Source organism: Lactuca virosa, chromosome 3 (genome assembly GCF_052849685.1).
Source record: "Lactuca virosa cultivar CGN04683 chromosome 3, Lactuca_virosa_CGN04683_v6, whole genome shotgun sequence".
Taxonomy (NCBI): domain Eukaryota; kingdom Viridiplantae; phylum Streptophyta; class Magnoliopsida; order Asterales; family Asteraceae; genus Lactuca; species Lactuca virosa.
In genome coordinates, this window is record NC_136428.1 from 153188156 (window position 1) to 153260244 (window position 72089).

At 38.9% G+C, this 72089-nt stretch overlaps 4 protein-coding genes and 1 non-coding gene across 5 annotated transcripts; 4 read left to right on the top strand and 1 right to left on the bottom strand.

Annotated features, from left to right (window-relative positions):
• The first annotated feature begins 9163 nt into the window (after window positions 1-9163).
• Window positions 9164-12775, top strand: LOC145166727 (aspartyl protease family protein 1-like). Its single transcript, XM_079085757.1, has 10 exons — window positions 9164-9609; window positions 9719-9854; window positions 9995-10230; window positions 10305-10529; window positions 10615-10750; window positions 11133-11206; window positions 11467-11566; window positions 11646-11703; window positions 12355-12426; window positions 12521-12775. The coding sequence occupies exons 1-10, from the start codon at window positions 9302-9304 to the stop codon at window positions 12748-12750; spliced, it is 1575 nt and encodes a 524-aa protein (XP_078941883.1). The 5' UTR covers window positions 9164-9301; the 3' UTR covers window positions 12751-12775.
• Window positions 12776-14250: 1475 nt separating this feature from the next.
• On the top strand, window positions 14251-15760 carry LOC145162684 (peroxidase 64-like). The gene is made up of 4 exons (XM_079081754.1): window positions 14251-14493; window positions 14594-14782; window positions 14868-15030; window positions 15214-15760. Exons 1-4 carry the CDS (start codon window positions 14290-14292, stop codon window positions 15603-15605), a joined length of 948 nt encoding a protein of 315 aa, XP_078937880.1. The 5' UTR covers window positions 14251-14289; the 3' UTR covers window positions 15606-15760.
• Window positions 15761-20801: 5041 nt separating this feature from the next.
• LOC145168178 (U6 spliceosomal RNA) lies at window positions 20802-20901 on the top strand. Its single transcript, XR_013741749.1, has one exon. It is a non-coding gene; the product is annotated as a U6 spliceosomal RNA (small nuclear RNA).
• A 2619-nt stretch (window positions 20902-23520) lies between these two features.
• On the bottom strand, window positions 23521-25131 carry LOC145162685 (Putative methyltransferase family protein). Its single transcript, XM_079081755.1, has 7 exons — window positions 24972-25131; window positions 24690-24794; window positions 24466-24552; window positions 24326-24376; window positions 24086-24179; window positions 23888-23972; window positions 23521-23796 (listed from the first exon to the last, which is right to left on the bottom strand). The coding sequence occupies exons 1-7, from the start codon at window positions 25119-25121 to the stop codon at window positions 23658-23660; spliced, it is 711 nt and encodes a 236-aa protein (XP_078937881.1). The 5' UTR covers window positions 25122-25131; the 3' UTR covers window positions 23521-23657.
• A 1982-nt stretch (window positions 25132-27113) lies between these two features.
• LOC145166728 (cell wall integrity/stress response component) lies at window positions 27114-29186 on the top strand. Its single transcript, XM_079085758.1, has 5 exons — window positions 27114-27427; window positions 27952-28070; window positions 28161-28218; window positions 28327-28404; window positions 28903-29186. The coding sequence occupies exons 1-5, from the start codon at window positions 27238-27240 to the stop codon at window positions 29094-29096; spliced, it is 639 nt and encodes a 212-aa protein (XP_078941884.1). The 5' UTR covers window positions 27114-27237; the 3' UTR covers window positions 29097-29186.
• The last annotated feature ends 42903 nt before the right edge of the window (window positions 29187-72089 follow it).

A 72089-nucleotide genomic window follows, 5' to 3' on the forward strand; every position in this document is an offset into this window, starting at 1 on the left:
GATAAAGACAATGAGGTTACCAAGCACATTTGCATGGTTATTCACATCTTGTTTGTGATCCTCGGCATCCCAGTCACAAATAGAAGAACATAATCTGAGAATAAAACATGCCATTGAATAGTTTCAATGTATCTCAAAAGAATTAGGAATTTCACTTCGTTTGTTTCGTCTAATGGTGGAATTGGTGAATCGTCATTCACCTACCTTTATGAAATTTGCACTTGGATCTCGGCATCCCATTTCTAAGTTGTGAATCTTCATAGTTGGATCCTAACCTTGATACTATATCTTTGGGTTATTCTATTAAGGTATCTTGAAATCTAACTAAAACTTTCTTTCTTTTCAGATGTCTACTCCTGGAAACACTTCTGCTTCGTCCTCCTCCAACCAAAACTTCTCTTTGCTCAATATATGCTCCAAAGTCGTTATGGATGGCTCAAACTATAACGATTGGATGCGCAACATCAAGATGGCTCTTCGCTTCGAGAACAAAGAATATGTTCTTGAAAAGGAGCTCAAAGAGCTTGATGAGAATGAAGCTACTCCTGAAGATCTTGCTGCCTACAAGAAACATTACGATGATGCTACCAAAGTGGCATGCATCATGGTGGCAACTATGTCCCCAGAACTGCAGAGGTACTATAAGGACTACTGGCCTTTCGAGATGAACAAGGACCTTATGGAAAAGTACCATAAGCGAGCTTGTCAAGAAAAGTTCGAAGTAGTCAAGTCACTCATGGCTTGCAAGATGAAAGATGGGGAGTCAGTTGTGTCACATGTGCAAAGAATGCAACGCTACATAGAGCGTTTGGTCAAGCTCAATATTCACTTTGATGAGGAATTGGCCATTGACATGGTCTTGAACTCACTTCCTGAATGTTATGGTCAGTTTATTCTAACTTACCATTTGAACAATACTGAGCAGACCTTGGCCCAATTGCACAACTTGTTGCAGACAGCTGAGGCAGGGATGAAAGGTAAAAGTATACCCTCCACACCTGCTAGTGCCCCTGTTTTGGCTATTGGACAGGGAAAGGGGAAAAAGAGGAAAGGTCCTCCCAAGCAAAACTGGAAGAGCAAGGCTCAAGCTGGGTCATCTAGTAATGGCCCAAAGGCTAAGCCCAATGGTTCCACTCCCCATGTTTCTGATCCAAAAGAGGCAGTTTGCTTTTACTGCAACCAAAAGGGGCATTGGAAGAGATCTTGCCCACAGTATCTGCAAGATATCAAGGATGGCAAAGTGAAGCCATCTTCGGCAGGTATTTACACTATTTCTGCTAATAGGGGCGAGTGATCGAGTGTGAGTATACTCGAGCGAGTCTTTGATGATCTTATGTTGTGTTTCAGAGACATCATGGTGGGTACGCGCCACAACCCAGGAGGCAGTGGTACCAGTGTTACTAGTGACAAGGAGATTCGCAGGATGATCCACGAGGAGGTGGCCGCAGCCATTCGAGTAGAGATACCATAGATGTTTGGGTCTATTAAGACCACCCTGATTGAGACGTTTGATGAGAGATATGCTGCTCTTACCAAGGCGGTTGCTGCTGCAGCCACTGCAGCTGTCGGTGCTGCCATGCCACAGGGAGGTGACTCGTTGCTGTACCGGGAGTTCAACAACACGAAGCCACCAGAGTTTGATGGGACTCAGGATCCGATTGCTACGATGAGATGGATCTCTCATATCGAGGGATGTTTCTACACTTGTTCCTGTCCGGAACATTTGAGGGTACGGTTCGCGCTGAACCAGCTTCGCTTGGGGGCGAAGGACTGGTGGAAGTTTGTGACAGCCAGTTTCACTCCTGCAGAGCACGTTGTAGTGACATGTGAGAGATTTACCACGATGTTTCGAGAGGAGTATGTTCCCACGGTGGAGAGGGAACGGTTGGCCCAGGAGTTTCTGTCCCTCATGCAGAGGACAGAGTCAGTGACAGTGATTACGAGGATGTTCCATGAGAGGGTGTTGTTCTGCCCTGAGCACGTGTCTACCGAGCAAGCATGTATGAGCCGATATTTGAGCATATTGAGGAGGGATATCCACGAGTTCGTGGCGAACTCGACTTATCGGTCATTTGCTGAGCTCCAGGAAAATGCCCGAAAGAGGGAGATTGAGCTGGAGACTCAGGCCAGGGAGGAGGCGAAGTCTCAGGGGAGGGATCAACGGCCGACACAGTCTCAGCTGGCAGCCAAGCGGGCAAAGCCCGCTGATTCGCGATCTGGAGGCCATAAGGGCCGCACTTGTGGGAAGTGCGGCAAGAGTCATGAGGGGGTGTGTCGAGCGGGTGTTTGCTACAAGTGTGGTAAAGAGGGGCATATCGCGAGGGATTGCCCCAAGGGATTTGCAGTCTGCTTTCACTGCAACCAGATCGGCCATCGGAAGGCCGAGTGTCCTCAGCTGCTTCAGGGATCAGCGTAGGGATCTGCACCTGTTGCTATTCGAGCTACAGGGAGTTAGCCAGCGAAGGCCGAGGCACCGAAGGCTCGCGGGAGAGCCTTTCAGCTGACAGCAGAGGAGGTCCGCGCAACACCTGATGTCGTGGCTGGTATGTGTTCTTTTACTTATTTTATTTGAGCTATTTTGTGCTTATATTGTGTTATGCATAGGTACTTTTCTTGTGAGTTCTGTACCTGCCTTGGTGTTATTTGACTCGGGTGCGAGTCGATCCTTCGTGTCAGTAGCATTTAGTCGTTACATCAGTGTCCGACGAGAGGCGTTGAGTCGACCTCTGAGAGTTTCCATAGCCGATGAGCATGCGGTGCTTGCGACTGATGTTTTTCGAGGATGCACGGTAGAGATTTTCGGAGTCGAGTTTCTGATAGACCTGGTACCGATCGCGATGAGAGATGTCGGTGTCATCGTGGGCATGGACTGGTTGAGTCGATTCAGAGTTGTGATCAACTGTGAGCATCAGCTGGTCACCATATGAGACCCTAGTGGGGGAGTGCTTACAGTGTATGGCGAGGGTACCCGGTCTGGGTCAGCATTTTGCTCGGCCGCCAGAGCGAGACAGAGTCTACAGCAGGGTTGTAGGGGTTTTGTAGCGTATGTGATGGATACACGAGTTGCTGCTGAGAGACTGAGTTCTATTGCTGAGGTTCCGATAGTGAGTGAGTTTCTGGATGTTTTTCCCGAGGAGTTACCGGGTGTGCCTCCCGAGAGGCAGGTGAAGTTTCAGATCGATTTGGTTCTGGGAGCGGCACCTATTGCCAAGGCCCCTTATCGTCTTGCGCCACCGAAGATGCATGAGTTATCCTCACAGCTTCAGGAGCTGTTGGGGAAGGGATTCATCCGACCAAGTAGCTCGTCGTGGGGAGCGCCGATCCTTTTTGTCAAGAAAAAGGATGGTTCATACCGGATGTGCATTGATTACCGGGAGTTGAACAAGCTGACGGTCAAGAACCGTTATCCACTTCCGAGGATCGACGATCTGTTCGATCAGTTGCAGAGTGCATCTTGGTTTTCCAAGATCGATTTGAGGTCTGGATATCATCACATGAGAGTCCGCAAGGAGGATATCCAGAAGACGACTTTTAGGACTCGTTATGGGCACTACGAGTTCGTGGTGATGCCTTCCGGACTCACCAACGCACCGGCAGCGTTCATGGATCTCATGAACAGGGTGTGTAGGCCTATGTTGGATCGGTAGATGATCGTGTTCATCGACGATATTTTGGTGTATTCGAGATCCAGAGAGCAGCACGAGGGGCATTTGAGAGAGATTCTGGGGGTATTGGGATCGAAGAGGCTTTACGCCAAATTCTCCAAGTGCGATTTCTGGTTACGAGTGGTCCAGTTCCTGGGACACCTCGTTAACCAGAATGGGATATTGGTCGATCCGGCCAAGATTGAGGCAGTTATGAGATGGGAGGTACCGAGATCCCCTACCGAGATCAAGAGTTTTCTGGGTTTGGCCGACTACTACCGGAGATTCATCAGAGATTTCTCCAAGATTGTCGTCCCCCTCACCAGGTTAACTCGGAAGGGCATTACTTTTTCTTGGGGTCCCGAGCAGCAGACCTCATTTGAGACTCTTCGCCAGAAGCTGTGCAAAGCCCCAATGTTAGCTCTTCCCGAGGGGATGGAGGACTTCGTGGTTTATTGTGATGCATCTATATATGGGTTGGGTGCGGTGCTAATGCAGAGAGGGCACGTGATAGCGTACGCTTCGAGGCAGTTGAAGCCTCATGAGACGAGGTATCCCACCCACGATCTAGAGTTGGGGGCGGTGGTGTTCGCCCTCAAGATCTGGCGCCACTATTTGTACTGGGTTCGGTGTACCATATACACGGACCACAAGAGCCTGAAGTATCTTATGGATCAGCCCAACCTGAATATTCGTCAGAGGAGGTGGCTGGATGTAGTGAAAGACTATGATTGTGAGATCTTGTATCACCCGGGCAAGGCTAACGTGGTAGCCGACGCCCTGAGCCGCAGATCAGAGAGTTCCCCAATCCGAGATGTGTGTATGAGGATGAAAGTGATGACTCCAGTTTTGGATACCATACAAGAAGCCCAGGCGGAGGCCGTGAGACCGGAGAACCGCAAGAGGGAGCGGGTGATTGGACAGGTATCCGAGTTTGTGACGGATAGCCGAGGACTTATGACCTTCCGAGGGCGGATTTGGGTGCCCTATACAGGCGGAGCTCGGCGTATACTGATGGAGGAGGCGCACAGATCGAGGTTCTCGATCCATCCCGGGGCCACTAAGATGTATTTGGACCTGAAGAGAGATTACTGGTGGCCCTGTATGAAGAGGGATGTTGCTTGGATAGTTGAGAGGTGCTTGACTTGCCGCCGAGTCAAGGCAGAGCACCAACGACCACATGGTCCATTGCAGCCTCTGGAGATTCCCCAGTGGAAGTGGGAACAAATTTCGATGGACTTTATCACCAAATTACCGAGGACTGCACGTGGAGTCGACGCGATTTGGGTAATTGTGGACCGACTGACGAAGAGTGCTCACTTCCTTGCTATCAGTGAGAGCTCTTCCGCGGAGAGGTTGGCAGAGATTTATGTGAGAGAGGTGGAAGCACGGCATGGGGTGCCGATCTCTATTGTGTCAGATCGAGACGTGCGTTTCATTTCCAGGTTTTGGAAGAAATTTCATGAGGAATTGGGCACGCGCTTACATTTCAGTACTGCGTATCACCCACAGACAGATAGGCAGAGTGATCGGAAGATCCAGACGCTCGAGGACATGTTATGAGCGTGTGTCATGGACTTCGGAGGAAGTTGGGACACCTACATACCGTTGGCCGAGTTTTCTTACAACAATAGCCACCATTCGAGTATTGGTATGCCTCCCTTTGAGCTTCTTTATGGGAGGAGGTGTCGGACTCCCATTTGCTGGGGAGAAGTGGGTCAGAGGGTGATGGGCAGCACGGAGATAGTGCTGAAAACAACTGAGCAGATTCAACTAGTCAGGCAGAGATTGCTGACGGCCCAGAGCCGCCAAAAGAGCTATGCGGACAGGCGACGGTCCGAGCTGGAGCTTCAGGTCGGAGACTTCGTGCTTCTGAAGGTATCCCCATGGAAAGGGGTGATCCGTTTTCGGAAACGGGGTAAGTTGGGACCCCGATACATCGGTCCTTTCAGAGTGACCGCCAGAGTGGGTAAGGTAGCATACCAGTTGGAGATACATGCGGAATTGAGTCAGATCCATAACACCTTCCATGTGTCCCAGTTGAGGAAGTGTGTAGCCGATGAGACGACAGTGGTGCTACTGGAAGACATTCAGGTTGATGCGAGCCTGAATTATATTGAGAGGCCGATCACAATCTTGGATCGAAAAGTGAAGGTTCTGAGGAACAAGGAAGTGCCCCTGGTTCACGTCCAGTGGCAGCATCGGAAAGGATCCAAGTTGACTTGGGAGCCGGAGTCAGAGATGCGGGAGCAGCATCCAGAGTTATTTGCGGAGCAAGACTTCGAGGGCGAAGTCCAATTCTAGTGGGGGAGAGTTGTAACATCCGGATTTCCAGGTATACTATTTTAATTATTTATTTTTGAGGATCATTGATCTACTCGACGAGTTGGCGCTATGACTCGCCGAGTAGAAGCGGGTTTGACACGCGAGTTTAATGATCTACTCGACGAGTCCGAGAGTAGACTCGCCGAGTAGGCGCTGGAATGAGAAACCCTAAATCCCCGGGTTTGGGACCTATTTAAAGGCACTTATAGCCTCCTTGAGCGGCCACACTTCACAGAGAGAAACCCTAACCTGCCCCTTTCGTTGTGTAGAGAGAGAGAGAGAGAGAGAGAGAGAGAGAGAAAGAGAGAGAGAGAGAGAGTCCATTTTGAGCATTCTTGTGCATTTTGGAGGAGAGATTGGAAGAGCTTGGTGGATCTAATCAAGAGAAAGATGTGGATCTTGCATTCTTCTATCATTAGCTTCTCTTCTGAGGTAAAAAGCTCTTACCTTGGCCACATATTCGTTAGATCTTATTTTTGGGGAGTTTCTAGGGTTTTCTCCCAAATCATCTTGTGTCCTTGAGTCATTTGAACATGGTTGAGGTTAGAACCTCAGATCTGGACTAGAGAAGGTCTTGAGAGCCCAAAGATTCGAGCTTTACTGAGCTGGAGGCAAGCTCATGTACATTTAACCTTTCTTGGGGCTTGTAATGGCATTATGGAGCATATATGCCATGCATGAACGTAAAGATCGAAGCTTTACGTGACATTCAAGCCTAGGGAGCCTAGATCTAGTGTTTGGAGTGTTAGATCTACCCAAAAACGTCTGAATGGAAGTATGGACTGGATGGACTCGCCGAGTCCATGTGCAGACTCGACGAGTCGATTAGGGTTTACTCGATAAAGTCTGAATACGCTGTAACTCGACGAGTAGACGGGTCTACTCGGCGAGTAGAGTTGGTTTTCATAAGGTCTCTGAGGGAATGAGGGGACTCGATGAGTCCTCCCGGTGCACTCGATGAGTTGAGTCAACATGGGCTGTTGACTCAAGTTGACTTCTGTTGACTTTTGGAGTGTAGACCAGCAATGAGTAATGGAGACCATGGAGGGGTAGGATAGTCTTTTACCCTTACCAAGATTTAGAGAGGGGTTAGTAGGAGCTTATTAGAATAATTGGTCTAACTAGAGATAATCACCATATGTATTAGGCGGAGGCTGTTTCGGTGATTCAAGTACGAGGTGTATTAGTTTGCTTACTTCGAGGTGAGTCTTCTCACTATACTTTACCTTGAGTGGTATTTATGTGTGACCAGAGGGTCTTATGTGCTTACTTGAGTTGTGCTTTATTTGTGTGATATATACTATGATATATTATGCGAGGCTGAGACCGGACCGGAGGGTCCAACGAGCCATGGGACTGGAGGGTCCCAACCAGACCGGATCGGAGGGTCCAACGAACCGTGGGACTGGAGGGTCCCACTGAGACACATAGACTGGAGGGTCTTACAGTGTTATAGCCTCGAGTGGCTAATATGTTGAATGTGGTATTTTGGGGAACTCACTAAGCTTTGTGCTTACCGTGTATGTGTTATGTGTTTCAGGTAGTTCTGAGGATCGTGGGAAGGCACCGACATGATTGTACACACTGGCGAGAGACTGTTATATGATTCTGGGATTTGATTTTATATGTGTGGAATTGTTGACATTTGACTTATGATTTTGAGAATATAAAACTGAGTTTTATTGTGTTTGAAAATGAAAATTTTGTTTGAAAAATCACGTCGTTACAGAATGAGATAAGGAAGGTAAGATGTCGATAGTCGTGTCTCCATCATGGATATAAGGATTGTGTCACAAAGATGTCCTGACCTTCAACATGTTCAGAAACATCAACCTGAAAATACGGTAAACAAAGAGAGTGAGAGTCGGAGTGAGTAATATTATGTAAACACCGGTAATTCATAGTACGATCATATAGATCAGAAAATATGCAAACGAAACCAACAATGAAATAGTAAGCCAATGTAAACAATAAAACATATACATGAATAAATCATAATATAGGCATATGAGCAAGAAGCATGTACCCGCTCCACAGATCAGAAGACAAAACATATAAAGGTGTCAGACTATCATCTACCCTAATATTTAGCCTCTACACCCTCCTATGTGAAGTTATGTCCTCTAAAGAGAAAGCTCGTTTATGTCTATGCTCACACTATCCTCCCACTTCTTTTTATGACATCATCTCTTTCTCTTGCCATCAATCATCGTAGAATCCATCCTTGTTACCGCCACTGATGATAGCCTCCTGTGGATATGTCCATATCATCTCAATCACCATTCCCTTAATTTTCGCAATCTATATTACTCCCAATGAATTTCTTACCGCTTCGTTTGGTTACCACCATAATACAACTATGATAACCTTCAGACCAACAATAAACATAAACCATTTTGATATACAATTATCGAAGGGCAATAGATGGAATAAGTTGGGACTTGAGAGTTGAGACTATAAAAAAAACTACATATTATATTAGAAAAAAACTTATCGTATATTAGAGCATCTCGAACCCACTTCCATTTTCTATTTTTCTCACATTCTTCTCCAACACTTCCCCATTTTGGGGGATATGAATAGTATCACACCAAATATGGTGTTATACTATTAATTTTTCCCAAAATGGTGATGAATTTTGCGTTGTCGGTTTTAGTCTCTCTGTTTATATATTTATACATTTCTAGTTTATTTTTACATACCAATTATAATTTAAATGTAATATTTAATACTTATAATATTTTGTTATATATTAAATTATATTAATTAATTATAAATATAAAGTTTGTTTTTTGTTCATCAAATTCATATAAAAAATTAAATACATATTGAAATTTTAAAAAACGATAACGTATTTTACAAAAGCTTATAAGTGTGTTATAAATATAATCTTATTTATTTAATATTATTGTAATGAAAAAAATATAAATTATTTATTTGTTAAAATCAAATTAGTAGAAGGAATTGTTTGACAATTTATATAAATTGGAATAATATAATATACTAGGAATATATTTTTGGGATAAAAAATAAAGTAAAAAATAGAATGGTAACAAAGATGAAACACTATTTAGTGAAAAAATAAAAATGGGTTAAAAGATGGTCTTAAAAAAAGATAAAATGTTGTTGCCTAAATTACTATTTAACCCTTTATCTTAAAATTAAAATAGAAATATATTCGTCATCGCCGACCAAAACTAGAACACAAACTTTCGCTTCAACCGTCACTACCCCACCGATACTCCTTTCCTCAACCTCCGATTTACAGATCTTAACAAATCCCCAATTTTTCATTCTACTAAATGACAACACCCACCTGAAAACAAGTAGAAATGCAATCCTTTTTCGTCTTCTTCATCACCTTTCTTTCAATTTGGGGAAATAATTTCATAAAACACTGCTATGCAAGCGTCTTCACCTTAAAGATGCACCACCGTTTCTCGGAGCCGGTGCGAAAGTGGTCGGAAAGCATTAACAAACTCTCCACTACCGATTTCCCTTCCAAAGGTAGCGTCGAGTTCTATTCTCAGTTGGCCGACCACGACAGGTTATTCCGAGGCCGGGGACTTTCAGATTCCGGCGAACAACAGCTCACTTTCGTAGATGGGAATTCCAGTTTACGCATCAAATCGTTGGGATAGTATGTATTTTGCCAACTCATTATCCTTATTGCTTGTCTCGAGTTCCTGATTAGGGTTTTTTATTCTTGTTTATCATCTCAAATGCGGATTTTTTTATTGTCAAATTAGTTTGCATTACACAACGGTTTCTCTAGGGACACCAGGCCAGAAGTTTTTGGTGGCGCTTGATACCGGAAGTGATCTATTTTGGGTGCCATGTGAGTGCAGCAGATGTGCCTCCATTGATAACACACCTTATAGCTCTGTATGTTATCTATATTTCTATCATCTCATAATCAAATCAAGTCAAGTTGTTTTCATGAAAGGTTAAACTTTTTCTCATAGGTAAACAATTTGATCTAACAAAACCCCAAATATTAATGAGCTTTTTATATGATCTTATAGAAATTTAACATGAGCATATACAACCCAAAGGAATCATCAACTAGCAAAAAAGTAACTTGCAACCACAGAATGTGCACTGCCAGCTGTCCTGGAAGTGGCACAGTCAGCACTTGCCCTTATTCATCTTCTTACATCTCCTCTCAAACTTCAACTTCTGGAATCTTGATGGAGGATTTCCTTCACCTAGAAACAGATGATATTAATGAACAAATTGTCAATGCATTTATCACTTTCGGGTAAATTCAATTCAATAAAACTCATTTCCACATTATACATACATACATATTTGATTTATATTTGAAAATTACAGATGTGGACAAGTTCAAAGTGGTTCATTTCTACACATTGCAGCTCCAAATGGTCTATTTGGGCTTGGAATGGAGAAAATATCAGTTCCTAGTTTGTTAGCAAGAGAAGGATACATTGCAAATTCTTTTTCCATGTGTTTTGCACATGATGGAAGTGGTAGGATTAGTTTTGGTGATAAAGGTAGCATTCATCAACAAGAGACACCGTTTAGTTTTGATGCATCACAGTAAGTGGTATTTGGTAAATGGTAAATTTTCGTGTTTTGATTCTAAACTTTTTGATCTTTTATTTAAAAAATTCACAATTTGCAGCCCGACATATACAATCACAGCAACACAACTTCGTGTTGGTGAATCTCTTATAAACTCAAGTTTCAGTGCCCTTTTTGATTCGGGCACCTCCTTCACATATCTTGTTGACCCACATTACACAAGGTTGACCAAAATGGTAAGAAGTGAAAAAAGATCAAAACTTTCTAATCTTTATTATATGGGTATGCATGAAATCATCATTATAATCTTTATTACATGGGTATGCATGAAATCATCATATATTGAGGTATCTCCTTCACACTTTTATAATCTTTATTACAAAAATGGTAAGAAGTGAAAAAAGATCAAAACTTTATAATCTTTATTACATGGGTATGCATGAAATCATCATATATTGAGGCATCTCCTTCGCATTTTTATAATCTTTATTACAAAAATGGAAAGAAGTGAAAAAAGATCAAAACTTTATAATCTTTAGTACATGGGTATGCATGAAATCATCATATATTGAGGCATCAATTTATGTTTATATGTGGGAACATCTTTTTGTTTTGCAGTTTCACGCACAAACTAAAGATTCACGAAGGCTAACTGATAAAAAGATTCCTTTTGAATATTGTTATGCTATGAGGTCTACTTTCTTGTCCCTTTTCTTTCTTAATCTTTCTTTCTTGTTTTGTTTTTACATAACCAAGTAACCATTTTCCAAAGGCCAAATGTGAGAAATAGAAAAGTACTTTTATTTATTTGTGAAATATAGCATCATACTTTCATTTCTTTTTTATTAAACAAATAAATGAAAGTAAAAGTACGTTGCTATTTTTATTTTTAATATTTCATTTAAACCCTTTTCTAATTATGTTATTGTGCCTTTGTCTTTGTTACATCTAGTCCTAATGCAAACACTAGTCTACTCCCGGATGTTACTTTGACCATGAAAGGCGAAGGTCAATTTTTTATCTACAATCCCGTAATTGTCCTCCCGACTCATGTAAAATTCCCATCTTGCCACTTCATTTCAATTTCTTGAAACAAAAAAAAACCCTAATTTTTCTTATACTATGTTGTAGCCGGAAGTTATATATTGTCTAGCTGTTATCAAGAATGAAGAAATGAGCATCATTGGACGTAAGTCTTCAATTTCTTGTATCCATTTTGTTGGAAAATACTTTTTAATCATATGTTTATCAGACTAACTGAAAAACTAGCTGATAGCTGATAAAAAATGACGTGTCCTGAATGGTGAAAAGGGTACATGGGTAAAACTTTAATGGTCATATATGACATAAACCTTTTTATATATAAGAGTAAATTACACGAATGGTCCCTATGGTTTGGAGTAATTTGCGCGTTTGGTCCCTAACTTATTCTTTTAACTCAGAAAGTCCCTACTGTTTGTTTTTGTTACTCGCTTGGTCCTGTCGTACCTAAAAGGACTATTATGCTCTTATTTAAATAAATTAAAATAGTCTTTTTAGGTAAGATAAGGCGAGGTGGGGGTGGGGTTGGGGTTGGGGGTGTGTTTATTTAAATAAATTAAAAAATCAAGGGCAAAATAGTATTTTTAGGTAAGACAGGGACCAAGCGTGCAACAAAAACAAACAGTAGGAACCTTCCGAGTTAAAAAAATAAGTTAGGAACCAAATGCGCAAATTACCCCAAACCATAGGGACCATTCGTGTAATTTACTCTTTTATATATAATACGTGTTACAAAAGTTAAATTATACAATTTCATACTTATATTATATCATGAATAATTTAATTTTTTTGAAAACAGAAAATTTCATGACTGGCTACCGAATCGTATTTGATAGAGAGAAACTTGTTCTTGGGTGGAAGAAGTCGAGTTGTAAGTCGATTTCATTTCCACTTTTTACACATATTATGATTATTGAAAGTCAAACGTTGACTTTCTTGAAAAATGAAACATAATTGTTTTGTAGGTTATGACATTGATAACTCAAATGCTTACTCATCAAAGCCGTTAAACAGTGAGATTATTCCTCATGCTGTTGCTGCTGGATTTGAAAGTGAAGGGAATAATAGAACAAGAGCTCGAAGCTCTAACGCATCATTTCTTCATGCAAATTTTTGTTTTTTGACTTGTAATTTATTTCACTCTCTTGTCATTCATTCTTTCATTGTAGTTATTTTTCTTCATTCTTTTGTTTGAATTAAATTGTTTTACTTTTTTTGTTGATCGTGTGTCCATGCCTAAAGTTATGTATGATTGTAGCTTTGATTGTGAATAGTTGATAGTGTTAGATTAAAGAAAGTGTAAGAAGGAAAAAGTGTTTGGATTAGTTTATATAGTATTAAAACACAGTAAGCTGATAAGCTCTTTATAGTGTTTGACAAATTTTGTTTATAAATGACAAAAAAGATAGGGGTAGAAGGGTAAATTGATATGCAAGTCGTTAGTGATGAACAAAGAAAAACAACGGTTGCAATCCATATGATAAGATTCTAAACTCATGGGTCAAGACAAGTCAACGGGTCAACCCATTTTGGGTTCTGGAATAATCTTTTGTGCTTTTCATTTTAGACCCGTTTAAGATTTTTGTGCTTTGAAGTACCTAAACATGACCCCATATGAACTTTGAACCTTTGGTCCCAAACTAACATGCATCCTAACTTGTACCAAGTGTAACAATACTTGTACCTTTCATGCCTTAGCCATTTTTCTGGATTTTCAAGATAAAGATGTATCCAACTTGTCAAAGAGACTTCAAGTAATAAATTTTATTGTTGGACTTAGAGTAAACTAACACAATAGTAGAAATCTTTGACAATTAACCTACTCATTGCTTTAAAAGCATCCTACTTTAAGATACATGATGAACATAATTACTATCTAGGATGTTGTACTCTTTCTTCAACTTAAGAAGTCTGATAGTTCGGTGGTTTTAACAAAAAAAAAAGTGAAAATTTGTTTTCTTTTTCGATTGTTTGTGTAAAATATTAAAGTATTAAATACAAACAAACAAAGTTACCTTTAGCCAAAATGGTTAAGGCCTTTGTCTCTCAAAGGTTGTCTGTTTAAATCCCTTGCAGGGTTTTTTTCTGTAAAATTTAATTTTTGCGTGTTTAAATGTTATCTGAAAAAGTAAATCCGTGATTTTACTAGCCTTTTTAGTGTGGTAATTGGTCATTGTGTTATATTTTCTAAAAAAGTAGGTTATGATGTAATATAGGAAAACAAAATATGGTCGGTGAATAACTCAAAAGGTATTGCATCTAAAGTTTATGTTTAATCAAACACTGAATCAACAAAAAGTATATTTCAAACTGTAATCATATATTAAAACATGGGGGTGTCTAAGGTTCTATTTTTTCCTTTTAAGTAACCATTGTATCATATATTTTATCAATTAAATCTATTAGATCTAAATGGAAATTAGTCCCTTCTAATTGATGGAAACAATCCACCAAAAAAGTTGTGAAATGCCTAAAAGGTAAAAACAATGAATAGACAAAGTCTTGTCTTCTAACTAATTCTTCAAACCTACTCCAATATCACTAGCTATATCAGCCATGCACCATCAGTTAGTTATCATACCAACCATGAACCACCCAATCATATCTCCCCCCCCCCCCCCCCCCCCCCCCCTCCTAAATATCTTTCTATAAATAACATGCCATGAAGTCCATGCATGATCATCTCAAGGTGACAAACTACATACGAGTTGATTTATAAAGGCAAGCATATAACATGGCCCTCATGACTACATTATTAGCCTCACTACTCATTCTCTCATTTTTCTCTTGTGGAACTTCACTAAGTTCAAATTACTATTCCAAAACATGTCCTAATGTCGAATCACTAGTCACAAAGGCAGTGAGTGATGCTGCATCAAATGACAAAAAGGTCCCTGCAGCACTACTAAGGATGCACTTCCACGACTGTTTCATAAGGGTATATATGCATGGGAATCGTTCATTTCAATTCTCTGACATTCTTATTATCGTGTTGACTAAATTGATCACTAACTATTTTTGTTCAATCTTTCTAAAAGGGTTGTGACGCTTCTGTTTTGCTGGATTCCAAGGGCAAAAACACCGCTGAAAAAGATGGCCCACCTAATGTTTCTTTGCATGCATTTTATGTAATCGACAATGCTAAAAAAGCAGTTGAATCCGCATGCCCAGGAATAGTTTCGTGTGCTGATATCTTAGCTCTAGCAGCAAGAGATTCAGTTGTGCTTGTAAGAATAAATCTTCTTATTGTCGACAATATTATAAAGAAACTGTAATAATTATTAAAGGGTATTTTCGACATTTGATTAACAGTCTGGAGGACCATCTTGGGATGTGCCAAAAGGAAGAAAAGATGGAAGAACATCGAAGGCTAGTGAAACTATACAACTCCCGGCTCCTACATTCAACATATCTCAACTTCAAAAAAGCTTCGCTCAGAGAGGTCTATCCCTAGAAGACCTAGTTGCCCTTTCAGGTAACTTATATTCCGAATATGTCCTTTTGTACCTTTTTTATCCCAAAATAAATGAAACATTTCCATTATAACAAAGTTTCAATCCAAAATATTATAACAAAGTTTCAATCCAAAATATTATTCATCGACTCTTTGTTATCAGAAAGCTTATGAAATTTGTTCATGTAACTTGTATATATGTAGGTGGGCATACTCTTGGTTTCTCGCATTGTTCATCATTCAAAAATAGGATCCACAACTTCAACTCCACAACAGATATTGACCCTTCACTCCAGCCTTCATTTGCTGCAAGTTTAAAAAGTGTTTGCCCAGTTAAAAATGCAAAGAATGCAGGAGTTCCAATGGATCCTTCTTCTACAAGTTTTGATAATACATACTACAAACTCCTCTTTCAGCAAAAGGCTTTATTTTCTTCGGACAAAGCTTTGCTTGATTTCCCTAAAACTAAAAATTTGGCATCTAAGTTTGCAAGCTCAAAAGATGCGTTCACAAAGGCGTTTATAAAGTCAATGATTAAGATGAGTAGTATTACAGGTGGTCAGGAGGTTAGAAAGAACTGTAAGGTGGTAAACTAGATTGCATACGAAGATTTATATGTACTTTTGTGTGGTGAGATAAGTTTATAAGATAAAGGGGAAGCCCAGTGCACCATGGCTCTTAAGTCTTAGATGACATGGTTGTATTAAATTTGTTATAAAAATGTTTAAGTTTTTGATACTAGCAGAAATATTACATCTGTCCGTGGAGCTTAAATTTATAAGATTTGAGCAAGGGAAGACTAATGAGTACAGATGAACTATGACAATTGACACACACACCATTTTATGACATACAAAAATGTATGTCATAAAAATGTCATCTAAAAAAATGAAGGACTTATGACTTGCATACTTCTATCACGTAAATCCGTGTCATCTTTTTATAACATTTACAAATACAAAAATGTATGCTATTTTTAGTGTCATAACAACTTTCAGAGTGATGAGAAGAAAATGCATCTTCTTCTGCCAACAATGAAAGTCGTTTCCTTCAAACTTTTCAAGTTTTTCGAATTTGGAACTCATGTCCCTGACAGATTATGACATTGTTATTCCTTTCAAATCATAGATTTTGAATGTTAGATTTTGTGTTTTGAAATAACAATAAATAATATGGATATTCAAGGATTGTGTTTGGAAAACACTTTCCAAAATCTGTGATTTCGACCATATTGTCCGGGGTACTATGAAATCTAATTTGGAATCCAAGAACAAATCGATTTGGAATACAATCTTATTCCAAATCTAAAACACAAAATATACATTGCTTTGTTGTGATTTGAGAGATAGGATGCAGAGAGAATAAGAAGTAGTTAATAGGGAAAAATAGTTACTTTCCTGTCTTCCTTACATATGAAGAAGAAAATAGTTAATAGGGAAAAATGGCTCCTTTTTAATGGATGTGAATATTGGGTCATTAGGCAAAAAAATAAGGGCTGCCAGGGCTCTGTCCTTTGGACCCCGCTAGAGGCGCTACCTCTAGACCCGTCAGGGATGCTTCCCTTGGAACCCTGTCCCTTGGGGTGCTGCCCTCGAACCTCCGTATTCTCGAGTCCACATTTATCAATCTGAGTGTATACCCCGCACCTCAAATTTCGGAAATTAAATTGAATTCAGTCTATCTCGATAATAATACTAACTACACTAAAATATGTTGATGATACTAAAATCACCAACATGTCACACCACACCATCATTGTCTAAATTTATATGCATATTGTTAAAGTTCTAAAAGTCATATTTATTAAGTATAATACTAAAAATTATTCAATATTTGTAATAAATACACATAATGCTATTTTTTTTTATCATACAAGTAAGTTACAAATTTTATAAGAAAAAAAAAGTTATATTTGAGCCAACACATTTCTTTTATAGTATTGTGTATGAAGCTTATTTTGCTTATATTTTTGGCTTCAAACAAATCGATTTTTACTTTCGATTTTATTCACTTATGCATATACGACACCATTGCACGTGTCTAAATTTGAAGTTATTGATTTTATTAATTCAGAATTCACATGATCTAAGAATTTGAAGTAATTGTCAATTGGTTTAACTCGTAATATTCTAGGTTAGACATCATAAATTTGAAGTCAAATAAATTTTCCAAAATAAGAGAGAGTGAATGGGCCCCTAAATTCCTATGGACAACAAAATTGGTTCATATGGGGGTTTATCTTCCTTACTCAGAAAAAATTATTACAGGATATATAATTTTTTAAGTAATTTTTATAAAAGCACTGACCAATGTTGATATGATAACTTGCCGTCCTAGTGGTTATGATTCAAGTTTCACCTGTAAATATGATGTAATTTAGTATTAGATTAAAAGGTGTTAAAGTATGGTATTTAACTCTTATCTATAACAGGCTACCAATTTATCATGAAAAAACAAAGGAGTAAAAGAAAAGTGCATACATACCCAAAAGAAACATTAACAACCTTTTCTTGATCTACTAATAAACGTAGGTTTAAAGCAATATTATTTGCTTGAAAATGTAAGACATAATCATAATATTCTATAACAGATTTGACGCTTCACCATATACCCATAACTATATAATTTCATATTAACATTTTTATAGTTAGGTCATAGGTGTGTTTTAATATACTGAACCATATAAACATGGTTAAAAAGAGATTATCCATAGGTATTTGCCATTCAACATGTATCGGGGTGGCAAAGTATATTTCAAAATCGATGCATGATGAAGAGATGGTTTCAACTTTCAACATGTGAATGCCAAGATGATGGTCATTGAATTATGATACCATCAACAACTTGCAATATCTACTTACGATGTGTTTGACAAAGAGGTTTTAGAAACTTTTTAAATTTTTATTTTTTAAAAAACAAAGAAAAAATTGTATGAAAGTACGTATTTAAAATTTTTAATTTGTGTACCGAACTCATGAACGAGACGCATTCCTTCCCATGGGCACAAGTGTAAATTCCCACCATGTTCGTCGTTTGATGCTCGTTTTCTTATCGGTTCTTTGTTCGATGTTTAGCGTGGTCGGTAACTTTGGTGTGAACACGTCTTTTTGCTCATTGCTATACTATTCGGGACTTCAAGGTGAGTTTTCAGATTTTCCTAAACCATGTACATAGTCGACAAATACATTTCATGAATGATTCGTTTGATTTAAATTAGGATATTTACTCACTTTATTATGATTGTGGGTGTAATATGTGATATCCTGATGTTTTCCTTTGTGCTAATTGACAAGCCTTGGAACTTGATTGATAACTAAACTCGATTACGATTTATAATTATTTGTTAAAAATATGTTATGGTTTGACTCATGAAATGATTGATATATGAATATGCTTGGATGTGTATTTGTTGATTATTGTACATGTTATCCTACTCGTTTCAGTTATGTGAGTTTGCATGCTTACACTTGGTATACAACTGATTATACGGGGTTATGCTTAGGGGAAAGGGTAGTACCATAAAACCCTATCCGGATTACTTGCGGGCTTGGTCGGTTTGTAACATCCGTTTTCCAGAATAGATCAGTTGAGAGTTCAGAAAGATTAAAGGTAAGGTTTTTGGGAAAAACCTGGTGTCACGACGTGACGAATTGGGTGTCACGACGTGACATGCTAATTGGATGATCGCGTTTCAAAATGGTTGTCACGACGTGACTGCAGCTGGAGCTCAAGCCCATAAATTTTTAAGGTTTCTTCCATATTTAAAGTCATTAACTCGTAACCTAGGGTATCCTCTTCAGCCTCCAGCCCCTCTTAACAAAATCTTAGCCTCTATTGATGAATCCTTGAGCTTTTGGTGACTTGAAGGAGAAGGGATCATCCTTGGTGCTTAGATCCAACTTGCAAGCCTCATTTTCATTATCTAGCAATTTCTCTGGACTTTTGTAAGTATTCAAGCTTCAAGCTTTATGATTTCGTGTTGCTAGATCTAAACTTTTATGCATTATTCTCCATGTGTAGACTAGTTGTAGTGTTAGAATTCCATAAATTTGGCAACTTTATGGGTCCTTAGAGTCCCTTTGTAGTTAGATGTGCTAGATCTGAAGATTGGTGGAGTTTTGAACTCTTGCATGAGGTTTTGACCTCTTTTTCATCATTTGTGACCTAATTTGAGCTCAAGACTTACATAGGGAATGCATGTCTCCAAAGCAACGATTTTTATAGCTTTTGGGGTGTAAAGAAGCCTTCTGGAGGAGATGAGTGTGTGGCTTAATGGATTAAGGGCTTAATCCATTAAGCTGACCAAAACCAATTCTCATGACGTGACGATATGTATGTCACGTCGTGACGATTGAAGACCTCGCGACTATTTTGTCTTTAGCTGGCCACGTGACTGTTTTGTTGACCGTTGACCGTTGACTTTTTGACCAGTTGACCTTGGGTCAAACTTGAAGGATTTGGGTTATTGATGAAACCGGGGATTTTAGTTGAAAACCGGGCCTTGCGCGGGCAGAGTTTCAACTTGAAAAGATTATTTTCTCGGGTCTTTGGTGCGTCCGACTTGCTTCGGGTGTCGGGGATGTTTCCTAGGCTTCGGGGGGTGTTAGGGTAATTTGAGAGAGAGTAGAGGGTGAGAGAGAATCAAATTTGTAACCATAATTCGGGCAGCCTCGCACCCTATTTATAGTATCTGAAGCACCTGATTACGTTGGGCGTAATTTCATGTACGCGGGGCGTACTCCCTTAATAGCCACTACGCTGGGCGTAAACCATCGTACGCTGGGCGTACGAGGGGATCAGTTCGGACGCGTCAAGGCTACGATATGTGGCACTCATGCGAAGGAGTAGGGAGGGTGACTAACTCCGGGTCACTTACACGAGTACGTTGGGCGTACTTCGGTACGTTGGGCGTATTCCTTCGGACCAGCCTCGAAGTTTGTGCCCAAAACTTCAAAAATTTGTATCTTTCGCATACGAGCTCCGTTTTTGACGTTCTTTATATGCATGCGTAGGTGAAATTGTGCTCTACAACTTTCATTTAGACTCCGTCGGCTAATTTTGAATTTATTTTTAATGTTATATTTTTAACGGGCCGGGACAGGAAAAGTCCGTTAAAAATTCATAACTTCTTCATCCGACGTCCGTTTTTGTCTGTCTTTTTACCGTTATACTGCTATTGACGAGATCTTCGATTCTTGTTTAGGTTGTGTCGGCTAAAAATCACTCGATCTTTATTTCGAGTTTCGGGCTGTGTACTGCTATGCCGATTCTTAGAAAAATCATAACTTCCTCATACGAAGTCAGATTTAGACGCTTTTTTTATGAAAATTCTCGGTTTAACGAATACTACGAATTTCATTTAGATCACTTAATCTAAAAAAATTAGTTTATCGTAAACTCACTTTTTACGTCATATGGCGTCGTGCCGATTCTGTCGCGAAACTTCAATAAGTCATAACTTCTTCGTTATAACTCGGATTTCGATGAGGTTTTCGCCTAAATGTTTCTAACGAGATAATCTACAACTTTCAACAACATTATTTTTACTTATTTCCAACTTTATAATTTTGTTAATTTTGATAATTGACTTTTGATTGAAATCTCATAAGACTTCCAATACTTTCCGAATGATTCTAAACATAGTTTTACTTCAATCTCATAAAACTATCTTGTTAGAACTCAACACTCAAAATCATATATTATTTAATAATATTCATTTTTAAACAAAACACGATAACTGAACGTGTATGTTACACATACATATCTAATTAAATTAAAATGAATGTTGATAGTTCCTACTAGGAAATCCGATAAAATTAGAACGATACATAGAAAATTGGCACGTTCCCTACGTTTGATGACACGCCAAAAAGATTATAATTTCACTTTAAATAAAATAAATAAATAAATAAATAACATGTGAGAATTGCATGTGAAGTTGATGTTTAATCAAACATTGATCCTGCAAAAAAATAATTCGTTTTAAAATGTAATCATATATTAAGAACATGGGATGTCTAAGGTCTTAGGGACGTCCCTTTCCCTTTTTGGTTACATGGTAATATGGTATCTAATATTTGATCAATTAAAATATATTAAATCTGATTCTATTATCATGAAAATTAGTCCTTTCCATAAACAATCGACCAAAAAGATTATGTGATCTAACTAATTCTTCGAACATACTCCAATATCAACCATGCACTAACAGTTCGTTATCACACCAACCATGAACCACCCTACCCACCCCAACCCCATCCACCCCTCCCCCCCCCCCCCCACCCACCCTCTTCATCTAATCATGACTACATTATTAACCTCACTACGAATAAAGGGGCAAATTAGAGAATAAATATTATGTTTTCAGTCATTTACCTGGAAGGGATTATATACTTACATCTCATCAAAACCATTGGCTTTTAAAGAAAATTTTAAAAATAAAAATAAAAATACTCATAACTAGCAGGCATCGTTGATGTGGCATTTCCAAAACCAAAACTTTCATTAATATCGGAGTTTTTAATACATTTTCCACAAACCCATTCTGATGTGGAATTGATATTATTAGTCATTTATCATTTATCATTTCTTTTTCCTGAATTTTCAGTATTTTTTCGTTATTATTATTTTTTAATTTCTATAGTTGTGGATATATGGCTGATGTACACTTTGTCCCAAAATAAATGCAACATTTCCTCTTAAACTTAATCCAAATATTAATTTTGGTCCACATGATCCCTCATTGGGATTGTTTGGGATTACTTATTTAGAACCTTTTTTTTTCTTCTGTAAAAACATTTATGATTATGTGGTATCAAAACAAATTTCAATAAAAAGTGTTTGGATTAGGTTACGAATTGTCAAAATGCAATAATAAGTTAGGTGGTGTTTGTTTTTTGTCCGCAGATCTTTCTGGCCTCTTCTGTCTGCGCGGCGCAGACCACACGCAGACATTAGCCTTCGCAGATTGTTTGTTTTTTCGAAGACTGCAGACCTAAAAATGTCTGCACGCCCTCTTCTTGGCGCAGATGTGGACCCGAGTCTTCTAACATCTTCAGACATTTTCTAGCCTAAAAAAACACACATACTTTATTTTTTTTTAGTTTTTTTGAATTTATATTTATTCCAACTTTATTAGTGATAAACAATTTGAAAAAAAAAATTACAATACTTAAAAAAAAAAAAGTTCGACGACACAAACATGATATTTTTGACAAATTTATAAATAAAAGTTTATTACAATAATAGTCGTTGAAATTGTTTATATAAATATGAAAAAAAATAATATATTCTTATATTTTTTGTGCCAAAGTTTATAAAACATTATTTAATAAAGCATCGTCAATTTCTTAGAAAAAATATTTATGACACGTTTTTAATTGATTTAATTGAAAAAATCGAAGTTTATTTCCATTCATTTATATATCAAATTCTTTGATTCCTAATTACAATGTTTAGGCATAACTTTGCGACCAAAATTGTTGTTTTTTATCAAATATATACGTTAATTTGTACCATTTTTATTTTCACTTTTTATGCAATAATACATAAAAGTTGATTTAGATTTGTTAATTTTTTATAACAAAGTCATAAATATATTAAATAATCACTTTGTAGTTTAAAAAAATCAATTTATTTAGATTTTAGTTTATTTTAGTAGCCTGCAAATGTTACAAAAACAAACAGTCTTCTTTTTTCAGACTGCAGATGTTTGGTCCACCTCTTCTACTGCAGAGGTCTAAAGATATGGTCCGCAGACTGCAGACATTTTACCTCAAAAAAAACAAACATCACCTTATATTTTAATGTTTGGTAAATTCTGTTTATAAATGTAAAATAACCAAAAAGGACATCCTCATAGATTATTTAAAAACGATGTTCTTGCGATATATATATATTTTTTATGGTTAAAATAGAGGTAAAAAGATAAAATGGTTTTCACCTATAATAAGTTTTAAATAAATTAGTAGTAAACAACTTATCAAAAACCGTTTATTCAAGTAAATAAACACTTTTTATTTATCCCATCCAAACACTTGAATTGTACGTTAATTGCTACTTCCAAGTGATGAAAAATATAGGGCGTTATAAAAACTCATGGGATAGATTCTATTCCTATCATGTCTTAATAAGACTCACTTTGATGATGTAAATTTAAAGGACATTTTTTACTCATGGGAGCACGAAATATCCATATCCATGATATTATAGTGTCTTATTAGCTATCTACAACATAAGGCCTCAACATGACTTAGGAGTTGTTTGATAGTTGTTGATTGAGTCAGATCTGATTGAGTCAATGTCTGACTGAATCAAACCCAGTGAATCTGATCAAGCAAGAGGCATATCAGAAGAGCCAAGACCAAGTCACAGGCTTCTAATGTGGTATCAAACAGTCTGAATTTGACCGAGTCAAACTCAGCCTCTTACAGTTTTACCAGACCCAATAAGAGGCATATCAAACAACCTCGTAATGCAATTTTTATGGATTGTAATTCAGATTAACGTGGATTGTAAAGAATGTGATTCCAAATTTCCAATCAATGCAGATATGTCATTTTAGCTAACCTAGAAGTGTGTAGTATGGAACTTTGCACAATAAACAATCTAGAAGATACAAACACCAGAAAGATTAATAGATTAACAATCTAAACTCGAATTTCAACCAATTGAATGTTGCCACTTAAACCAGAAGCCTTCCAAGAAGGAAGGAACGAAAATCCATCCAGAAGCTTCACACATTTCAATTGCCATTTCACCATCAAGAACTCAATAAGGTGATGCCCACTGCATAAGTAAAAAAAAAAAAACAATCTCATAGGGGTGAAACTTGAAAGAGTAAAGAGTATTTAATTGTCTAATTTAAAACAATTATTACCTTCTATTGTGATAACTTGTAATAAAAACTGATCCAGGTGAATTCTCCAGAAGAAATTTCACAGTTGCAAAGAGATTGTCAAAGGCTTTGTAATATGTCACAAAAACATTATAAATGGGAACTTTAAACTTCTTATGTAATATATAAGCATAGAAAATGGATGATAATAATGCATATATGATGTATCTTATATCCTACCACTTGAGTCATACAACACATCAGCTCCAAGGATTACTTGTGGTTGCAAACTGAAGATGGATTCATCCCATACACCCCATGTAAGCCCCATTACCTATAAGACATAGTTGAGGTGAATATATGAATGTATCATGTGTTCAAAGCTTCAAATGACTAGAAAAAATCCATGGAAGTGTATATACACACAGAAAGGGGAAATAAAGATGATTATTAACAGTTGTTATCTACATGAATTATTACCTCACACTTGACATTATTAAGCTCACAGACTCTTCTCATGTTGTCCAAAACCTGCAAATTGAATATTACAAGCTTGTAAGAAACAGATTCAGAGTAATTACAATTACAAGTAATGTACATTGTAAAAGCCTTGTTTATACCTCTAGTCTGTTGGAGTCATCAGTAAGAATGACATGTGCACCTACTTTTGCAGCAATCAAGCCAGGAAGTGATGTTCCAGCTCCAAGCTGCAGATAAACGTTATGTTGAGATTGAAGGATTGATAATCGATTAATCATAAACAGAACACGGAATGAATCATGATTTATCTAAAACAAAGAAGCTAAAACGATGTAAATTGTGTGTGTTTAAGTTTCGAAATTACCTCAATCACGCGAATTCCAGTAAATCGAGATCTTTGTTGCCATACGTACTCCGCTAGAATAACACTACATGGCCACACGAACAAGCCGTAGTCTTCTTTCATGCTCTGTACATTTGATCGTGGCCTTTAGTAGGTGATTTTGTGCAATTCACACCTTATTCGCTTGCTACGAAACAATGAGATTTTTTCTATGTATTCGTGCTTAGAGAAAGGCAAGCTAGATCGAAATGTTTATCAATTTACAGAAAAAGGGAGAAGGGAAACTCGTGAAGAGGGAAAAACCTCGATGATTGTGATAGAGACGGCATCGTCGGAGCCATTTGAATCTCCGAAATAGTGATGAGATACGGTGGTCATACCTTCCTTTGGCGGTGGCGGAGTTTCCGTTGAGCCGCCGTCGCCATCAGTGGTGTAACTGTTGTTCTCTTCCATGGAAGAACCACAATGGCGAACTCTGACTCTATTCGTCCTAAACTTATCCATAAAAAGTCCTTGAGGTTGTAACTATTTACAAAAACTAACCTTGACATCAAAATTTGTTAGGGATGAGTATGAGTCGGTTTTTGACTAAAACCGAACAAGTCCATATTTTCTAATTAGGATAGTGGTAAGGGTTTTGTTGGCGAAAAGAACGAATTGGATATTTATAATGGGTTCTTTTGAAGATTCTTGCTAATCATTTTGAAGAAATCTTGGATAATATTATTAGCACCGAGCAAACTGTTTATGTGGAAGATAGAAACATCTTGGATGACCCGCTCTTACTTAATGAAGTTGTTTCTTGGACCAAAAAGTGTAAGAATAAAAGTTTGATTTTCAAAGTGGACTTCGATAAGGTTTTTAACTTGTTTAGTTGGGAGTTCTTAACTTGATTGTGGAACAAATGGAGTTTGGATGAAAATGAATAATATGGGTTAGGGGTTGTCTTTCATCAAGTAGGGCCTCGGTTTTGGTCAACGGCTCACCCATAAAGGAATTTGAAAACATTAGAGAAGTGAGTCAAGAGGATCTGGTATCGACCTTTTTCTTTATCGTTGCCATGGAGGAGCTCTATATGGAAAAGGGCTTGTGAACTTCATTATGTTTGAGGTTTATCTCTTCCATTGAATGGTATCTCTTTTTCACATCTTACATACATCAACGATATGATCTTTATTGACGAGTGGTCAGAAATTAATTTTATTAATCTTCATAGGTTTCTTCGTTTTTTTTTCTTGCTTTGGGGTTGACTCATAAAATCAAGGTGTACAAGATTTATGTTGATAGCTTGGAGATCGATAAACTTGCTTGCATATTTAAATGTGAGTTCGCCTCCCTCCCTTCAGTTATTTAGGCCTTTCAGTTAGGGCTAATATGAAACTTGTTAAGAATTAGAATCCAATAATGACAAACTTAAGGCAAAATTATCCTAAGGGAAAGCTAAAAGTCTCTCGTTTGGAGGTAGACTTACCCTTGTTAACTCAGTTCTTTGTAGTCTCACGTTTTATTACTTTTCCTTTTTTAAGCCACCTAAAAAGTAATTAATGTGTTAGATAGTTTGAGATGATGCTTTTTGGGGAGGAGATGAATATAAAAGAAAACTATTTGGGTGGCCTTGACGCTTCTTACTAAATGGTGGTGGCGGTTAAAAATCAGGTACGACTCAATTGGTGTTCTTATATCTAATCTATACATGGTATTAAGTTGATTTACGGCAAGCTTTTGGCTAAAAGATCGATAAAAAATGTTGGGCTTGAAATCTCTAAATTGGATTCGGAGTTTGGTGAAAAAGTTATCGATTCGAATATTCTCTTCAAAAGGAAAATTTTATGTTTTAAATAAAATATTAAATGATTTCAGTTTAAGAATGAAATTGACATGTGGATTTGGAATGTTTTTTTTTAAACGGCAAATATAATATATAATCTACTCCTAAACTAAAACATAAATCCACATACGTTAACGACGGAACCATCGACCTTAAAAATTGAGGGCACCACCTAATACCGCTTGACTAAAAGCCCTTTTGAGGTTTGGAATGTTGATGGCAAGGGTTCTATCATATCCTTAAAGGCAACTTGAAGTCTGATACATATAGTATAGATTCGTTTGCTTGGATTGGATGGATCCCACTGAGGATCACTTGATTTGTTTGGAGGAAAAATGCCTTAATGGGATGCTCAATGTGATCGCTTGGGGACAATAACACTCAAAAGATGAGATTGTCTTTAGTTTAGTGCATTATTGGATGATTTTGAAGGCTAGAAACGTATCTGGAACTAAAAACATATGACAATGCTTATGACATTTAATTGGATAAAAAATAGGTTTATATTATTGGGGTGTATATTTTTTTGTTTTGCCGGCTGTTTAAAAAAATGAATAAATAGACATTTCTCCTTGAATTTTTAAACTAAATATATTCTCTTAAAAAAAATTCTTAGGTGGTCAAAGTCTCAAAAGACCCAAAGCGATCTCTTCTTGCATTATCCAATTTCTAGACTCTACTACACTCTGCTGCTCAAACTCACCGAAAAGGGTTACTATTAGGGTTACGATTTGTCCGATAATGGCGTTCGCAAACTATTCATCATTTGTTCATATCGAAACATCATCAAAACATTCTATACTAACTTCTTCTTTTGCAATTTCTCCCAAATCATCATTATCGACATCTTCCTTATTTTCATCTCATTCCCGCAACCGTGAATCACGAAGGCTTTCGAGTTTTCCGGATATCCTAAGAAATTGTCGAACAGGTATATTTTTCTTACGAATATGATTGAGTTGTGATCAATAATGTTTTTCGTATCAATATTTTTGAGAAATCTAATGGAATTTGTTCCTCTACTGTTACTTTAAATGTCAGTTCATGTTGACAAGAACCAGTAGCTAATTATATCTCGAACTGATTAAATGTGCTATGGTGATAGCCTTGATTATTGCTCTTTAACTTATTTTTCGTTGTTCCCATCGAAATTGGACGTCTATCCATGAATTTGTTTAAGAATAGGTCAAAAACCCTAAATGTTATTCACTAACTGACGAGATAAAAGATCATCAATCATGGAAGTAAAGTCAATGACATTAATAGTTTGAAAATAGATTTTTGGATTCATTAGTTTCTCTTCACTACAGCAATTACAGATGGACCTAAATAGTTTCAAATGAAAATAGGTCATTACAGATCATCACTCTTTGCATATCTTTTATCAGGATGAAAAATAGATTTTGAGTAGAATCTTTTGTTTTACTCATGTTCTAACCATCATACTTATCTCAGTTGCAGTCAAACCACAAGCTTCTGGGGCCAATTCAGTTGCTGAGGCCTTTTCTGAATTCAAACACCTTCTTCTTCCAATAACAGATAGGAATCCTTATCTCTCTGAAGGAACTAGACAGGTTATTGCTTCCACCCTTATTAGTATTATTAAATAAATGAGAATAAAATCTTTAATCTTTTTCTTCTGATTCATTCATGACTCTTAATAGGCTGCAGCAACTACAGCTGCTTTGGCCAAGAAATATGGTGCTGACATAACTGTTGTGGGTATGACTCTCTTTTACTTTTTATAAATTTAATTGAATAAACACAAATTCATTCATAAAAACCTCTATGAAGCCAAAAATGAAATTGTATAAAACTTCTGTTTTGTAGTCATTGACGAAAAGCTGAAAGAATCATTACCTGAGCATGACACTCAACTTTCAAGCATCCGTTGGCATTTGTCTGAAGGTAGGCCTGCTTTCTTTCTGTGTACTGTGTTTGGCATGCATTGGACTGAGACTGACATTGATGTCGACAGTACAAACATTGCAACTTTTTTTGTCCCCCCTAAAAAGGTGAGATAGGGACTCGTTCTCGATCTCTCGTATGTGAAAAAGACGTAAACGCCCTTCTCATCCTCATCATCTGAAATAGCCCTAAAAAGCTTGTCCACTCCACTTAATTGTAACAAACGCAGTGCGGTTGTTACACAAAACTGGACAAGCTTTTTAAGGCTATTTTGGATGATGAGGGTGAGAAGGGCGTTTACGTCTTTTTCACATATGAGATATCGAGAACAAGTCCCTATTACACCTTTTTGGGGAGGGACAAAAAAAGTTGCAATGTTTGTACCATCGACATCAATATCAGTCTCAGTCCAATGCATGCCAAACACAGTACACCATGTTCTTTTGATTTGTGATTTTGATTAATAAATCTTGAATTTTTTTTTCTTTAAATAAAAAGGGGGATTCCAAGAATTCAAGCTTTTAGAGAGACTTGGGGAAGGAAGCAAGCCTACTGCAATTATAGGTGAAATTGCAGATGATATGAATTTAGATTTGGTTATTATGAGTATGGAAGCCATCCATTCAAAGCATGTAGATGCAAACTTGTTAGCTGAGTTCATTCCTTGCCCTGTTATTCTTCTGCCATTGTAACTCTTTTTGTTATTGTTTAATGTGGAGTGGGTCTTTTTGTAGCACATCTTTTATATTTCAGTTTGATTAATCTTTTTCTTTAATAGTAAATATATTTGTGTTAATCTTAAATAACCAATTGGGCCATTAACTTTTAAGAACAAATTTAAGAACAAATTGTGAATAAGCTTTTTGTTTAGTCGGATTAAATGGAATTTTAATATGTTATTCTTGGAGTGTTGTTTCTTTTATTAGATATAGGGAGATTTGTTAATTTTGATTCCTTGGTCAATGATATTCATTGAGAAAGCCAAATAAATAGTCAACTAATGCGTATAGATTTAACAAAATGACCACCAATTGGAAAAGTAGCTAAAAATGATAATTTATTTCACAAGACCATTGCATGATAGGAGGCATATATTGCGAAATTATTGTTTATCGGACATAAAGTAATTTCACAATGCTTGCATTGTGAAAATCATGGAAAGATATTTTTTGACAGCTATTTTGTCTTGTTTATTATTAGAGCATCGGAAATTTTTTTTTTTTTTTAGTTTTTTTTATTTACTTATTTATATTGAGCATTTATTGTCATTGGAGTACATAGTTTTTTTCATATTTTTATTATTGACCACTTACTATATATTGAGTGGTCAATATAGTTTAATCATTTGTATAATTAATTAAGATTGTCAAATATGTACCACAAAGTTGGTTATCAATATACTTGGTAGACAACATACTTGGTTTGTAGTACGGTACATATTCGATAAACTTGGTATAGTAATGATATTAAATTGTAAATACGGTACATATTCGATAAATTGTAAATTATAGGGTTGAACTATATTAATTTTAAAAACATGATGTTAGACAATAGGCCTAGTCAATAGTTATTAATTATTACTTCATTAAATCAAAAAACTAATAAGTTAATAAAATTATATAGTAACTATAAAAGTTACATTACTAATTTATAAATTAGTAGCTAAGAAAATTGTCCCATGTCGTTGCTAGTCTTTAACCTTTACATTTGAAAATTAAAACAAAGTTGCTAATATATCGTTATAAATTTGTACCAAGCAAACTTATTGGTAGCCAAACAAGTTGATACCAAATATATCTGTTACGATACTGGTAGCAAAAAAATTATATCAACTATAGTTGGTACGGTACAGGATTTCAGTAAAAATAAATTGGTATCATACCATGTTCAACCCTATAATTAACCCTCTTATCTTCTAATATATTTTACTTTCCCTTAATTATACTTTAGTTTTTTTAAGTTATTTATTTATTTACTAGTTAATTAATTTATTAAATATTTAATGACATTTTATTTGTGAAATATAAATTTATAACGATAATATTTATTAGAAAAGTTTGTATTAAAATATGATGTGTTTTTAAAAACGACAAATTAAATGAAGTGTTTATATAAAACATTTTAAATAGACAATGATAGATTAGTTAAATTTAAAGAAAAAGTTATTGAAAGAGGTCAACCATTAGATGTGGCATTTAATTAGAGGTTAAAAGTAATAGAATGATGAAGTGTCAATCATGGACGAATTTACTTTGTAGCATGGGATAGCACTCCAAGTAGCTTGAAACCATTTGATAAGGGGTGTTGCTAATAAGACACCCATTGGACACCCTATTGACTACTTTTTAAAAAGTTCACCTATAGTTAACTACTTATAATCAACTTTTTCGGAAAACAATGCAATTTCAACCAATAAAAATATTTCAAAATTAAATTAGGGTGTCTATATGGTAAAATGGAGTGTCTTTTTAGACAACCCCTTGATAAGTTATTAAGCCAAAAAATAAAAAAGGGGAGTCATTGCATTGGCTCCCATCCTCCAAGTATCTCGAAACCAAAGGTCCTAGAATCGTGTGTTGTGTAGACTATAAGGTCAAGACTTTTAGCCATTTAGAATATGGACATGTCAAGGTTAGGGGATTTAGAATCGTTTGCCGTTTAGAATATAAGGCTCAGGCATTTGGCCTCTAGACTCATGGCAGGTTAAAGCCTGGTGCTTTGGAACCGTTTTTCGTTTAGAATATAAGGTCGAGGCATTGGCCTCTAGACTCATGGCAGGTCAAAGACAGGGACTTTGGAACCGTTTGCCATTTAGAATATAAGGTCGAGGCGTTGGCCTCTAGACTCATGGCAGGTCAAAGCTAAGGGCTTTGGAACCGTTTGCCGTTTAGAATATAAGGTCGAGGCGTTAGACTCATGGCAGGTCAAAGCCAGGGGCTTTGGAACCGTTTTCCGTTTAGAATATAAGGTCGAGGCATTGGCCTCTGGACTCATGGCATATCAAAGCCAGGGGATTTGGAACTGTATACCGTTAAGAATATAAGGTCGAGGCATTGACCTCTAGAATCATGGCAGGTCAAATCCAGGGGCTTTGGATTCGTTTTTCGTTTTATCATCACACGAGCTTTTTATAACTGTGCACTTTAAAAATAAATACTTTGTATTGAATGCATATAAAAAAGGAGGAGGTGATCAGCCCATCATTTGTTACATGCTTTTGACTGAAAAAAGACATAGGAAATAAATGAGGGGATGCGTGCCCCTGTCTTTGTAAGACAAGTTTTTGTGTTCGTTTTTCAGTAGTTCAAACGTCTCAAGTTCGGGATATTCCATGTTTTTGGGATCGGTCTTCCTTCCATCGTTTCCAGGATGTATGACCCCTTCATGTGTGCTTCCAGGACTTTGTAGGGGCCTTCCCAGGTTGGTACTAGCTTGCCTTCTGGTTCTCCTGGGCTGGCTTCATTCTTCCTTAGTATCAGGTCGCCAACTTGACACTATGCTGCTTAGCGGAGGGCTGCCGTGTCACGCCTTTCTTCTATCAAGTCGAGGTTGATGCGAAAATCTTCAGTGTTCTATGTTTCGTCAAAAGAAAGTGTACGCAGTGTGCCTAGTATTAGTTCTTGTGGTAGAACTGCTTCTGTGTCGTATGCTAGACTGAATGGTGTTTCTTGTGTTCCGGTGCGAGGAGTGGTTCTGTATGACCATAACACAGTGGGGACCTCGTCTATCCAATTGTCATTCCTTTTTTTGAGTTGTTTCCTGATACCATCCACTAATGTTCTATTGGATACCTTTGTTTGTCCATTGGCTTGTGGATGAGCTACATAGGTAAATCGTTGTTGTATGTGATGTTCCTCGCACCACTTTCTGAATGGGTTTTCAACGAACTGCAGACTGTTATCGTACTCGTGAACAAGGAGTGTCGAAGCGTGTGAGGATGTTTTCCACATAAACTTGATCATGCTACGACTGTTTATTGATGCCATTGGTTTTGCTTCTATCCATTTCGTGAAATAATTTACAACTACGACCAGGAATTTGACTTTTCTCGGTGCTTTGGGAAAGGGCCCCACGATGTATATTCCCCATTTGTGGAATGACCATGGGCTAGAAATGTTGGTTAATGGGGCTGTCGGGAGGTTTTGTGTTGGCACAAATGTTTGGCATTCATTGCATTGTCTTGTGGTTTCCATGGCATCCTTGTAAATGTCCGATCAGTAAATTTCGAGATGCAAAATTTTTCCTGCTAGTGCTTTGGCCCCCTCGTGCGCGCCTGCTTCTTTGACATACGTTTCTTGAAGTATCAATGCACTTTATTTCTTTGTTACACATTTCAACCAAGGTGTTAGGTAACTTTTCTAGTACAATGTTCCAAGTCGGATGGTGTATTGGGGTGATTTGATCTTGATCCTTCTTTCCTCCATGCAACCGTCTGGAAGGATACCGTGGAGTAGGTAGTCGAAGTATGGTGTCATCCATCTTGGTTGATCCTCTTATAATGTTGCAATCTCTTGGTCTTTAATGCTTTTTGCTGAAAGTGCTTCCACCATGAATTTTTTTGTTAAGTGGTCATACGATGTGGATGCTAGCTTACTCAACGCGTCTGCCTACTTGTTTTCTGATCTTGGTAGTTGTTTTAGAGTGAAGTGTTTGAAAGTTCTTGCCAATATTTTTGTTGTGGCAATGTATTTCGGCATCCTTTATCTCGTAGTTCATTGAATCTGTTGAATTGATTTGTTGCTAGCTAGGATTCGCTTAAAGATTCTACTACTTCTGCTCCCATTTCTTTTGCTAAACGCATCCATACTAAGAGGGCTTCATATAGCTAGTAACAACTCTCCACCAATCCTTCGCTCCGGACCCAAGAAGGTTCAGAGCGCACTTGACCTTCTGGTCAGCTGGGCAAGAGCAAGTGAAGAAAGATCCCTCAATGTTAGATAGCCACCTCATGGATATGATTTGATCATGAAATCCATCAAATATCAGGGGCTTCGTATTGTCGAAGTCGTGGTACTGGAAGGCTCTCCCAACACCAATCCCGGCAGCAGCAACAGCTGCGGTGGCTGCAGCAGCAACAATCTCAGAAAGTGCAGTGTATCGATCATCAAAGTAATCTACCATGGCAGTCTTAATAGACCCAAACATCTTCGGTAACTATGCCCGGAAGAGCGAAACAACCTCCTCCTGAATGATCTCCCTAACCCGGTCCTCAATCAATGCTGGCCTATCCTGGCCACCCGATCCTGATCCTGATCCAGACCCTTCCTCAAAATCGCCTCGTAACCACCATACTGAAAATAAACCAGGGAGATATCAGATAAAACACATATAACACCATGGGGACCAATTCCCAACAAAAACCAAGGGGTTGTGACTTCCCCGCTACGCGTACGGGTCCTGTGCTTCCAGTAGTACGAGCCCATACTACCTTCCACACATACCCGTATATGTCTAAGAGGATAATCACAACAACCCTAACAATACTCGCTAGAATACGCATACACTCTATCCTCACTTCCTACAGGAAGGCTAGATATTATGTAACTGGCGGGCTGACCCCACACAACTCATCCATGAAACTTCCACCAACCTTCCAACACTCTTGTATGCTAATAATACATAACACTGGATCCTGTAGACAGTCGAATACTTGATTCTACCCTAAGCCCTTCATCAAACAAGAACAGGAAATAAGGCTAAACCAAACATTCTCAGGCTATAGAATCTTAGTTATGTACAACTATGATGCATACACTAAGCAACTACAGTTATGATGTCAATTCCATATACGAAGAAAACCCTAGGCTATCAGGCATCATATAATCGTGCAATTCTATCAGGCAATTCTTGAAGATCCTTAGCCTATCACTAGCATGTTGTTCTAACATATCACAATATCAAATAACAGTGTGGTAATTTGGGGTCTACTTACTGGCTCTGTGTAACATCCCGACTCCCAGGTATGATATTAAATTAATTCACATTCATAATTTTCACACCCCCAAACCAGAACGGCGGAATCGTTCGAGGGAGGATGACTTCATGTAGTATCGTAACAGTTGAATACATAGTAAAGAAAGTAAAACAACCATCATATATATAATTTAAAAGTTACATTGTTGAATGATACTTGTTGCAAAAACAAATTACAATATGATGACCGAATGAGTTTTTAAAACTGACGCCTTAATGTCCATTCTCCAAAAGCTGAAGTTTACCCGTATTACTGAATTCCTGAGAAATACAAGTAGATTTGAAAGAGTAGATCAACATTTAAGCTGGTGAGTTCATAAGTATTTAATATCAATATTTGTATAAGTTTGAATGAAATTGTTTATAATATGTTTGAAAACTCCTAGAAAATCCCATATTTCCTACTAGTATAAAAGTAGTCTTCTACCAAGACCCGACTGTTTTGAATGTTTGCTTCTAGAAATCCAATGTCTTTCTATAAGTGTGTGGTAGTTTAAAAGTTTCAAAGCTGTAATGCAATAGTGTTTCTCATGCTTAAAATAGTAGATTTATATATGTATAAAATCACTAAGGCATTTGATGACCCCGTAAATCAACGTGTTTTTAATACTCCATGTGAGTTTCATAACCATGCTATTGACCCAGACTGCCTGCAACAACGTTCTTTAGGCGTTGGAATGATATGACGTTTGTCACCCCAGACCTGCCGCTCTAACTGTAGCTAACAGTTTAGGTGCGGGATTGTCAATCCCGTATAGATCTATACACAAGAATCACGCTCTCCCTACAAGAGATTATGGTATATAATACAGGACTTTAACTGCATACTTGAAAGTACGTGAAGTTGAATGTCTCACAAAACTTAGTATCAAATAGATTTACGTATGAAAAGTCCATTTGTTCTTGTATATGAAAGTATTTCCTTGATATAGTATGTAAACTGTCATGAATATCTAGTAAACTATACCTATTATAGTTTCTCCAATAGTGTGATTCGTTTGTATGATAACCCTAGTGTAGTGTCGACTTTGTAAGTAAAGTATAACATTTGTAATAACATTATTGAACATTTATACTCAAGATATAAATAAAGTGTTTGATACTTACATAACAACATGTTCCATTTCAAAAAGACAAGTGTTATAGTGATATGTTGTATGAGAACGTTTTAGTACAATAGTTATAAATCACATATGATTGATTTCATAACGAAAAAGCATAGCAAAAGATTGATGTTTTTCATACGAGGATAATCGTATGTTTACTTGTATTCCCCCCCCCCCCCCCCTTAAAAGTGTATAAAAGCATTTACAAAGCATTTGAAAAATTAGTTGTAGGGGTATGTACTCACTTGATAGATCGAAGAAGGTGAGACGAAAACTGAGTAGAACCTCGACTTGAGAAAGTTGATTTTCTCGGGAATCTCGGGAGTCTAACACCTTCCTTCGTAACTTGGATGTGAAAACCGGGGCTTCGGGATGGCTCCGAGGGTTTAAACGTAGAGCTTTGGCATGAGAAGGAGAAGAAATGAGCAAAAATGGCCGGCACCCTCGCACCCCTTTTATAGGAGGCTGAACCGCCTCGGTACGCTGGGCGTACTTCGGAGTTACGCGGGGTGTAGTGCCTTCGCAGCTCGTACGCTGCGCGTACGAGGGTACGCTGGGCGTAACGGACGTCATTGCTTACGTACTTCAGATGGGAGGCTTCTGACCGATGGGAGAGCCTGCATGATGGGACGAGGCTCCTATCCTCTGGTACGCGGGGCGTACCTCGGAATTACGCGGGGCGTAATTTAATTTCTCAAACTTCTAAATTACGTAACTTTCGCGTACGAGCTCCGTTTTTCGCGTTCTTTATATCCACGCGTAGGTGAGACTGTACTCTACAACTTTCATTTAGAATCCGACTGCTAGTTTTGACTTTATTTTTAATAATATAATTTTAACAGGCCGGGACCGGAAAAGTCCGTTAAAAATCCATAACTTCTTCATCTGATGTCCGTTTTCGTCAGACTTTTTTACCGTTGCGCTACTATTGTTGAGATCTTCGACTCTCGTTTAGGTTGCATTGGCTAAAGGTCGCTCGATCTCTATTTCGAGTTTTAGCTGTTTACTGCTATGTCTAGAACTTTGAAAAATTATAACTTCCTCATACGAAGTCAGATTTGGGCGTTCTTTTTATGTACGTTTATAGTTTGATGATATCTACGACTTTCATTTAGATACCTAAGGCGGAAAAGTATTTTATTGAAATTTCTTATTTTACGCTTAACAGTGTCTTGCCGGTTTTGTTGCGGATTTTCGATTGGTCATAACTTCTTCGTTATAACTCGGATTTTAGTGTTCTTTATATTTCTGAAACCCTTGACACGATATCTATCATTTATGAAATCCAGTAGAGACTTTTGAACATTTTATTTTTCTGACGATAATTTCATTATATCAAAAGAGATTACAATACTTGACTTTTTAGGTCAGTACATTGATTCGAAAATATCGGGTTGTCACATCATCCCCCCATAAGAGGGAATTTCGTCCCGAAATTAAATGTAAGGTAATTATTCGTGGATTAGGGAAAAAGATGTGGGTACTTTTGTTTCATTTGATCTTCACGCTCCCAAGTATATTCAGGTCCCCGCTTTGCATTCCAGCAGACCTTCACAATGGGTATGCGACTTTGTTTTGTTCTTTTAATTTCCCTATCCATGATCTCAATTGGTTCTTCTATAAAGTGGAGAATCTCGTTGATTTCGATTTCGTCTAGAGGGACGACGAGGGTTTCATCGGACAAACATTTCTTCAAGTTTGACACATGAAAGGTAGGATGTACGTTATTGAGTTCCTGCGGTAGTTGAAGTTTGTATGCTACCGGGCCAATCCTCGCAAGGAACTCGAATGGTCTGATATACCTTGGGTTTAGTTTCCTACGTTTTCCGAAAGGTATCAACCCTTTCCAGGGCGAGACCTTCAATAGCACTCGGTCCCCAACCTGAAATTCTAAGGACTTTTGTCTTTTGTCCGCATAACTCTTTTGTCTATCTCTTGAAGCCTTTAGTCGTTCCCGAATTTGAACAATATTCTCAGTTATTTCTCTTATGATTTCCGGGCCTGTGAGAGCGCTGTCGGGTACTTGTCCTTTGGCTAGTTGCGTGTCACCCACTTCAGCCCAACACAGTGGTGATATGCATTTGCGGCCATAGAGGGCTTCGAATGGAGCAACTTTAATGCTGGAGTGATAGCTATTGTTGTATGAGAATTCGACTAGTGGTAAATGGGTATCCCATGCTTTACCAAAATCGATTACACAAGCTCTTAGCATATCTTCCAAGGTTTGTATGGTCCTCTCACTTTGACCGTCGGTTTGTGGATGGTAAGCGATACTCATGTCTAGTCTCGTCTTTAGAGATTTTTGCAGCGACTGTCAAAACCGCGAGGTGAACCTACTATCTCTGTCGGAGATAATGGACATTGGTACACCATGCAGTCGTACAATCTCTCGGATGTATGTTCGAGTTAGCTTTTCCATCTTTTCGGTTTCTTTTATTGGTAGGAAGTGTGCGGACTTTGTTAATCTGTCGACGATCACCCATATGGTATCGTGACCACCCGTTATCTTGGGCAACTTGGTTATGAAGTCCATCGTGATCTGCTCCCACTTCCATTCAGGTATCTATGGTTGCTGAAGTAAACCTGATGGTTTCTGGTATTCGACCTTAACCTTGGCGCACGTAAGTCATTTACTCACGAAGGTAGCAATCTCTGCTTTCATGTTAGGCCACCAGTATAACTTTTTAAGATCCAGATACATCTTATCTGAACCTGGGTGGACGAAATATCGAGTGTTGTGCGCCTCGGTCATGACCAAATCTCTAAAACCACAGTGTTTCGGTGTCCAGATCCGATCCATGAGATATAAGGCTCCGTCACCCTTGACTTCCAAGTTCTTATCCATCCCTCTCAGGGATTCACTCATCACATTTTCAGGTTTCAAAGCGTCGAGCTGAGCTTCCTTAATTTGTGTGGATAAGTGTGAATGGATAGTCATAGTCAATGATTTGACTCTACGACCAGAGTATTCTTTACGACTCAGGGCGTCAGCTACTACGTTGGCCTTTCCGGGATGATAACGAATTTCACATTCGTAATCATTGAGTAGCTCGACCCACCGTCGTTGTCTCATGTTGAGTTCCTTCTGGTCGAATATATGTTGTAGGATTTTGTGGTCTGTAAAGATAGTGCTTTTCGTACCGTACAGATAGTGTCTCCAGATCTTTAGAGCAAACACAACTGCTCCTAACTCAAGATCACGTGTGGTGTAGTTGACCTCGTGCGTCTTGAGTTGTCTCGAGGCGTAAGCGATGACCTTTCCTTGTTGCATTAGCACACATCCAAAACCTTGGTTAGATGCATCACAGTAGACCACAAAGTCTTCTATTCCTTCTGGCAAGGACAATATAGGTGCGCTGCATAGTGCTTGCTTCAGGGTTTGGAATGCGGCGTCTTGTTTTTCCTCCCAATTGAAAGTTACCCCCTTCTGGGTCAAGGTGGTAAGTGGTTTAGCAATCTTCGAGAAGTTTTGTATAAATCTTTGGTAATAGCCAGGAAGGCCTAAGAATTGTCGGATTTTCGTTGGGGTTCTGGGAGCTGACCAGTTCTCGATTGCCTTGATCTTGGAAGGGTCCACGTGTATCCCGTCTTTGCTAACCACGTGACCTAGGAAATCTACTTTCCGAATCCAAAATTCGCACTTTGAGAATTTTGCGTATAGCTTCTCTTTCCTTAGAGTTTCCAAGATTTGTCGGATGTGTCGACCATGTTCCTCTTTACTCTTTGAATAGATAAGTATATCGTCTATGAACACGATCACAAATTTGTCCAGGAATGAACGACACACTCGGTTCATTAAGTCCATGAACACAGCCGGTGCATTTTTTAATCCAAAGGGCATCACTACAAACTCGTAGTGACCATAACGAGTTCGAAAGGTTGTTTTGGGAACATCTCCTTCCAAGACTCGCAGCTGATGGTACCCGGATCTCAAATCGATCTTCGAGAAATAACTCGCTCCTTGGAGTTGGTCGAACAAGTCGTCAATGCGTGGTAGGGTATATCGGTTCTTGATGGTGAGCTTGTTGAGTTCACGGTAATCGATGCACATGCGGAAAGATCCATCCTTCTTCTTTACGAACAGGACTGGAGCTCCCCAAGGTGAGAAGCTCGGTCTGATGAACCCCTTGTTGAGTAGTTCGTTTAATTGGCTGGATAATTCCTGCATCTCAGCTGGCGCTAGACGATACGGCGACTTAGCTACTGGGGTAGCTCCGGGGATTAAATCGATCCTGAACTCGACTTGTCGCTCTGGTGGTACTCCTGGAAGATCTTCAGGGAAGACATCGGGAAAATCGCAGAGTTCCGGAATGCCTTTGAGGTCTTTCGCTTCTTTTTCCTTATCTACCACGTGGGCTAAGAAGGCATGGTACTCCTTACACATATATTTCTGGGCTTTGACGCACGAGATGATTTGTAAATTGGTACCGGGTTTGTCACCATAAATGACAAGAGTTTTGCCGATTAGCAGATTTAGGCGAACGACCCTTTCGTGACAAAGTATATCAGCATGGTGCAAGCTTAACCAGTCCATACCGATGATAACATCAAAGCTCTTTATAGTGATCGACATTAGATCGATTTGGAATGAATGTTCGTTTAGAGTTAGTGTGCAGCCTATGTACATATCGTTTGTGCTTTCTGTCCTACCGTTTGCCATTTCTACTGTAAATATCTTATAGAGTGATTTAGGGTTCTGATTTAGCATATGTTTGAATTTATGACTCACGAAACTCCTCTCCGCTCCACAATCAAAGAGTATGCATGCATAAGCGTTATTGAAGAGATACGTACCCGTAACCACTGTGGGATCAGCTATTGCTTCGTTCTGCCCTATTGCCAGCACTCTTCCTATGCCGCCAGCTTTCCTTGCCTTAGGGAAGTCTCTCTTGTAGTGTCCAGCCTCACCGCACCCATAACACGCCTGACCTATACCGATTCCAGGGACTTGGGTGATTGGTCGTGTTGGTGCCTTACAGAAACGGGCAGTGTGCCCTTTCCTGTTGCAGTTGTTGCAGTGCATCTCCCTACAATTTCCGTTGTGATGGAAATTGCATTTGCTGCACTTTGGTAGGTTCCCTGCATATTGCTTTGTTGGTGTAGGGGTAACAGGAACAGTAGTAGGGGTAGTAGCGGCATGGACCTCCACTATCTGTTGCTTCTTGGCAGGTTGTTGTGAAGGCTGACTCTTCCTCTTGTTCCAGAACTTCTTCTTCTTGTTGTTGTTGGTACTGTTGTTGTTGTTGTTGTTGTTGTTGTTGTTTCCTATGGTTTGCTCCGGAACCGCAGTTGCGAAGCCTTGGCAGACTCCATGGTCAACTAGAGCTTGTGCCAACTGTTTGGCACTATCGAAAGTGTCGGGTTTGGAAGCGAGTACACTTCCTCGAATCTGAGGTGACAGTCCCCAGATATACCTCTCGATCTTCTTGCTCTCTAGAGCAACCATCCTTGGGCAAAGGATTGTCAAATCACTAAACCTATTGGTGTAGGTTGTGATGTCCGAGCCTACCATAGTAAGGCCCCAAAGTTCCTGTTCTAGCTTTTGTACTGCTCCCCTTGGACAGTACTCTTGCATTAACATTTGCTTTAGATTCTCCCAGCCCATAGAATTAGCCACTATCAGAGTTAGTGACTTGACATGGCCATTCCACCATGTCAGAGCTCTCTCAGAGAATGTACAGGCAGCAAACTTTACCTTGCTCCCTTCCAGACATGCACAGATTTCGAAAACCGCTTCTGTTTTCTCTATCCACTGTGATAGAGCCATTATACCTCCTGATCCATTAAAATATGTGGGCTTGCTATTGGTAAAGTCCTTGAAGGTGCAGTCCCCTGCACGACCCTGACGTTGGCCATTCGTAGAGCTATTTACTCCCCCTCCGGACCCATTATTACTTATCTGAGCCATTGCTGCTGTCACTGCAGCTGTTACAGCAGCTATTAAGACGGAATTATCTGTTGATGGGGGTGGTGGTGGTGGAGGTGTTGTGTTGTTGACATGGCGTGTAGATCTGCGGGGCGGCATCGTGCTGCTAAAGAAATAGAATGACGATCATAAGTCTTTAATGATTGGAAGTCGTGTGTCAAAAATTTGTTATTTTCATCCATTTATGAATTTGACTTGACCTACCCAAGGTTGAGAGCTTGTTTCATAATAAAAGTTTGTTTAATGATAGATAGACTTATGAATCTGAGTGGTATTCAAGGAATTAACACACAAAGATATTTCTTCATATATATTAAACATACGTTGAGTTACATTTTTGGAGTCAGGAAATTTTTTGACCTTTCCAAAGGTCTCCGATTACAAAAGTTAAAGAAAAGTAAGACTTTTAGCCGAGTTCCTATTCTATAACAAAATTTTGGGATTCTAGCAAGTACTACCTGGAGTACATACTAAGGTTATTCCATAAGCCAACAGAAAGAGCGAGTAGAGTATCCTCTACTGACGGCGGGAACTGTTCTGCTGAGCCTTTTGACCTGCCGACTGACGTTCCATCTCGAGCAAACGCATTTCATACCTTGCCTGGCGTGCTCCAAGTTCCATGACTTCAGTTTGAGTTTCAGTAAGCTCTCTCTGCAGAGCTGCATTCTGGATCTGAGTCCTTTCACGAGCAGACTCCAGCTGACGAATGCGGACTGTGTTGACTCCACTGTCAGGATCAACTTGCAGGATTTGGTGGATAGCCGCTCTACCCTGCTCATCAGTACGAGCAACCCTGTGGACTAGAATAGGCAAGATTTTGTCCGCTGAGCCTCCCTCGCTCAAGTCATAGAAGCTTCGATCTCCGTTGTAAGGTAACGGCTGACCTTGCTCGTGACTCCATCTGTTCAAGTTTGTTGCCCACAGAGGTGTGGGGCCTTGAAACACCGGACGAGGGTTAGGATTTGGGTTTGGGTTTTGAGCTACTGGGGGTAGGTTATTGACTTCTGGCTCTGAATCAGAACCATCAGAAAAGCCTTCAGCTTGGTGATCATCCAAAGGGATTGGGTGATCATCTTCTGGCTCTTCACCAAGCCATCCTGCATTGCCGTTGTTGGGATAGTATGGATCTCCGGGGAGATGGAATCCAGCCATTGTGTCTGTGCAAGAATAGGGATATGAGAATTGTGTAGAAATTAAAGCATGTAAACCTAAACATGTAAGTTAAACTATTGTATCTACCAAATACTCCTATAGTATTTGAGTTTGTATGTTTGATACCCGTGTTATTTTGGTAAGTTTTGACTTCTTGCTCACTACGACCATTCCTCGACACATGTTAGTCCGATCTCGGATAAATATAGATGATCAGGCTATATTCGTCCCAAATCCGATTACATATTCCGAGGCCTAGTCGTAGTGTCCAACTTGTCTTAATACTTCTTGTATAGTTATAACTATGAAAATAAATTGTTGTATGCATGTATGTTTTTACGACCCAAATAATTCAAGTTGAATGAAACGCGGCTTAGGTGTAAAAACGTTTTGTCAGAAAGTTTTAGTCCCTATGCATTTATAGTTTGTATATCCTATGTGGTTCGATATACTTAGTTCACTATAAACAATGCTCTGATACCAATCTGTCACACCCTCAAACCAGAACGGCGGAATTGTTCGAGGGAGGATGACTTCATGTAGTATCGTAACAGTTGAATACATAGTAAAGAAAGTAAAACAACCATCATATATATAATTTAAAAGTTACATTGTTGAATGATACTTGTTGCAAAAACAAATTACAATATGATGACCGAATGAGTTTTTAAAACTGACGCCTTAATGTCCATTCTCCAAAAGCTGAAGTTTACCCGTATTACTGAATTCCTGAGAAATACAAGTAGATTTGAAAGAGTAGATCAACATTTAAGCTGGTGAGTTCATAAGTATTTAATATCAATATTTGTATAAGTTTGAATGAAATTGTTTATAATATGTTTGAAAACTCCTAGAAAATCCCATAGTTCCTACTAGTATAAAAGTAGTCTTCTACCAAGACCCGACTGTTTTGAATGTTTGCTTCTAGAAATCCAATGTCTTTCTATAAGTGTGTGGTAGTTTAAAAGTTTCAAAGCTGTAATGCAATAGTGTTTCTCATGCTTAAAATAGTAGATTTATATATGTATAAAATCACTAAGGCATTTGATGACCCCGTAAATCAACGTGTTTTTAATACTCCATGTGAGTTTCATAACCATGCTATTGACCCAGACTGCCTGCAACAACGTTCTTGAGGCGTTGGAATGATATGACGTTTGTCACCCCAGACCTGCCGCTCTAACTGTAGCTAACAGTTTAGGTGCGGGATTGTCAATCCCGTATAGATCTATACACAAGAATCACGCTCTCCCTACAAGAGATTATGGTATATAATACAGGACTTTAACTGCATACTTGAAAGTACGTGAAGTTGAATGTCTCACAAAGCTTAGTATCAAATAGATTTACGTATGAAAAGTCCATTTGTTCTTGTATATGAAAGTATTTCCTTGATATAGTATTTATAGTATGTAAACTCTCATGAATATCTAGTAAACAATACCTATTATAGTTTCTCCAATAGTGTGATTCGTTTGTATGATAACCCTAGTGTAGTGTCGACTTTGTAAGTAAAGTATAACATTTGTAATAACATTATTGAACATTTATACTCAAGATATAAATAAAGTGTTTGATACTTACATAACAACATGTTCCATTTCAAAAAGACAAGTGTTATAGTGATATGTTGTATGAGAACATTTTAGTACAATAGTTATAAATCACATATGATTGATTTCATAACGAAAAAGCATAGCAAAAGATTGATGTTTTTCATACGAGGATAATCGTATGTTTACTTGTATTCCCCCCCCCCCCCCTTAAAATTTTATAAAAGCATTTACAAAGCATTTGAAAACTTAGTTGTAGGGGTATGTACTCACTTGATAGATCGAAGAAGGTGAGACGAAAACTGAGTAGAACCTCGACTTGAGAAAGTTGATTTTCTCGGGAATCTCGGGAATCTCGGGGATCTCGGGAGTGTAAAACCTTCCTTCGTAACTTGGATGTGAAAACCGGGGCTTCGGGATGGCTCCGAGGGTTTAAACGCAGAGCTTTGGCACGAGAAGGAGAAGAAATGAGCAAAAATGGCCGGCACCCTCACACCCCTTTTATAGGAGGCTGAACCGCCTCGGTACGCTGGGCGTACTTCGGAGTTACGCGGGGCGTAGTGCCTTCGCAGCTCGTACGCTGCGCGTACGAGGGTACGCTGGGCGTAACGGACGTCATTGCTTACGTACTTCGGATGGGAGGCTTCTGACCGATGGGAGAGCCTGCATGATGGGACGAGGCTCCTATCCTCTGGTACGCGGGGCATACCTCGGAATTACGCGGGGCGTAATTTAATTTCTCAAACTTCTAAATTACGTAACTTTCGCGTACGAGCTCCGTTTTCTGCGTTCTTTATATCCACACGTAGGTGAGATTGTACTCTACAACTTTCATTTAGACTCCGACTGCTAAGTTTGACTTTATTTTTAATAATATAATTTTAACAGACCGGGACTGGAAAAGTCCTTTAAAAATCCATAACTTCTTCATCCGATGTCCGTTTTCGTCAGACTTTTGACCGTTGCGCTACTATTGTTGAGATCTTCAACTCTCGTTTAGGTTGCGTTGGCTAAAGGTCGCTCGATCTCTATTTCGAGTTTTTAGTTGTCTACTGCTATGTCTAGAACTTTGAAAAATAATAACTTCCTCATACGAAGTCAGATTTGGGCGTTCTTTTTATGTACGTTTATAGTTTGATGATATCTACGACTTTCATTTAGATACCTATGGCGGAAAAGTATTTTATTGAAATTTCTTATTTTACGCTTAACATTGTCTTGCCGGTTTTGTTGCGGATTTTCGATTGGTCATAACTTCTTCGTTATAACTCGGATTTTAGTGTTCTTTATATTTCTGAAACCCTTGACACGGTATCTATCATTTATGAAATCCAGTAGAGACTTTTGAACATTTTATTTTTCTGACAATAATTTCATTATATCAAAAGAGATTACAATACTTGACTTTTTAGGTCAATACATTGATTCGAAAATATTGGTTTGTCACAATAATCTCAGAGAAACTAGATGAGTTGGATGCCCCAAATCGCCGAGTAAAGGAGTTAATGGCCGCGTGATTTTTAGAGTCTACTCGACAAGTTGGGGGACCCCAACTCGACAAGTAGGTTCTAAGTGAGAAAACCCTAATTTTCAGGGTTTGTATCCTATTTAAAGGACCTTAAGAGGAGTGAAGAGCATCAAGGCTTGTAACGAGCGTATTTGTTTGTGAGGGGACCCCAACTCGACAAGTAGGTTCTAAGTGAGAAAACCCTAACTTCACCCTAATACTTTGAGAGAAACCTTAATTGAGTGTATTTGTTTGTGAGAGGGGGAGAATCTAAGTTTGGGTGTTCTAGTGCACATTTGGAAGAGGAGTGAAGAGCATCAAGGCTTGTAACGAGAAGAGGCTTTTGGATCAAGTGTTTTTCAGTATTAGCTTCAGTTTGGAGGTAAAAAGCTTCAAACTTGATCATTCCTTGGGTAGATCTCCTTCTAGGGAGTTTTAGGACCTTTTCCCATTCATCTTTTGGCTCTTGAATTGCTTAAGCTTGCCATGGAGTTGAGACACCAGATCTGGACAAAATGAGGTCCCATGAGCCCAAAGATCCAAGATTTATTAAGTTATGGACAAGCTCCCATGCATTAAACCCTATTTAGAGTTTGTTTTGGCATTTCGAGCCCTAGATGCCATGCATGGACGTAAAGCTTGCAGCTTTACGTGGTATTTCAGCCTTGGGAAGCTAGATCTAGTGTTTGGGACATTATTCTACTTAGAATCGTCTAAATGAGAATTTGTGTAGAGGGACTCGACGAGTGCATGAGCCAACTCGACGAGTCCGTTAGGGTTTTCCCCCACAGACTGGGCGTGCTAAAACTCGGCGAGTTGATGAGACAACTCGACGAGTTGAGTTGGATTTCCCCGATACTTCTGAGAAAAATGAAGGAACTCGAAGAGTTGCGTAGATGCACTCGACGAGTTTAGTCAACATGGGCTGTTGACTTGAGCGTTGACTTTCGTTGACTTTTAGGTTTTGGCCAGCTGTGGACCTTGGAGACCATGGAGAGGTAAAATGGTATTTTCACCCTTTTTGAGATTTAGTGGAGGGGTTAGCTTAGCATCTCAGAGTGGTTATTACAAATTGCTTATTAGAGATAATTATATTATGTAGGCGGAGTCGAGACTGTTCGTAGGGTGCTAGATCTACTTACTTACTTACGAGGCGAGTCTTCTTACTATACTTACCAGAGTGGTAATACTGTGTGGCCGGAGAGTCTTATTTGAGTTACCGAGCGGAGGGTCCTATGTGCTTATATTGAGTTATGTGATATTATGCATTTTGTCTCTATGATATATGCTATGTTTCTGTACTTTACTGAGTTACGACCGGGGGGTCCAAACCGAGTTGTGAGACCGAAGTGTCTTCACTGAGATACAGGACTGGAGGATCCAACCCGAGTTGTGGAGACCGGAGGGTCTTCACTGAGACACATGACCAGAGGGTCCACACCGAGCCGTGAGACCGGAGGGTCCTCACCGAGACGCATGACCGGAGGCTCCATGTCGAGTTATAGCCATGAGAGGCTTATTATTTGTGTATGTGGTATTTTGGGCAACTCACTGAGCTTCGTGCTTGCCGTGTTGTGTGTTATGTTATAGGCGGAGTCTAGACTGTTTGTGGGGTGCTAGATCTACTTGCTTACTTACGAGGTGAGTCTTCTCACTATTCTTACCAGAGTGGTAATACTGTGTGACCGGAGGGTCTTATTTTAGTTACCGACGGGAGGGTCCTATGTGCTTATATTGAGTTACATGATATTATGCATTTTGTCTCTGTGATATATGATATATTTCTGTGCTTTACTGAGTTAGGACTGGAGGGTCCAAACCGAGTTGTGAGACCAGAGGGTCTTCATTAAGATACAGGACTGGAGGGTCCAAACTGCGTTGTGGAGACCGGAGGGTCTTCACTGAGACACATGATCAGAGGGTCCACACCGGGCCGAGAGGCTGAATGGTCCTCACCGAGACGCATGACCGGAGGGTCCATGTTGAGTTATAGCCATGAGAGGGTTATTATTTATGTATGTGGTATTTTAGGGAACTCACTAAGCTTCGTGCTTACCGTGTTGTGTGTTATGTGTTTCAGGTACTTCTCAGGATCGCGGGAAGGCGCTGACTTGATTGTACACACATGTTCGAGATTATGTTTGAGGATTCTGGGATATTATCAGTTGTTTTGTTGATTCATGTTTTTGACAAATTGATACATTGTGGTTTTGAGAAAATGTGACATTGAGCTTTATGTGATTTAAAAACGAAAAAAAAATTTGTTTGAAAATTTACGGTGTTACAAGTTGGTATCAGAGCCTTGGTTTGAGGGATCCGGATGTACCCTCGGGTATGTCTGGACTCAAACTGAGGATTTGAGAAAAGTTTTCTAAAAAGAAAAGATTTTTCTAAACGAGTAAGAGTTTTGAAGAGAAAACGAGACGGAGCAGTGTGTACAATCAGCCAGAGCCCAAACAACGATTTCCCAAAATACCATTATTTGTTTATATTATGAGATATTAGAGCTGCATGCTAGAGGATAGGATACGTACTTCATAAATTAGGTATAGAGTTGCCTGATTCATGATGCCTTAACCTAGAGTATGCTATTGTTTGATCTTATCTGCTATTTGCTCTGTGTGTACTGAGTAGGGAGAAACATAGCAGGAATCTTTTAGAGAGAGTTTTGAGAAATATAGGAGAGATACCTAGATGAGCATTGAGGAATCTACCGAGAGAGTAGTTGATATCCATGGGGGATAGAGTACTGTGAATTAGGATCCTAGGAGGAGTACTTGGAACGACTACATGTTGGTGTGGAAGGTAGTATTGGGCCCGTACTACTGAAAGCATCAGATCTGTATGCGACACAAGTAAGAATCTTAGGATTCTAAGGAGCGTGTAGGGGTGGGTAACCGATTGTGTGTGTGTGTGTATGTATATTGAGCTAGATTATGATGATTTTGTGTTTGCGTTTCAGAGACACTATGGTGATTACCGCAACAACCCCGAGGGCAGTGGTACCAGTGATGAGGAGATCCGTCGGATCATTCATGAGGAGGTGGTTGCAGCTATCAGAGAGGCCATACCAGAGATGTTCGGGTCTATTAAGACCATGTTGATTGATACATTCGATTAACGATACACTGCTGTTACGGAGGCTGCTGATGCTGTTGCCACCGCGACCATAGTTGCAGCACGGCCACAGGGAGGTGACTCATTGTTGTTTAGTGAGTTCAACAATAGGAAGCCACCGGAGTTTGATGGGACGCAGGATCCAATCGATGCCATGAGATGGATCTCCGATATTGAGGGGTGTTTCTATATGTGTTCATGTCCAGAGCATCTGAGAGTCCGGTTCGCGCTGATCCAGCTTCGCGTGGGAGCGAAGGACTGGTGGAAGTTCGTGACGACTGATTTTACTCCTGCATATCATGCTGCAGTTACTTGGGAGAGGTTTACCAATTTGTTCATAGATGAGTATGTTCCCCAGGTGGAGAGGGAACGTTTGGCACATGGGTTTCTGTCTCTCAAGCAAAAGACAGAGTCAATGACAGAGATTACGAGGATATTTCATTAAAGGGCGTTGTTCTGCCCTAAGCACGTGTCCACTGAGCAGGCACATGTGAGTCGGTATTTGAGCATCTTGAGGAGAGATATTCGAGAGTTCATGGCGAACTCGTCTTATCGGACATTGGCTGAGTTGCAGACCAATGCCAGGAGGAGAGATATTGAGCTGGAGATTCAGACCAGGGAGGAAGGAGAGCAGCAGGGGAGAGATAGGAGACCGATACAGTCACAGCCGGAGACAATGCAGGCTAAGCCCGCTGATTCGAGAGCTGTAGGCCAGAAGGGCCGCACTTGTAGCAAGTGCGGCAAGAACCATGAGGGGTCTTGCTGAGCGGGGATTTGCTAAAAATATGGCAAGGAGGGGCATATGGCGAGGGACTGCCCCAAGGGATTTTCGGTTTGCTTTCACTGCAACCAAACGGGCCATCGGAAGGCCGAGTATCCCCAACTCACTCAAGGATCAGCCCAGGTTGTTGCTCCTGTTGCTTTACGTGTTACTGATGGCCGGTCGGGGAAGGCCGAGCCTCCGAGAGCTAGTGGGAGAGCATTCCAGTTGACCGCGGAGGAGGTCCGCGCAGTGCCTGGTGTTGTTGCTGGTACGTATCTCCTTATTTATATTACTTTGAGATTTGTTTATGCTTATATTGTGATGTATATATGTACTTTTCTTGTGAGTTTTGTGCTTGCTTTGGTGTTATTTGACTCGGGTGCGAGTCGATCTTTCGTACCTTTATCCTTTAGTCTTCACATTAGTGTCAGACGCGAGGCGTTGAGTCGACCGCTGAGGGTTTCTATAGTCGACGAGCATGCGGTTTTTTCCACTGATGTATTTTGGGGTGTGTATTAGAGATTTCGGTGTTGAGTTCCCGATATATCTTGTGCCAATAGCGATGGGTGATGTCTGTGTCATAGTGGGCATGGATTGGTTGAGCCGGTTTGGAGATGTGATTGACTGTGAGCGTCAGATGGTGACCATACGAGACCCTAGTGGGGGAGTGCTTACTGTGTATGGCGAGGGGACCAGATCTGGATCAACTTTCTGTTCTGCCGTCAGGGCGAGGCAGAGTTTACAGTAGGGATGTATGGGCTTTTTAGCATATGTGATGGATACGAGAGTTGCCACAGAGAGGCCGAGTTTTATCTCTGATGTTCTTATTATGTGAGACTTCCCGGTTGTATTCCTCGAGGAGTTATCAGGTGTGCCTACCGAGAGGCAGGTGGAGTTCCGGATCGATTTGATTCCAAGTGCGACGCCTATTGCCAAGGCACCTTATCGCCTTGCGCCGCCCGAGATGCAGGAATTATCCTCGCAGCTCCAGGAGCTGCTGGGGAAGGGTTTTATTCGACCGAGTAGCTCACCGTGAGGAGCGCCGATCCTTTTTGTCAAGAAAAAGGATGGTTCACACCGGATGTGCATCGACTACCGGGAGTTGAGCAAGCTGACGGTCAAGAACCATTATCCACTACCGAGGATCGACGATTTATTCGATCAGTTGCAGGGGGCGTCTTGGTTTTCCAAGATTGATTTGAGATATGGATATCATCATATGAGAGTTTGCGAGGAGGATATCCAGAAGACGACCTTTAGGACTCATTATGGGCACTACGAGTTTGTGGTGATGCCTTTCAGACTCACCAACGCACCGGAAGCGTTCATGGATCTCATGAACCGGGTGCGCGGGCCCATGTTGGATAGGTCGGTGATCGGGTTCATCGACGACATTTTGGTATACTCGACGTCTAGAGAGCAGCACGAGGAGCATCTTCGGGAGATTCTTGGAGTACTGAGGATGGAGAGACTTTATGCCATATTCTCCAAGTTTGATTTCTGGTTACGAGAGGTTCAGTTCTTAGGACATCTCGTTAACCATAATGAGATTTTGGTCAACCCAGCCAAGATTGAGGCAGTTATGCGATGGGAGGTGCCGAGGTCCCCATCCGAGATAAGGAGTTTTTTTGGCCTGGCAGGCTACTACCGGAGATTTATCAGGGATTTCTCCAAGATTGTCGTTCCTCTTACCAGATTGACCAGGAAGGGTGTTACTTTTACTTGGGGGACCGAGCAACAGGCCTCATTCGAGACTCTTCGCCATAGATTGTGCGAAGCTCTAGTGTTAGCCCTTCCTGAGGGAGTGGAGGACTTCGTAGTCTATTGTGATGCATCTATATCTAGGATGGGTGTCGTGTTGATGCAGAGGGGACACGTGATTGCATATGCATCGAGGCAGTTGAAGCCTTACGAGACGAGGTATCCCACCCATGATTTGGAGTTGGGGGCGGTGGTGTTCGCCCTCAAGATTTGGCGCCACTAACTTTATGGCGTCCGGTGTACCATATATACGGACCATAAGAGCCTGAAATACCTTATGGATCAGCCCAACCTAAATATTAGACAGAGGAGATGGTTGGATGAAGTGAAGGACTACGACTGTGAGATTTTGTATCACCCTGGAAAGGCTAATGTGGTAGTCGATGCCCCGAGTCGCCAAGCAAGTGCTCCTATCCGAGACGTGTGCATGAGGATGACGGTGATGACTCCAGTCTTAGATACCATCCGATAGGTTCAGGTGGTGGCCTTGAGACCTGAGAACCGTAAGAGAGAGCGGGTGATCGGGCAGATTTATGAGTTTGAGACGGATAGTCGGGGGCTTATGACCTTCCGTGGGCGGATATGGGTGCCATATACGGGTGGAGCTCGACATATTTTGATGGACGAGGCCCATAGGTCGAGATTCTCGATCCATCCGGGAGCCACCAAGATGTATTTGGACTTAAAAATGGATTATTGGTGGCCCTGTATTAAGAGATATATGGCATGGGTAGTCGAGAGATGCTTGACCTGTCGACTGGTCAAGGCGGAGCACCAGCATCCACATGGCCCGTTGAAGCCTTTGGAGATTACCCAGTGGAAGTGGGAACAGATTTCCATGGACTTTATCACCAAATTACCGAGGACCGCGCGAGGTGTAGATGCGATATGGGTGATTGTAGATCGGTTGACGAAGAGTGCTCACTTTCTGGCTATCAGTGAGAGCTCTTCTGCAGAGAAATTATCCGAGATCTACGTTTGAGAGGTGGTGGTATGGCATGGGGTGCCCACATCGATAGTGTCGGATCGAGATGTGCATTTTACTTCTAGGTTCTGGAAGAAATTTCATGAGGAGTTGGGTACCCGGTTTCACTTTAGTACCGCATATCACCCACAGACAGACGAGCAGAGCGAACGGACGATTCAGACACTCGAGTACATGCTACGTGCATGTGTTATGGACTTCGGTGGAAGTTGGGACACTTACTTGCCCTTGGCTGAGTTTTCATATAACAACAACTATCATTCCAGTATCGGTATGTCTCCCTTTTATATCTTATATGGGAGGAGGTGTCGGACTCCCATCTGTTAGGGAGAGATAGGGCAGAGATAGTGCTCAAGACGACATAGCAGATCCAGCAGATCAGACAGAGGTTACTGATGGCCCAGAGTCGTCAGAAGAGTTACGCCGACTGGTGCCGTTCAGAGCTAGAGTTTCAGGTCGGAGATTTTTTCCTCCTAAAGGTATCCCCATGGAAAGGGGTGATCTGATTCAGGAAGCGGGGAAAGTTGGGCCCTAGATACATTGGTCCTTTCAGGGTGATCGCCCGAGTGGGTAAGATAGCTTATCGGTTGGATCTACCTGTAGAGTTGAGCCAGATTCATAACACCTTCCACGTGTACCAGCTGAGGAAGTGTGTAGTCGATGAGACGACAGTGGTCCCTTTAGAGGACATTCAGGTTGATGAAATCCTGAACTACATTGAGAGACCGATAACAATATTGGATAGGAAGGTGAAAGTCTTGAGGAATAAAGAGGTGCCATTGGTTCAGGTTCAGTGGAAACATTGGAAGGGACAGAGTCCGAGATGCGGGAGCAGTACCCAGAGTTGATTCCAGAATATGACTCCGAGGGAAAACTTTGGTTCTAGTGGGGGAGAATTGTAACATCCCGAATCCCATGTATGATATTAAATTAATTCACATTCATAATGTCAGAGCAACTCGACGAGTTGGACGACCCAAATCGCCGAGTAGAGGAATTAATGACCGCGTGATTTTTAGATTCTACTCGAGGAGTTGGGGGACCCCAACTCGACAAGTAGGTTCTAAGTGAGAAAACCCTAATTTTCAGGGTTTGTGTCCTATTTAAAGGACCTTAAGCCTTCATTTCCGCCTCCCTTATCACCCTAATACTTTGAGAGAAATCTTAATTGAGTGTATTTGTTTGTGAGAGGCGGAGAATCTAACTTTGGGTGTTCTAGTGCACATTTGGAAGAGGAGTGAAGAACATCAAGGCTTGTAACGAGAAGAGGCTTTTGGATCAAGTGTTTTTCAGGATTAGCTTCAGTTTGGAGGTAAAAAGCTTCAAACTTGATCATTCCTAGGGTAGATCTCCTTCTAGCGAGTTTTAGGACCTTTTCCCATTCATCTTTTGGCTCTTGAGTTGCTTAAGCTTGCCATGGAGTTGAGGCTCCAGATCTGGACAAAATGAGGTCCCATGAGCCCAAAGATCCAAGATTTATTAGGTTATGCACAAGCTCCCATGCATTAAACCCTATTTAGAGTTTGTTTTGGCATTTCGAGCCCTAGATGCCATGCATGGATGTAAAGCTTGCAGCTTTACGTGGTATTTCAGCCTTGGGAGGCTAGATCTAGTGTTTGGGACATTATTTATGTTGGATTAGTGTCTAAGTCCATAACTATTTGGGTATGTACTTGACCCGATTGTGAGCATAGTCCTTTTGGGTTGCCTTCACCATAGCAATTTGTAGGATGAATTAAGAAGAGAAAGGTTTAATTATGATTTATTAATATATTATGAGAACAATATATTAAAGGAGAAATCATATTGTTTAATTAATATTAGTCAAGAATTAATTAAGAATTAATTTAGTGGCTAAAAGAGATTAATTAAACTTAGGGGACTGGAGTTGTAATTATAAGATAATTACAATTGGGCTATGGATCACCGAAGAATAATAGGTTGGACGAATTCTATGGGAAGCCCATTAGGAATTCGTCCAAGGGATATTCTAAAGGGGTCTATGGGCTGCTTAGGGCCTAAGCAGTCAGATTAGGGTTTCCTAAGTTCAAAACCCTAATAGTATAAAGAACCCCTAAGCCCCAAAAACTTGGCTATCCTTTTGAGAGGGTTTCTGGACGTCTTTTGGGTGCTCTTCTTCTTCTTCTCTTCTTCATCCAGTTGCTTAGTGGTGTTTGTGACTCCATTAGAGGTGCAACACTTGAGGCACTAAGCTTTCTGAAGCCAAGGAACTGATTGTTATTGCTACATGACAATCAAAGGTATTCTACAAACCCTAATTCAGATTATAATATGTTAGATCTAGGGTTTATAGCTTTAATTATTCAATTGCATGTTCATTAGACAAACTAGATCCAAAAGCTATTAGGGTTTGCATGTACACCATAAGAATGATGTAATGCTCAAATCCCATCAGTGGTATCAGAGCCTAGGGCTGTTTGTTAGTGAATTTGATGCTTATTTGCTCGAAAATTGGCTGAAAATCGAAAATTTTGAGTTTTTAAGGCTAGACTCGCCGAGTCCATGACTGAACTCACCGAGTCCACTGGGTACTCGACGAGTCTAGTGCTGACTCGACGAGTCAGCGAGTCTGCCAGCTAATTTTCGCGATTTTCTTCCTGTTTTGGCTGTGGATAATTACCTAAAACGTTTTTTATTAATAAAATCCGAATTTTATCAATATTTGGAGATTATCCTTGCCAAAATAGAAGATAATTGTCAAAATTTAGATAATCATTTGTTTTATTAGATAAAGATTGATTATTTGTAATTTAGATTTGAATTATCTTGTGAAAATAAAAAATTAAAGGTCAAATTAGATAATTATAAATTAATTGTTTAATTTTAAATTATTTGCAATTTGATCTTGTGTGTTTTGAATAGTTTCAAAACTTGCCCTCAAGTTTTTGAATTTAAAATTTTGATTAAAAGTTTAATTTTGAAACATTTGAATTCTAAACCCAAATGTTTTGATAAAGTTCAAAACTTGTCCTCAAGTTTTGGAATTTAAATTTTGATTAATAGTTTAATTATGTAATATTTAAATTCTAAAACCCTAGTATTTTTTTTTGAAAAAGTTCAAATTACACCCTTATGGTTTTATTTATTAATTAAGGTGTATAATTAAAAGAGATTTAATAAACCCATAAAGTTTTGGTTTACATTTAATTAAATTAAAAGTATAATTTATTAAATTAGACCACCTAGTATTTTAAAAGTGTAAAATACACCCTATACTATATATAACATTAAAAGTCTAATATTATATATATGTATGAGTAAACAGTCAGTCTTACCGTTAGTAGGCCTCATTCACGAAGCTGGTCTATAAGGGGTGTTTAAGGAAATTGCCTATAAAATGGCGATAGAATGGGTATCCACTCTTACCCATCGCACTCTTGACTAGTGGAGGGTCGTTAGCCGAACGGGTAGGATAGGACGAAACCTTCCATTGTAAGTATAATGAAGTGCAAAGTAACTAAATGCTTTTACAAATTCCCAAATCATAGTTACTTTAGGCAAAATTTGAAATTGTATGCTAATCCATGGAATTACACTTCACACCCTTGCCAAACGTTAGTGGAGCGTGCGTGGTTAACCGGCACACTAATTTGGGGTTGACATTGGTTGTGAAGGGTGGCTCGATGTTTATCATAGATCAATGGAGCGTGTGTGGTTAACCGGCACATTGATTAGGTGATAGTAGCATTGAGTGCATCATGTAGATTCGTATGGTTATTCACACCTTGCTTGTGATCCTCGGCATCCCAGTCGCAAATTTGAAGGGCATAATCGAGATTAAACATGCCATTGAAAAGTTCAATGAATCTCAAAAGATCTAGGAGTTTCAATTCATTTAAAACTTCAATTTTTTTTTTTCGTTTTTCATGGTAGAAATTGGTAAATCGTCATTTACCTACCTTCAAATATTCTGCAACTAGATTACGACATCCCTCTTCTAGGTTGTAGAGTATTGTGTTGGATCCTAGCCTTAATAACTCATTTAGGTGTTTTATTAAGGACTCAATCAATCTAACTTGAATTTTCTCCCGGTTTGTAGATGTCTAGTTCTGACAATCATGGTCTTCCTGAATCCTTTGAAGATGATATTCCACGATATGATCGAGGAACAAGAGATCATGCTTCACTTCCTCCACCTCCTCCAATTATTTTCCCTAACCCACAAGTTCAAAGGCTTGAAAAGTTCAAGATCACTCAAGCCCTATTGGCAAGTAAACACGATGATGGGAAACCTGTGTGTGCACACATCTTGGAGATAAAGTCACACATTGACAGGTTAAGGATGTTGGGTGTCGAGATTTCAGGTGAGTTGGCTGTTGACTGGGTTCTTCAGTCGCTTCCTGAATCATATAGTGAGTTCGTTAGAGAGTACTATATGATGGACCATGACGTGACCCTCATTGATTTGACCTATTTGCTTATAGCTGCTGAATCAGCAATGATTTGGCGTGCTGATCAAGCAAATTTGTCTAGTGAATCAAACTCCCAAACTTCAATGGACATTGAAAATGGTGACATTGGGAATCCAGAAAAGGTAAATTCTGAGATAGTTCCTTGTGCCATTCCAAAAGAGTCCATTTGCTTCTATTGCCAAGAGAAGGGGCATTAGAGACGAAGCTGCCCTATTTACCTGAGAGATCTGAGAGATGGGAGAGTCAAGACGTATGGCTCTACTTCAGGTAAAATCCATTAACTAACTCTATAAGTTCCTATTCTTTGATTCTTAATACATGATGTGATAAAATTACATTTTGATGTTTTGCAGGATCGAAGAAAAGAAAGGAAGCTTAAGGAAGAAGCGTGCTGAATCTGATCGTGAAGAAATGGTTTTCGATCGCATGGATTTAAAGATCGGATTTTTGAGCTGCTACTTTAGAGTTAGGATAGATTGCTAAGAAATATGTAACAACATAGTTTTCAGTTGAACTGCATTGTAAGGACAAATTTTTCCGCAATAAAATAAATTTTGATTTTATATTATTGATTTATCCTTGCAATGGTGTGTATGAAAAATTGATGTTTAATTGTTTCTATTATTAGCAATAATGGATTTGATTCTTAATTATGTTATTTGTGGAAATGTCGAGAATTTGCCAAATAAGGGAAGATTCTCATCGCACAAAGTTCAATTGGATAGAAACTTGGAATCATACAACTTGGTTACGTGATGAATGAGAAACTTCATATTTGGAAATTAGACTAATTCTTTGACAAAGTGTTGAGAGAAGGACTAGGAGATCGAGTACACTAGGTTGTACATTGATCAAGTCCACCACAAGAGTGATAAAGATATTCGTCATGATTTACTAAAGTTTAGTAAATATGGTTATACTTATAAGATTAAGTATAATTCTGAGTTGATTGAAAGATTTTCAATCAATAGCAGAACGAATAAGAAGAATCAAGTAGGCAGAAAGATAAAAGTTTCTTTATTCTAAGAAGAAGGGAGAGTACCTTTTATTGTGTTTTATGATAATCTTTAGTGATTAAGAACTATTTCTCAACTGGTCCTCTAAGTGAGTCTTAGGGCATTTGTATGTCTAAGAAGAGGAATCGAGAATTATGGAAATAGTTAAATCAATAAGTCAATCATACTTCGTTCCAAAATCAAGTCTTAGAGTCATACTCCAAGATTGTGACTTGAGTGACAAGTCTTAAGTAGATTTGTAACACTTATCAAATGTAGAATAAGAAAGTTTCTTATTCTTGTACATTTGAAATTGGTAAGTTGTGATGTCTTGGATAAGACAAAGACCAACTAGGACCAATTGTGTGAAGTGTTAAAACTTGATAAGAAGCTACACTTACTCTTGAATATTTGTTTGTCGAGAAATATTTCTTAACAAGAGAACCTCATATGTCAAGGAGTCAGTGGGAGTCTTAATGGTCTTGAAAAGTTTCAAGAACAAATCAAGAATAAACCAAATTGATCATCTCTAGCACACGACTTGAGGTATATAACCTATCGTGTTGACGTTATCTTGTTTCTGTGCCATTCCAGTTGAGTTAATTGTGCATGTGAGTTCTATGAGTTCTCATTTGAATGCACAAAGACAAAGCACCTTGATCAATGGAAAGTACATAGATATGTAGGGGTGAGTTTCTTGGAAGACATGGTGGGCATTCGTGCTACCATGAGGCAAGGAATCAAGTTTGAACGAGTTCAGTCCATATGAGTTTGGATTTGTCGCGAACCTTGTCTTACGATTATGGTTGTGGCAAATTCACATGGATAGGAACACATACATCATAAAATCTAAGTGTCATAAGGTTTCCCTCCTTCATGAAAATGATTGTGAGGAAATGCTTTTACTAAGAGAGATTTTAAGAAGATAGCAATTGTGAAAATTGTATTCTCAAATTCAATTATGATTACGGCATCCCTCTTCATAGTTCGAATTGTGAGATTTGGCAATTAGTCTGAACATCTGGGACTTAGTAACATACATTCTGAATTGCTTAGACACACATGTGAGCTATCTAAGGCAAAGGTGTATGAGCTTAAAAAGCTTAGATAAAGGCTTATCAAAGCATTAGGTATAAGAAATATGAACTTAAGGAATTCAATAAGCATTGTTTTCTGGAAGTTCAATTGTTTTCTGAATACATGTCAAAGCTAGTGGGAGCATAAGTGTTATGCTGGTAAGAAAATAATCATCATGTTAGTGGGAGCATGATTATTATGGTAAGTATTGCAAGTTAGCAATATTAATTATAGAAAACAAAGATTCACTTTGCAAAGTTGCAAGGGTTGAAAAGTTGTTTTGCTATAATTAAGGGAGAGAATATTATACTTCGTTTCAAAATTCTAAAGCTTAGATTGAGAAATGTTAATAAAATTTAGTCAAGGATACATAGCACGTTCTCAAATTTGATTATGATTACGGCATCCCTCTTCATAGTTCGAATTGTGAGAACATGACTAACAAAATTTTATGGCAAAAGACTGGTAAAGTATCACGTCTTTATGTAAGACATTATGCATCGTGTTCCATACTTTTCGAGTATAGGATCGATTGCGTATGCTATAATATTTGACCGTTCTAAAATTTTCCAAATGCATAGTGCATTAAGAGGGAAAAGGGACTAGAATATGTTTTGACTAAAATAATTTAACAAGTATCAAAGGACAATCCAAAGTTCGCTGAGGATTGGTCGCGTGTGAGTAGTTGGAAGTATAGTACTGGATGGACCATATCGAGATTATTATGAATAGATAAGATTCTATTTAGAACGAGTTGTCATATGGCAAATGTTTCCATAATTAGGAGTTGGAAATTAAGAATTTATGTCTAGATTAGAAAATTTTATGAAAAAAGGATGTTCAAAGGAATGTACTTTGAGTGAGAGACATCACATCTATATAATTGTTTTGTAACAATTTCTGATAGAGTACCTTGTGATTTCATTGGCCGAGTCTTTGTGACTTCACGAAAGGATCGTTGCATAAAATGTTAGAATCTGACATATTCTAAAAGTGGCAAGAATTTGGTATTCTTACGCTAATGATAAGGATTGGGGATTGTGAAATGAGTTTCATTGGAAAAGTTTTTCAATTGATCTATTTTTACAACGTATGGACCATAGGAAACCAAAGTGTGCATGCTTGGAGCATGGGACAATTGTGGTTATAATTCGAGTAATAAAGTTGATTTTCCGAAACATTAAACAATGAATAATGAGTAATCAATATGGTGGCTAAATAAAAGATGTTTTATTTATACTCAAGAGTTTGGGGCCATATAGGATTGAGTATTATCGTTGTGTTTCATTTTGCATGTTTTGACTTTCAGAATAACTAGGTTATTCGAACCTCCACAGTCGGTCATACGTTGGAAGTAGGTATGAAGCAAGACTGTCATGAATTTGTCTGTAGATTGTCTAAAGTGTTTAGACATAGCACAAGTTTGCTGCAGAGTTCATGAGTGCTTTGATAAGATTAAAGTATTGGATTAAACCCACGCTCACTTGAATCACTTCATAGATTTATCACGGGTGATTAGTGAGATGATAAACTTATTTTTGTGTGTTATAAAACTTATTTTTGGTGTTATAAAACTTATTTTTGTGTGTGATTCAATTAGTAGGTGCAAGCAAGCATTTGAGTCGAAGTTTATCCATTCATTTTACCCAAAGTGGGATAAAAGCGATATTTGTGGGCCCCTCGATGATTTAGTGATGACACCCTAAGCCCTTGGCCAAGCCGAGACTAAGTTGATGTGTTCAATTGTAGTCTATTGTCAGTCGTCATAAATCGGATGTCGGGAAACAATATAGAGAGAATGATTTGTAATCCAAGTCTCATGTCTATACGATATATTGTAGAATGGAGGAATATATGATCCCTTATCTAAAGGACACGCATATCTGATAAGATCAGAGTTGACAGCGGATTTTGAAAGCTACGATTGCTGATCAGGTTCTGAAGTCATGCAAAATAGTTATTAGACTTATCCAAGTAGGAGACTGTTGGATTAGTGTCTAAGTCCATAACTATTTTGGTATGTACTTGACCCAATTGTGGGCATGGTCCTTTTGGGTTGCCTTCACCATAGCAATTTGTAGGATGAATTAAGAAGAGAAAGGTTTAATTATGATTTATTAATATATTATGAGAATAATATATTAAAGGAGAAATCATATTGTTTAATTAATATTAGTCAAGAATTAATTAAGAATTAATTTAGTGGCTAAAAGAGATTAATTAAACTTAGGGGACTGGAGTTGTAATTATAAGATAATTACAATTGGGCTATGGATCACCTACGAATAATAGGTTGGACGAATTCTATGGGAAGCCCATTAGGAATTCATCCAAGGGATATTCTAAAGGGGTCCATGGGCTGCTTAGGGACTAAGCAGTCAGATTAGGGTTTCCAAAGTTCAAAACCCTAATAGCCTAAGTATATAAAGAACCCCTAAGCCCCAAAAACGTGGCTATCCTTTTGAGAGGGTTTCTGGACGTCTTTTGGGTGCTCTTCTTCTTCTCTTCTTCATCCAGTTGCTTAGTGGTGTTTGTGACTCCATTAGAGGTGCAACACTTGAGGCACTAAGCTTTCTGAAGCCAAGGAACTGATTGTTATTGCTACATAACAATCAAAGGTATTCTCCAAACCCTAATTCAGATTATAATATGTTAGATCTAGGGTTTATAGCTTTAATTATTCAATTGTATGTTCATTAGACAAACTAGATCCAAAAGCTATTAGGGTTTGCATGTACACCATAGGAATGATGTAGTGCTCAAATCCCATCAATTTCTGCTTAGAATCGTCTGAATGAGAATTTGTCGAGAGGGACTCGACGAGTGCATGAGCCAACTCGACGAGTCCGTTAGGGTTTTCCCCCACAGACTGGGAACGCTACAACTCAACGAGTTGATGAGACAACTCGACGAGTTGAGTTGGATTTCCCCGATACTTCTGAGAAAAACGAAGGAACTCGACGAGTCGCGTAGATGCACTCGACGAGTTTAGTCAACATCGACTGTTGACTTGAGCGTTGATTTTCGTTGACTTTTAGGGTTTGGTCAGCTGTGGACCTTGGAGACCATGGAGGGGTAAAATGGTCTTTTCACCCTTTTTGAGATTTAGTGGAGGGGTTATCTTAGCATCTCAAAGTGGTTATTACAAATTGCTTATTAGAGATAATTATATTATGTAGGCGGAGTCTAGACTGTTCCAGGGGTGCTAGATCTACTTACTTACTTACGAGGCGAGTCTTCTCACTATACTTACCAGAGTGGTAATACTGTGTGACCGGAGGGTCTTATTTGAGTTACCGACCGGAGGGTCCTATGTGCTTATATTGAGTTATGTGATATTATGCATTTTGTCTCTATGATATATGCTATGTTTCTATGCTTTATTGAGTTAGGACCGGAGGGTCCAAACCGAGTTGTGAGACCGGAGGGTCTTCACTGAGATACATGATTGGAGGGTCCAACCCGAGTTGTGGAGACCGGAGGGTCTTCACCGAGACACATGACCGGAGGGTCCACCCCGAGCCGTGAGACCGGAGGGTCCTCACCGAGACTGTCACACCCCCAAACCGAGACGGCGAAAACGTTCGGGGATGGAGAACATCATGTATAGTATCACAACAATTGCATCATAGTAATAAAAGCAAACACAACCATCACATTAAATATATAGGGTATTTACATTTGTTTGATACATAGTTTGTACACAACAAAAGTATAACAAAAGTATAAAAGACGCGACTCTAAAGCTCCGTCTTCTCAAAAGCCTGCGGCGTACCTGTCTACTGATTCCCTGAGAATAAATGTGATTTTGAAAGTGTATCAACATTTAAGTTAGTGAGTTCATAAGTATGTTTTAGTGCTGTAAAACTTGTCTTTGTACTTTGAAATACCTAGTGTGTCTCTCAAGAAAATCCAATATTTTCTATAGTGATAGTGGTGTAGTCATGTATGTTTTCTTGTATTTGTATACTGTTTTAGTGTACTCCATATTGGAAAGACGGTGTATTGTATCTATATTTGTATGAAAAACTCTTGTATGTATTCCTGAATACTACCAGCGGTAGAGTAAATAGTGTATGGTAGTCTTATTAATTAAAATAAAACCATTGAAGTAGATTTAACCCCGTAAACATACTTGTTAGTTATACTATTGTGAGTTTATATAACCATACTTATATGACCTAGTGGCCTCTACGACGTTCTTCAGGCATCGGTATTTATGACATTTGTCACACCCCCATGCATCTCTGCCTAACTGTAGCTAGCAGTTTGGATGTGGGATTGTCAGTCTCATATAGATCTATAGACAAATTTCACGCTCTCCATCCGGGAGACTCTTATTATAATTTATAGGACTTGAACCTATACCCTGGTGGGTACCCGAAGTAGTGCCTCACAACCCTGTATCAACTAGTTTACATGTAGTGTAGTAGTGCTCTCCAGTACTTGAAATTGCATGTATACTTGTAGAGTAAAAATAATTATACTTAAATAATTATTTCATATTGAACTTTTATATTCGAAAACTAGTATTGTATGTCGTAAACTAAATCTATCATAGTTTATATGTTTGCTAATGTATAAGCTCTGAAATTGATAAAACCGTGTGTTGAATCCCAAACTATACCTATTATAGTTTGCATGCATGTTATGTATTAGGTTCGTGTATTGTACTGAAAACTTTGCAATTATGGTTGTATGTTGAAAACTTCCCTTATGCTCAGCATGTTACAAAAGGGATAAAATATCTAAATATTTTATAAAAATGTAGTGATTTTTGAATGTATCAATTGCATAAGTTTTAATTGTTGTTGAAATCGTTTATGTAAGAACACAAAATTTCTTTGTGTTTTGCTTGTATTCCCCCTAAAAACATTTAAAAACAGTAAAAGCATAGGGGTATGAACTCACAGTTGGTTACATGTATGTGTTCGTCAGCAAAACCGGAAAGATGACCCTCGAGTTGGAGTGTGCGGAATTAACGATATCCTAATGATAATTAAACACATAATTGTATTTAAATTAGCAAACCATTAATTAAAGTGTTGGAAAACACTTGTTTTTGTGTTAGGAATGTTACCGAGACTTGTTCGAAGTGGAAGAAGTGGGTTTGCGGTCAAGGTTCACGGTTCAAAGCTGTTTGTGGTTGGGATCTTAGGTTTGCGGTCGTGAACTGTTTACGGCTGTGAACGGTTTGCGGATGTGAACGGGTTTGCAGCCGTGAACTGGTTTGCAGCCCTTCGAGATATGAAGGCTGTTCTTGGTGTTCTTGGTGAAAAACTTGAAGATTTGAAGGTTTGATCTTGATGATATGAATGTTCTTGGGAGCAATTTGAGAGAGTTTTTGGGTGAAAAAGATGAAAAATGAGGAATCTCTCCAGGAAATATATATATATATATATATATATATATATATATATATATATATATATATATATATATATATATATATATATATATATATATATATATATATATATATATATATACCGGTTGGGTTTGTGGCCGGGAACAGACTCTCGCGGTAAACGGGTTCGCGGCCGTAAACTCTTGGGTGGACGAGTTTTGCTGAATTTTTCGAAGGAAAACTGGATTTTACGAGTGTTTTTGGTTCCGAAAACTTATATAAACTTTATTTATATATTTTAGATTATTTTCTAACCCTCACGAGTTTAACGGAATGAACAAAAATTCGAAATTCTGTTTAACGGAATTGACTTTTGTTGACTAGAAAGTATCGGGCTGTCACATCATCCCCCCGTTAGAGGGAATTTCGTCCCGAAATTCATTCGAAAATGAATACAATTATGGACTAGGGAAAGATATGCGGATATTTTTGTTGCATTTGGTCTTCTTGCTTCCAAATGAATTCGGTTCCCCGCTTGGCATGAACAGAGGGTCCATGCCAAGTTATAGCCATGAGAGGCTTATTATTTGTGTATGTGGTATTTTGGGGAACTCGCTAAGCTTCGTGCTTAACGTGTTGTATGTTATGTTGTAGGCGGAGTCTAGACTGTTCGTGGGGTGTTAGATCTACTTGCTTACTTACGAGGTGAGTCTTCTCACTATACTTACCAGAGTGGTAATAATGTGTGACCGGAGGGTCTTATTTGAGTTACCGAATGGAGGGTCCTATGTGCTTATATTGAGTTATGTGATATTATGCATTTTGTCTCTGTGACATATGCTATATTTCTATGCTTTACTGAGTTAGGACGGGAGGGTCCAAACCGAGTTGTGAGACCGGAGGGTCTTCACTGAGATACAGGACTGGAGGGTCCAACCCGAGTTGTGGAGACCAGAGGGTCTTCATTGAGACACATGACCGGAGGGTCCACATCGAGTCGTGAGACCGGAGGTTCCTCACCGAGACGCATGATCTGAGGGTCCATGCCGAGCTATAGCCATGAGAAGCTTATTGTTTGTGTATGTGATATTTTGGGGAACTCACTAAGCTTCGTGCTTACCGTGTTGTGTGTTATGTGTTTCAGGTACTTCTCAGGATCGCGGGAAGGCGCCAACTTGATTGTACACACCTGTTCGAGATTATGTTTGAGGATTCTGGGATATTATCAGTTGTTTTGTTGATTCTTGTTTTTGACAAATTGATACATTGTGGTTTTGAGAAAATGTGACATTGAGCTTTATGTGATTTAAAAAGGAAAAAAATTTGTTTGATAATTTACAGTGTTCCAAGTTGGTATCAGAGCCTTGGTTTGAGGGATCCAGATGTACTCTCGGGTATGTATGGACTCAAACTGAGGATTTGAGAAAAGTTTTCTAAAAAGAAAAGATTTTTCTAAACGAGTAAGAGTTTTAAAGAGAAAACGAGACGGAGCAGTGTGTACAATCAGCCAGAGCTCGAACAGTGATTTCCCAAAATACCATTATTTGTTTATATTATGAGATATTTATGAGATATTAGAGTTGCATGCTAGAGGATAGGCTAGGTACTTCAGAAATTAGGGCTAGAGTTGCCCAAAGTACCAACACACAAACATATACCATATACAACAACATGTCAGGTCCAATCAACCATCGGATTGGAATACCAATATACTGTTGGATTAGTGTCTAAGTCCATAACTATAATTGGTATGTACTTGACCCGATTTGGCATGGTCCATTTGGGTTGCACTTCACCGGAACAATTTATATGGATAGTCTTTTGAGAATAGTATGTTTATGATTTATATTAATATATTATAAGTTCTAATATATTAATATGGAATCATATTATTTAATTAGTATTGATCAAGAATTAATTTAGAATTAATTTAGTGATCAAAAGGAACTAATTAAATATGGACTCTTATATATAGTATGGGCCAAGTTCATTTACGTTGGGCTAAGCTTGCATGGATAGTCCATGGAGTTTTTAACCCATGAATCCTATGGAAATGAAAGGGCATGGGTATTAGGGTTTACATGGATGAAACCCTAATCCTCAATACTATATAAAGAGGTCTTTGGCACAAGAAATTGCACTAGTGTGTGAGGATACAAGAGTGGGAAATTTCTAGTGTGCTTACTATTCTCTCAAGTTTTTCCAAGGTGGTTTTGGTGATTTGTGATTCCACTTGAGGCTTCCACACTATTGAGGCTAAGCTCTTAAAGATCAAGACTTCAAGCTTCATCAAAAGGTATGTCTTATAACTTGTTCATATTACCCAAGTATCAAAGATTGTATTCTAGTTAGGGTAATACATTGGAAAGTTAAATTTTGCATGTATAATAGAGATAAAATAGATCCAAGGTATTTAGGGTTGCATGTACACCGTAGGAGTGTTAGAATGCTCAAAACCCTTCATATACAATGGGTCCAGTCATCCTTGGGACGAAATACCCTCGGTCCCAATCAACCATCAGGTTGGAATACCCCCACTCTGTTGGCCCCCACATATAGCAATAGATGTCCTAAAGGCAACCATGAGGGGGATAGAGTACACCGGTGAACACATCGTTCACAACACCTACAGGTTATGAGCCGAGCCTGCTAGTGTTCCACTGGACTGTCTAGAATGAGTATGTGGTCGTCATCCATACTCCGCTAGATGAATAGATCAACAACAACATCGAGGCCTCTCATCATTTTATTTCTTCACACACCAACTGTCTACCCATGTTCTACCCAACATATTAGTAGATAAAATATATACATTTATATACAGCTTAAAACCTGTACAAAACATCCATTCAACAACTAGTTCAAATAATCAATTAATATATAAACACATAGCACGTATTTTATAAAGAATACTTCATATCTATGTGTTAGAAGAAAACAAATATACACTCACATGATAACACGATGATCGGACAGCACCTCGTCTCTTAAAATAAACTTTTCCGATAGAACTGGTATGCTTTTCTTGGAAATCGGGCTTCTCGCGGGCAGAGTTTCGGCTCGGAAACTTCACTTCTCGGGATCCTCGGGGCTTCGGGACTTGCTTCGGGGCTCGGGTATGATACCGGGGCTTCGGGATCTTTCTTGCACGCAAAACGATGCAAAACGGGAGAGAAGGAAAGATTTTGAGCAACAAAACTCGGCAGCCCTTGAGTTCTATTTATAGGGGCTGATCCATGCGATTATGATGGGCGTAACTTCAGAGTACGCTGGGCGTACTCCCTCTACAAGCAGTACGCTGGGCGTACATCGAGTACGCAGGGCGTACTCTTCGGATTTCGTCATCGCTTACGTCATCGGAGCACTCGAGTCCGAGGCGGTTCATGCACCGGGGTACGCTGGGCGTACTCAAAGGTTACGCGGGGCGTACCCTTCGGATAAGCTTTGGTATGCGTGCCATGATCTTCAAAAATTCATAACTTTCGCATACGACTTTCGTTTTCGACGTTCTTTATATCCACGCATAGGTGAGACTATGCTCTACAACTTTCATTTAGACTCCGTCGGCTAATTTTGACTTTATTTTTATTATATTATTTTTAGTAGGCCGGGACAGGAAAACTCTGTTAGAAATTCATAACTTCTTCATCCGACGTCCGTTTTCGTCTGTCTTTTCACCGTTGGACTACTATTGACGAGATCTTCGATTCTTGTTTAGATTGTTTCGGCTAAAAATCACTCGATCGCATAATCGAGATTTCGGGCTGCATACTGCTATGTCGAATCTTAGAAAAATCATAACTTCCTCATATGAAGTCAGATTTAGACGTTCTTTTTATGCACGCTCTCGGTTTAATGTTCTACAAATTCTGTTTAGATCACTAAGGCTAGATATCGCTCTATCTTAAATTCATATTTTACGTCCTTCAGCGTCGTGCCGGTTCCGTCGCGAAACTTCGACAGGTCGTAACTTCTTCGTTATAACTCGGATTTCAGCATTCTTTATACATTCGGAAACCTTGCCACGACCACTACAACTTCCTTCATAGATATCGAGCTTATATAATATTTTATTTTTACGCTTATTTTTATTCTTAATTCAATTAGGCCACATAATTAAGCATAAAACACATAATACTCAAATAACACATTCTTATTATTTCAAAATGAGTTACAAAGGTTAACCTAGACTATTACAACAACATTAATGCCTAGCCCAGAAACACGGGTGTTACATCCACACCGGCTTGGAAGAACTAAACACTCCTTATAAGGGATGTGGATACCTTCCGTGTCACAACGCGTTTTAAAGCCGTAAGGGTAGCAGGTCCCATAAGAACACTGCAGTTAAGTGTGCTTGGGCGAGAGTAGTACCGGGATGGGTGACCCCCCTGGGAAGTCCTCGTGCCGAGTAGCCCAAAGCGGACAATATTGTGATACGTGCCGGAGGGGGATGTTACAAATGGTACCAGATCTGGGGAACGGGTCGATGTGTTCGACGGGGACGTCGAACCCTATAATAGGGGGTAAAGGTGGGTTGCATCTGATCCCACATCGGCTTGGAAGGAGAACTAAACACTCCTTATAAGGGGTGTGGATACCTTCCTTGTCACAACACGTTTTAAAGTCGTGAGGGCAACAAATCCCGTAAGAACTTTGCAGTTAAGCGTGCTCGGGCTGGAGTAGTACCGCAATGGGTGACCCCCTGGGAAGTCCTCGTGCCGAGTAGCCCAAAGCAGACAATATTGTGATACGTGTCGGATGGGGATGTTACAAGTTGATCCCAGCACCGAGGACAGTTCAACTACTACACGACACTGAGTTGAGTTACCTCCCAGTAGAAGTGGGTCTACGGCCACAATGTCGGTCCACTAGTAGGAGTTGTTTGATAGATGATTATTTTGTGATAATTATCTAGGTATGCTACTACCTGATATGTTTTATGTGCTAGCCTGATATTATGTTATGTGATAGTAGTAGTAGGGGAGATAGTCCCTGGTTACCGGTCGATAGGACCAAAGGGGTAGTTTAGTACCCAACTATGCTAGATAGTTTATGACTTATGTGATATGATATTATGTGGTAGTAGTAGGGGGATGAAATAGTCCCCGGTTACCCGTCGAGTGGGTCTACGGCCACAATGTCGGTCCACTAGTAGGTTTTGTTTGATAGATGATTGTCTTTGTGATAATTATCTAGGTAAGCTACTACCTGATATGTTTTATGTGCTAGCCTGATATTATGTTATGTGATAGTGGTAGTAGGGGAGATAGTCCTTGGTTACCGGTCTATAGGACCAAAGGGGTAGTTTAGTACCCAACTATGCTAGACAGTTTATGACTTATGTGATATGATATTATGTGGTAGTAGTAGGGGGTGAAATAGTCCCCGGTTACCGGTCGACAGGACCGAATGGGTAAGCCAACACCCATATATGCTAGGCAAGTTACCGGACGACAAGACCGAATGGGTAGTCCAGCACCCATATATGCTAGGCAAGTTACCAGTCGACATGACCGAAGGGTAGGCCAGCACCCGGATATGCTAGGCAAGTTACCGGTCGATGGGGCCGAAGTGGTAGCTAGTACCCATATATGTTAAGCAGTATATGTTATGTATGGTATGTGGTATGATGGGGGAACTCATTAAACTTCGTGCTTACAGTTTTTAGTTTTGTTTTCAGGTACCTCTTCATCGAAGGGGAAAGAGCGGGCACGGTAGCAGCGCATTACACACACATGATTTCCGCATTATGAGATTCTTGGGATTTGTACTTTGACATTGTTACTATTTTATGACATGGTTTTGAGATACATGATCCATGGTTTTATAAAATGAAGTAACTTAATGATGTTTTCTATAAATTATTTTATGAATCGTTACATCAAAAATGAAAATTTTGTTCTTGAAAAATGATGTTTTCTATAAAATGACATGGTTTTGGTTTCGTTACTAGTTCTTTCACAAATTCCTTTGCTAACCAAGTTGGATTTATAAGTCTTGAACTACTAAAACTCCTAACACATGTATACCTGCCATTAATCTTTTTCACATGGAATGATTTAGCAGTACTCATCCATGAAGCACGAACCATAAAAAGGGCATTTTTCTGGATCACTTTCACATACAACCACTAGTCTAACACTATCACACTTCTTGAAACGAATTTTATAACCCTTATGGATGGAATAATTTGTTAAATATAATATGAGTTGATGTCTGGACTCATACCTTTCTCCGAGAACTGGTTTTATAACATTCCATTTGACCTTCAGATCATGGATGGAATATTCGATTTGATCTTCATCACTATCTTCTTCACTAGATTCTTCAGTGTCTTTCTCATCATCTACTTCACCATAACTATTGGACTCAACTGGTGCATGCTCTCCTTCACCTCCCAGTGGTTCGTCATCACTCTCTTCACACAGAACGTTAAGAAACTCATCTTTGCATCTTGAAACTGGCTTTCTTTTGAAAAAATCATGAAGTTGAACGTCGATGGTGTCCGACTCAAATACTTCATCTATTAGCAAAATCTTTGGAGGAACAAAGGCTTTTCTTTCGATGAATCCAAGGATTATCGGGAATAAGGGAGACAAGAATAAATGAGTTTTCTTAAAAGGAAAAACCCTAAACAAATGAAGTCAACGTACAATCACCATTAAGATGCCACATATACATCTGTAACTGGTTAAATGAGGTTTACCGGATGAATGAGATTAAATTGTTAGGTTTATCCGGTTTATTGAGCTTTTTTATTTAAATTTTTTTATGACTTTTTAAAAAGTTTTCCCAAAATATTGAAACTTTACTGTAGAAATCCTTTACTTTGGCTAGAGAGATCATTTTGGAAACACTTCTTTAATCGTTTGTAAGTTTAATTTGCATTTTAATTTTGATTTTGAACTTGCATGTAAATTTTGCTATGCTAGAAAAAAAAAACTAATTCTGATTTCATTGTTCAATTTCCGTCTTTTATACAGTTAATTTATATTGTTTAATGTTAGACAAGTTTTCTAATTTATATTGTTCGATTTCACATTTCATTTGCATAATACTCTTGAAATTTTAACTTGGTTCATGTTGGTCCCTTAAAAAATAATTTGTTCCTGTATTGTTATTTATTAATTCATAGAATCCGAAATTGTTTTGTGAATTAAGATTAGTAACAACCATTGAATTGGTTCTAAAAAAAGATTTAACTTCGTTGTAAACGTGAATTTACTTGTTTTCATATCTCCAAGTTTGTTGTAAGAAATGTACATTGTCGGGAATGCAAAACTTCATGCAACTTTTCAATTCATTCTTAGATTGAGTTAGTAATGTTATGTTTAGTTAAACACCGTGTTTTAACTAAATACTTTAACATGTTAGAAAATTGTACAACTTTTTAGTATTTCATAGTACTAACTTATATTAGAATTCAATTGGATATCAAATCATCATTAAATGCTATTATTGATGGAATGAATGCTAACCAAACTTTCCTGCTTATTATTTCTTTGCAACTCATACTTTTAGTGCATGTTATTGAATGCTTTATCTTTTCATACATAAAGCTCTCCTAATTTGTTTTATAATTATTGGTTTAAGATTTGCAAAAGACATTTAACATTTGATCTATGTCTATAAGAACTCCACCCCCACTTATACTATGCTATACTATACTATACGTAGTAGTATTTCATTACATATTTTATACTTCATTATCGATTGTTGGTTTGACAACCCAACAAAGATTAATTTTCATTATCACATCCGAATGATTATTTGCAATAATACTTGTCACTGTAACACCAATCATTTGTAGATTTGTCCTTTTCATGAATACGTGTGACTATTAATCACAATAGATACCACACATATTAAAGGGAAGTACTTGGGCACCATGCTACTTGAGTAGGAATTCATGGATATGGTTTTTAGATAAGCTACCCGAATGCATCAATGAGTATCGCCATCATGATATATATGGCTAATTCCATTG

What these genes read in the sequence shown, in the direction of transcription:
- LOC145166727 (XM_079085757.1), top strand. Translation starts at nt 9,302, where the DNA reads ATGCAATCCTTTTTCGTCTTCTTCATCACCTTTCTTTCAATTTGGGGA. An exon ending in TTTAGTTTTGATGCATCACA is followed by an intron (nt 10,530 to 10,614) that starts GTAAGTGGTATT and finishes CACAATTTGCAG; the next exon opens with CCCGACATATACAATCACAG. An exon ending in TGGGTGGAAGAAGTCGAGTT is followed by an intron (nt 12,427 to 12,520) that starts GTAAGTCGATTT and finishes ATTGTTTTGTAG; the next exon opens with GTTATGACATTGATAACTCA.
- LOC145162684 (XM_079081754.1), top strand. Translation starts at nt 14,290, where the DNA reads ATGGCCCTCATGACTACATTATTAGCCTCACTACTCATTCTCTCATTT. An exon ending in CAAGAGATTCAGTTGTGCTT is followed by an intron (nt 14,783 to 14,867) that starts GTAAGAATAAAT and finishes TTTGATTAACAG; the next exon opens with TCTGGAGGACCATCTTGGGA. An exon ending in AGACCTAGTTGCCCTTTCAG is followed by an intron (nt 15,031 to 15,213) that starts GTAACTTATATT and finishes GTATATATGTAG; the next exon opens with GTGGGCATACTCTTGGTTTC.
- LOC145162685 (XM_079081755.1), bottom strand. Translation starts at nt 25,121, where the DNA reads ATGGAAGAGAACAACAGTTACACCACTGATGGCGACGGCGGCTCAACG. An exon ending in TCTCTATCACAATCATCGAG is followed by an intron (nt 24,795 to 24,971) that starts GTTTTTCCCTCT and finishes TCAAATGTACAG; the next exon opens with AGCATGAAAGAAGACTACGG. An exon ending in TGTGTTGTATGACTCAAGTG is followed by an intron (nt 23,973 to 24,085) that starts GTAGGATATAAG and finishes CATATTACAAAG; the next exon opens with CCTTTGACAATCTCTTTGCA.
- LOC145166728 (XM_079085758.1), top strand. Translation starts at nt 27,238, where the DNA reads ATGGCGTTCGCAAACTATTCATCATTTGTTCATATCGAAACATCATCA. An exon ending in TCTCTGAAGGAACTAGACAG is followed by an intron (nt 28,071 to 28,160) that starts GTTATTGCTTCC and finishes GACTCTTAATAG; the next exon opens with GCTGCAGCAACTACAGCTGC. An exon ending in TGCTGACATAACTGTTGTGG is followed by an intron (nt 28,219 to 28,326) that starts GTATGACTCTCT and finishes TCTGTTTTGTAG; the next exon opens with TCATTGACGAAAAGCTGAAA.